This window comes from Homalodisca vitripennis, chromosome 5 (genome assembly GCF_021130785.1).
Source record: "Homalodisca vitripennis isolate AUS2020 chromosome 5, UT_GWSS_2.1, whole genome shotgun sequence".
Taxonomy (NCBI): domain Eukaryota; kingdom Metazoa; phylum Arthropoda; class Insecta; order Hemiptera; family Cicadellidae; genus Homalodisca; species Homalodisca vitripennis.
In genome coordinates, this window is record NC_060211.1 from 37,308,980 (window position 1) to 37,381,068 (window position 72,089).

General features: G+C 33.7%; 3 protein-coding genes across 7 annotated transcripts in view; all 3 read right to left on the reverse strand.

The window, feature by feature from the left end:
* Window positions 1–8,378, reverse strand: part of LOC124362006 — a 25,809-nt gene extending 17,431 nt beyond the window's left edge. Inside the window, exons 1-3 of one of the 4 annotated variants that reach the window (XM_046816140.1) lie at window positions 8,187–8,378; window positions 5,965–6,063; window positions 3,609–3,746 (exon numbers count right to left, since the gene is read on the reverse strand). In XM_046816140.1, the coding sequence (XP_046672096.1) occupies window positions 3,609–3,746; window positions 5,965–6,063; window positions 8,187–8,189 (240 nt within the window). In that variant the 5' untranslated portion in view covers window positions 8,190–8,378. The remainder of the gene's footprint in view (window positions 1–3,608; window positions 3,747–5,964; window positions 6,064–8,186) is intronic. The other 3 variants (XM_046816141.1, XM_046816142.1, XM_046816143.1) reach the window with 3 other exon arrangements.
* An 11,652-nt stretch (window positions 8,379–20,030) lies between these two features.
* Window positions 20,031–42,038, reverse strand: LOC124362007 (2-hydroxyacyl-CoA lyase 1). Of its 2 annotated transcripts, XM_046816144.1 has the most exons (12): window positions 41,783–42,038; window positions 39,352–39,578; window positions 38,344–38,525; window positions 36,641–36,817; window positions 35,472–35,713; window positions 34,439–34,624; window positions 27,565–27,640; window positions 27,321–27,410; window positions 25,812–25,959; window positions 22,354–22,461; window positions 21,580–21,703; window positions 20,031–20,251 (listed from the first exon to the last, which is right to left on the reverse strand). In XM_046816144.1, the coding sequence occupies exons 1-12, from the start codon at window positions 41,843–41,845 to the stop codon at window positions 20,156–20,158; spliced, it is 1,719 nt and encodes a 572-aa protein (XP_046672100.1). In that variant the 5' UTR covers window positions 41,846–42,038; the 3' UTR covers window positions 20,031–20,155. The 2 variants fall into 2 exon arrangements, with proteins under 2 accessions (XP_046672100.1, XP_046672101.1); XM_046816145.1 differs by lacking the exon at window positions 41,783–42,038 and having other exon boundaries at window positions 38,344–38,508; window positions 39,352–39,525.
* Window positions 42,039–57,636: 15,598 nt separating this feature from the next.
* Window positions 57,637–61,304, reverse strand: LOC124362008. The gene is made up of 3 exons (XM_046816146.1): window positions 61,131–61,304; window positions 59,808–60,128; window positions 57,637–58,240 (listed from the first exon to the last, which is right to left on the reverse strand). Exons 1-3 carry the CDS (start codon window positions 61,191–61,193, stop codon window positions 57,896–57,898), a joined length of 729 nt encoding a protein of 242 aa, XP_046672102.1. The 5' UTR covers window positions 61,194–61,304; the 3' UTR covers window positions 57,637–57,895.
* Between the last annotated feature and the right edge of the window lie 10,785 nt (window positions 61,305–72,089).

Below are 72,089 nucleotides of genomic sequence, written 5' to 3' on the forward strand. Positions count from 1 at the left end.
ATCGAAATGCAGTTTTTTGTTTTATTAATTTCTAAGTTGGTAACGCACGAATAACAGCTGATCAACAATGGTATTCTGTACTGTTACGTTAGAACTGTGTATTATTGGTGTTTTGCAAGCTACAGCAGGAGATCGGGTTCTGTGAATCGTGTTATTAAATGCAATTTTTCTGTGAGTTATAATTCGATTGTTTATTCAGTGAAAAAATGCCTTACTTATTTACATCAGAGGAATACGCTGATATGGTTTTTATTTTGGGTTACTGTAATGGTAATGCTAGAGCTGCTGTAGAAGAATATGAACTACGTTACCCTAATAGGAGGATTCCAGATACCAAAACAATTTCAGGAACTTTTCGTACTCTTCGGGAAACAGGATCACTACCAAGTACTAGAACCAATTATGAACGAGCTGTCCAACTTGATGATGATATTGTTATTAATGCTGTTCATCGCAGTCCAGGTGTAAGTACACGACGTGTTTCTAGGCGGATAGGAGTTTCGCAGTCAACGGTGTGGAGGTCACTTAATCGAAACAAATTTTATCCGTTTCATAAACAAAAGATTCAACATCTACAGCTAGGGGATGGTCCGCTTCGCTTGGAGTTTTGCAACTTTTTGAATATTAATAATCAACTCTACAAGCGTATTTTGTTTACGGATGAGGCACAATTCACTCGGGATGGTGTCAATAACTTGCACAATGAACACTCATGGGCAGAAGAAAATCCACATGAGGTAGTGGAACAGAACTTTCAACACCGATTTAGCGTCAATGTCTGGTGTGGCCTTTTGCACAATCGGCTGATTGGACCTTTCATATTACCTGGACGCCTAAATGCTGAGTTCTATTTGCATTTCCTTCAAGAAGAGTTGCCGCAGCTGTTAGAGAATGTTCCTTTACATCTCAGACAAAATTTGTACTTCCAGCATGACGGAGCACCTCCCCACTTTTCACGTGCCGTTTCTGCTTACTTAAATCATCAATTTCCTGGACACTGGATTGGTCGTGGAGGGCCTCACCCTTGGCCACCAAGATCACCAGATCTATCTCCATTGGATTATTGCATCTGGGGATGGATGAAAGACATTGTATACAAGACAAAAGTGAATTCTCGTGATGAATTAATTGCCCGTATTATGGATTCGGCTGTGCAGATACGGGGAAGTCCTGAAAAATTAAGAAACGCAACAAAAGCAATACACAAACGTGCTGCAAAATGTGTTGATAATGATGGCCTCATTTTCGAACATCTATTATAAAAAGGTGCGTACGGTTGGCCCAACCTGATTAATTTTGCTTAAAACTAGTAATGTATTATACTGAATAAAATCGATTTTTTGGTACTTATTAAATAAAAACCATATCAGCGTATTCCTCTGATGTAAATAAGTAAGGCATTTTTTCGCTGAATAAACAATCGAATTATAACTCACAGAAAAATTGCATTTAATAACACGATTCACAGAACCCGATCTCCTGCTGTAGCTTGCAAAACACCACTAATACACAGTTCTAACGTAACAGTACAGAATACCATTGTTGATCAGCTGTTATTCGTGCGTTACCAACTTAGAAATTAATAAAACAAAAAACTGCATTTCGATGATTAGTAAACAATAATGGGAAAATGTTTGCTTCATTTATTTTCGAACATTTGATGTAAATTTTTATTAAAAAAAAAATACAACGTAATAAAACATGATATTTTTATTTACAAACAAATTTATTTAACAGTTAATCTTGTTTTCTCAATTTATCTCATCATTAAGGAACAAACATTTTGTTTTTGTTTTATTTTAACTAAATACCGTACGGTATTTCTTTACAGCTAGTAATGTATTATACTGAATAAAATCGATTTTTTGGTACTTATTTCTGTTTTATTTTAGACTTTGATTATATCAACTTTCTCAGAATTAAATTCTCTACAATTAATGTTTGTTGATTTTATGTATTTATTACCAATTTAACAAAGTTATTGTACATCAAACTTAAAAAAACATTGTTTCGTGCCCCAATTTTTTGCATTTAACCCTGAATCCCTCAAAAACTACTACAGGTACACTTCTGAAACCTATTTTATTAGCTTTATCAGGTAAAAATACATAAGAATCCACGATATTTCTTACTTAATTAACCTTTCCAAAAGTTCAGTATGGCTTTATTTTACTCTTTACCCAGGAATTCAGGCGAAATCTTTCGCTAGCTGTAACTCGCTAACGAAGCGTTTTCGGACCTATGTATATATAACATTTTTTCATTATTTTTACTAGTACAATGTGCTGTAGAAGTGGGGGGAGAACTTCATGAATCACCCTGTATATTTCTAGCAAATGGTTATTATTATTTTTTAAATAATTCAGTACTACAACATGTATTGCTGAAATATCGTTCTCAACAAAGAAACAGGTTAAGATCTTTTTAAGGAAAAAATGGTGCCTTGGTTTCGGTCCAATTTGGAAAAATATCAGTTGTCTTGAACCACCCAACTTTTTTTTCTGTCTACATTCTTGCTACTAGGGATATCCGCTTGGATCAATTAAGCTACCACCATGATTATGTGGGGAAGACTAGGCTGATCACAGAGCTTGAGAGCCCATTTGAGAACATGCATTTTGATATGTTAACCATTTTGCTGCTCAATTTGCTCACAGCCTGATCCAAAACCACCAAGCTTTTGACCAGAGACATATCAAAACTGCTAGGCCGGCTATAGACATTTTGAAGTGTTTTATTATCATTATTAGATATCGTATAAAGCTAGAATTTGTTTTCTTGTTTTTCTAATGAGTTCTAGTATTAAAAATAATATTAAATTGTTCTATATTGTAACTCAGAAATAAAAAATACTTAATTTTTGTTTTGAGTTTTTTATATTTTTGTGAGATTTATCTCTAAAAGAATATTGAAGATTTAACTCCATGTTTATCCTACATATAGCAGTAACCCGTGGTTTCACACATAATTTCATTTGAAAATAACAGGGACGCCTTTGGCATTTTCTTTCTGAATGCCATTCCAAACACTACTTAGATAAGTGATAGGCACTGGAAAACATTCCAGTCTCCTGATCCATTTTAGATTTAAGTGTAAAGATGGAGCCCTGATGACACAGCACTTTGCATGACATTTGTAAAGTGTAATTGACTTTGACAGATGAATAACAAACAACAGACATTTAATATCACCTGTTAAAATGTCTATAAATTATTATACTTGTTATTCTTGACTTTTGACAGACTATTAACCCTGCAAATGGCGATAATTTCATCCTGTAGTGTCGGGCTGTTTTAGAGCTTCATGCAAGGTTTTTAAATAAAATGTAAAGTAAATCACTTCATCTCTACTTATAAAAAAGTTAATAGGAAGAGTGGGGCTTTTAAGACACACTGTATATGTTATAATTATTTTTTCAAACGTCATAAAACCGGACTCTGGCAGTTTACACGTAAATTGCGGACATCCAGAAAACTGGATGTTGGCATTAAAAGGGTTAAGAAATGCCAGACTGGACTGGGTTAGCTTACAAAGCAACAGATCCATGAGGATACATTCACTCACTTACTCATACAATAATATATATATATTGGGCAGGCATAGCTTACCTGTGTTGTAGATCCAATTAATGCAATAAAAAATAGTAAATAAAACAACAAAAAGAATAAATTTGGTTTTCTTGCAGTTCCATAGTGTCCCCTGAATTCCTTGTTTACTGGATTGATGAAATCATTTACTTTTGTAATCTGGAAAAAATGTATCATGTATGTATAAAATTGATTGTTTCAATATGCAGAATTAGAATTACATAACCTTAAAAATCTGGCTGTAAAATCTAAAACAATTATCCTTTTTCTCTCATAACCTCCCCCACCCTCATTCCCCCAAATGTCATTCATTCTGAATTGATTCCTTATTTCAAAAGAATGGTTATTAGTTTATGATAGAAAAGTTACATCATCGAAGCACACTCTATAGGTAGAACATTTAAAGATTTTTTAACAAGACACTTTATTGTGCTGTTGAGAAACGTAAAATATCACATCATTACAAATATTTCACTAAAAGGGTTCAGAATTTCTTTTCGAGAGTATAAGTTTTTCAGTGGCATAAGGAATTAGAGGGCCGAGAGTTAGTTGAAGATGAAGCTTGTTCTGGAATGACTTCAACATGGAAAACTGATGAGAACATCAAACGAGTGAGGACTCGGGTGAGGTCAGACCGTCAACTTACATTAAGACTAATGAGTATAGAGTTGAGTTTGAATCGTTCCACTCTTCATCAGATTCTGACACAACAAGTGGGTATGAGAAAAGTGTGTGCCAAGATGGTACCAAAAAACTTGACAATTGAACGAAAGGAAATCACAAGTATGTATGCCCTGATCTTCTTGACAGTATTAAAAATTACCCACATTTTTTCAGTCATGTGATCACTGATGATGAATCATGGGTTTTTGAGTATGATCCCAAGACAAAACGACAAAGAGAAGAGTTGCACACTTCCCAATTTGACAGATGAGCAAAAATACCAAGCATGTGAGAAGCTGCCAGTAGAAGACTGCTAAATAGTGGTGGTTATCAGATTATTTTCAAAAATTTTCACTGGTGATGAGATATAAATACCATTTTATAATTTTCCAGCTCAAGGAGTGAGTTGCAAGTCAGTGTTTGAAAACGAGCCATCCTCCACAGTGTTCAAGAAACAACGGTCATTGAGGAAAGTAATGTAGACTGTTCCTTCACGAATACAAAACTGGTGAAGGCTATTAAGTTAGAGGGATAAAGAACTGTAACAGCTACTTGATGCACTGAACAATGGTTGCCAGACGTTCTTCAGGACTTGATCAACAAGGGTGTAATTTTGCACCATGACAATACCTCTTTCCACGCTGCTGAAAACTTTGGAGATTCTGGACAAAAATGGTATCAAAACATGAAGAACCCCCTTATTCACCCAATCACACTACTGTGTGGTCGTTGCTTATTTTCGGAAGCTGAAATTGATGATGAAATTTGTAAATATTTTGCCTACATTCCAAAAATTGAGTGGCTAGGTGCTTTCAATGAGTGGAAAATCCAACTTCAAAATTGTGATGACGCTAGAGATTACTTCAATAAAATTTAAACAAATTAGTATATAAAGGGATTACTAAGAAAATACTTTTCTATGGGCATCTAAGAACCCAGCAGGGATCACTTCTGGCTGGTTTATACCTACCAGTTGAACCCACTACTGGGCACAGCATAAACCAATGTGCCACTTCAATCTGGACAACCTTATGGATGTCCAGTAGCAGCACATCACTAACCGCAAATGTTGAGATTCTGGGGTTCATGGGCAATTCGATAGGTCTAGTCTACTGTGGAAGATGACTGTTGGAGTTGGTGGGGTTTGTTCCCTTACCTCAGAGGTTCTTGTTAACCTCAACAAGGGTGTGCCACCCCCTGCCTACTTTGACTGGAGAGGCTGGTTCAGAGCTGGCCTCCCCTTCTTCCGGGATGACTTTGAAATGTAGTGCCCTAATTCTTCCTCATGGATCTCGATAGGAGGTGGCCCCTACTCCCTAACCTTACCTATCCTGAATATCCTGTCACTCCGGAAGCAGCACAAAGGTTCTTACAGGACTAAGTGCAATTTATAAGCTTCTTGTCCTAAGAGAACAAAAAAAAAAAAAAAAAATGGGCATCTAATAAAAAAAATTTTATTAAAACAATATTATGCTATTTACAGGTTTAAAATGGTGATAATTTTCAGCTTTAACAAATTCTATGGAGACAAGAATTTTACTAAATGCAATAAATTAATAAATGTATATGTAATTAGAAAAATCACTTATATCAAATACGTCTAAATCTCGTATGAAACACTATCCTTAACTAATGACAAATTTTCACCTTGTAAAGAATAAAATATGAATAGGACTTTACATAAAACTATAGTTTTTGTTTAATAGTTACTTACCTTATGACCGGCAAGTATATTTCCAATAGCTGCATAGGTTAAAATTGTTACAGTATAAGCAATGAACAGTGAAAAGCCGAACACAACATCTTTATAATCCTGAAAACAAACATTTTACTAAAATTCTTATTTATAAAATAATTGAACATTTTAAACTGATTAACTTTAATTTCTTAAAGTAAATAATTCTTAAATATTAAATTTTTTGTCTCATTAGCAAGAATAACACCAAAATATGACATAAACTTATTACACTTTTTGCATAGTTAACTTTGCAATTCACGTTTCCACATTACCAGAGAGAGTTCAGGAAAATCTCAGATTGGAATGTTAATTAACACAACAATCATGCATTCTCTGAATTCAGTCCCCATGCATTTACAGTTGCATTTTAGACGAAATTAAAATTAAATCTTTCTTGAAATAGAATAATTTTGTAGATATGGTTTATACCACTTTTAACCATTTAATAGTCAAATAAATGCTATAAGTGAATTGCTAAAGTTAAATAAAAATTACTGGAATCTGGTAAAAATTTGCTAAAACATGATTTTTAGAAAATATTAATTAGGATTAAAGTATAAGTTTAAAACTTTTAAATTGAAAAATCCTATGATTTACTAACAAAATAGATAAAAAGGTAGAGTCAAAAAGCTCCTATAAAATCTAGAAACAATGAATAAATACTACTAAATATAAATAACTAGCTATTTCCCGCGGCTTTGCACGCTTTCCGTAAGCTTTGCCCGTGTATGTGAACTTCTGGTTTAATTGAATTATATTTTCAACACCGATGTAGAGTTTGCCTTGTTGCCACGATCAAGAAAATATGTTTATGTTTATAGCCATTGTGCACGTACATGTACTTTATTATAAAGTGGTCTAACACTCAAACTTTAAGTTCAATCAGAAATGTATCTTAAAGACAAATATACATAATAACCTAGCGCCTTCAAATAGTGTTTGGCTATGTAATATATGTAACTGTCTCGTAATTGCAGTTTATATAGTGTGCAGGCGCTTTTAAACCTTTTATCTTTTGCAGCGCCGCTTGGTAGTGAGTTACATCAATGGGCATAGCTTATAAACCTTCTCCGTGGAAAAATACGTATACATACAAATTTTCATAATGGTCTGTCTAATATTTTGTGATTCCATAAAGGACAAACACACAAACATTCATTTATTTATTTATTTTTTTTTTTTTTTGGGCAAGGCCTTTCGAAACCAAACATTTCATCATCAGGCGACCTTTGGTTTCGAAAGGCCTCGTCCAAAAAATAAATAATTTGGAAAAGTATTGTATTATTTACATTTAGTAGTATTTATAAGTTTTTTCCAATTCCTCTAAGGGTCTACTAGAAACAATGGTTTACTAAAGGAAGAATATATCTAACTGTAGTTGAAAGCACTATGCCCCTTTATGCCACTTCTTTTCATTACTTCCATAAAAAGCTGCAAGTTATTTAGGAAAACTGAGTTTCTTCATTACATTTTGAAATTTCATCTTTAAAGCATAATTAATGTTTGTTTTTTTTAAGTTGTATAGGAAGCACAATGTCCCATCTCGATTTATTTCAAGAAGTAGGCAATTTGATCAAACATGTTAAATATATCCTTACATATGTTTATTCTTATTTATTTTTCTTAATCGAATAATACTGAAAACTAAAGGCACAAAATACATCACAACAAATCTTTATGATGAATGATGTGAACAATCCCATTTGATACATATTTTAAGTTTGTAATCGATGAAATTAAAGTTCAGAGGCATAAATATTGATTGTTGTCAATGTCTGTACAAAATTCAAAGGGTTTGGCTTTTCATTGGTAATGTTTATCAAAATTTCTGTTGTGTTTTACCCACAAATTAAATGCAACCTTTAATAGACTATTGTTGAAAAAGCATTTTTTAAAGATACACTTTGAGCAATTTTAAAAATTGTACTATTACTAATGCAGTAGTTGTTGCGTTACTTTTGTTTCTACATCTTTAGGTAAAGTTACAATCAACAGCTCTAATGGAAAATTTATAACCTCTACCTTCCAAAGCCAAAGAAACATGATTGGCCCAGACATCTGCAATTATAACAATCAAACTGGAGATAACAAGTATTATTATAAAGTAATAAATAACTGAACTATTAAAAACATTACTTATTAATTCAAGACTAAGGAAAAATTAACTAAATACAAAGTAAAAATTATTGAGTACCAACCATTTTAAACTATTAAAACATGACAAAATTTGATAGGAAGTATGATATGTAAATGTGTGAATGTTTAGTCCATGGTTACTGGAAATTTAGATTTACCCTTGCACCAAACACATCAAAAACACCCCATGTCTTGTCTGATAACCATGTAGTGTAGGTCTTGTTTCCCTACAACAATCAATAGATGGTCAAGTAAATAGAGGTTTGTTTATTATAAAAAATCATCCATATGTTTTATAAAATTAATCACATCTAAAACAGTAGTTGGTCAAACTCATGTAGCCTGTTGTGTGACATATTTAAGTAATATTTAAGTAAAGATAATAAATCAAATTATTGTTTCCACTTTTGAAATTCTCTGCAGCCATTGGATTTTCTCTATGATAGATTTGAAGTGCTTTTTTACTAAATTTGTTGTGTATCCACAGGATTTGAATCCAGGAAAATTTGGTTAGAAAGCCAAAGGGCTGACCAAAAACTTTCATTGGTGCTTATAAATGTTTAAAATGAAAAAATGAAATGAAAGGAAAAATGTCTTTATTAGAGGCGAAGTTAGGACTGACTATAAAGTCCTCTCTACCACTTAACCTCGTAAAAAATTAAACTAATACATGTGTGTGTGTGTGTGTGTGTGTGTGTGTGTGTGTGTGTGTGTGTGTGTGTGTGTGTGTGTGTGTGTGTGTGTGTGTAACTAAAAATAAATTATTGGCTTATATCTTTATAAAAGTTTTACTTCATAATACTCAATTGTCTGAAGAGAGCAGCAAGCTGATAGCTTTTTGAAGTCTATTTGGTAAGTTTAGGTATTTAAGACTTCCTTTTGGCATAACATCAGCTATGGACATTTTTCAAAAAAAGAGCTTGAAATTATCAATGGTTTCCGAGGAATTCATGTTCTGGCGGAAGACATCCTCCTAGTGGGTTATGGTGAATCTGTTGAAGGAGCGCAAGTAGACCATGACAGAAATCTGGAAAATCTAAAGAAAAGATTCATCAAGAAAATGTGAGGCTCATAAAAAAAAACCAACCTGTGCAAATTTGAAATCAAGTTCTACAGACACATGCTAACTGCAGAGGGAGTGAAACAGATCATTCAAAGGTATCTGCAATTCAAAACATGCCTCGACGAGAAACTAAAGAAGATGTATTGCTTTTCTTGGGTATGATTACCTATCTTTCCAGGCACATTTGCCTACTTTGAGTGAACCGTTGAGGAAGCTGACTCATAAAATCGAACATTTTGTTTGGAGAAACAAGCATTTCGTATGTTTTCAAAATATCAAGAATCAGATATCAACAGCAGCTCTCCTCTAATTCTATGACTCGACCAATCCATCAACAATCCAAAAAGATGTTTCGTCTTTTGCCCTCAGCTGTACACTTCTTTAAGATGAGGGATGAGATGCATACGCATCAAAAACTTTAAAAAGCACACAGAGAAATTATGCCCGGATCGAGAAAGAGTTGCTTGCAATTGTGTTTGTGTTTGATAAATATCTTTGTGGTAGATCCGGCATAATTGTGGAAAACGATCACAGTCCATTGGTCAGTATTTTTAATAAACCTCTGATGAAATGTCCAAAAAGACTTCAGAACATGATCATGACTCTCTCTAAAAATACACATCATGGTAAAGTACAAGCAAGGAAAGGACATGTATCTGGCTGATACTTTATCTCGAGCACCAGAGAGTTTAGAAATTCAAGAAAAAGTTTGATGACTAAAAAATTAACCGTCACTTGAATCAGTTTCATCAGACCAGTACAATTCAAGAACTTGACAGGAATTTATTATAACCATGTCACAACAGTAAAACTGTGACGCATCTATCAAGAAGAGGATTTCCTTTATTTCTTTCTTTATTTTGCTATGGTTCTTTTTAGTTAAAATACAGTGTCTGCCTCCTTTGGTGAACAGTGTGGTTTTAAGGGACAATGATACTTATCTGACAGGAGTAGTTGGGGAAATAGCTGTGATGCCATAATCCTTCAACACTGGGGCAGTCACAGCTGTATTCTAAAAGAATTTCAAAGCAGGGACCAGTGGCGGATTTCCCATTAGGCACGATAGGCAACTGCCTAGGGGCCGCAGGTCTAAAGGGGCCGCAAACCCCAAAAATAAAAAAGATTTTCCTCCTTTGATGGAAGACAAAACATGATTGTAAATACATTTTATATTGTTATTGACAATATAACCCAGGAATTAGACAACAGGTCAAAAATTTATTTTGAGGTTTTTGGTGTTTTGTATAACATGGACAAACTAAATGATGAAGAAATTCGTCAAAAAGCGTGTGGTTTGGTGTATAAATATTCCTCGGATCTCACATCTGAACTTGGGGAAGAACTGATCCATTTTAAAGCGTTTGTGGAAGAAGCTGAAGGTATAGAAGAAAACGCAAAAAACATCATTTACCTGCCTACTATTTAAACTTTATCAGGGAGAAACAACTGACAACACTCTTCCCAAACATTCATACTGCACTAAAAATCTTATTATGCATGATGTCTTCAAATGCATCGGGAGAACGGTCATTCAGCATTCTCAAACGTGTGAAGAATTACCTACGCAACTCAACCACTGACACCAGGCTGTCCAGCCTAGTTGGGTTTTCTGCAAATGCTGAACTGTTGAATGAACTGAATTTTGATGATATTGTAGACGAGTTTGCTGCATTAAAAGCTAGAAAAGTTGATTTGTAAGGAAATATAAAACATAAAACTATTCACGTAATCAATGTATAATGTCACTAATAAGATTTGAATATTATAAAGTGTACAAAGCCACTAACTTAGTTTTGATTGTAAGTCCCAAACTTTTTTTATTTTGTGTAGTTCTGTTTTTTAGGTAGGGGGGCCGCAAGTTAACATGTGCCTAGGGGCCGCTAAGGTCATAATCCGCGACTGGCAGGGACAGTTGACTTTGCACTGATCTATAAGAACCTTGGGTCAGACGTTATGAGATTACAATAATGGGTCTTGGAGGCCATATAGTTTAGTTTCTCTGAGCTGTCGCATAGAATAGAATAGAATAGAATAGAATAGAATCTTTATTCACCACAAGATATTCCATAGAATACATAGGCAAGTCATGTAACTATGAGATTAATATTTCTACACACAAGCCATTGTTTACATAAATATAACCTAAGCCAATGGACTATTTTAAGACTACAGTAGGCCCTATAATATAAATAACAGCAATATAGTAATTACAATACTAGTAAATATTTTAATCAAAATAGCATTTTATAAATTACAACAGGCCTAACTTAAACATTATAATAAACAACACATTGGACATTACAATAAATAGATATTATTTTACTTAAACATATATTTGTTTAGCACAAAGTGACAAAAGATTCTTTGAAAGCGTCAGGTCAGGCTAAAATCCAATTCGGACCAACTCTCAGAAAGAAATTCTTCCACTTTATAAAACGGATTTTTTTAATAAAAAATTTATGATACAGATTTTAAATTTATCATTTTCTAAATTCTTGACTGGGTCGGGTAACTTATTCATTAATCGGCTTGATATAACTATGGGATTTCTTTCACTTTTTAATAGCCTATTTTGTGGTAAATTAATTAAATTTGCAGATCTAGTATTGTGGGAATGAATGGAGCTTCTTGTATGTACCTTGTCTAAATTAGCTCTCAAGTACATGAGACACTGAAATATGTATAGGGAATGTAAAGTCAATATTCTTAAGCATAGTAAGTATTTGGTAGCAAAATCATAAAATACATGATCTGGTAATAGTAAAAACCAGAGGTTTAATTAAGAAAGGGGAAGAGTGAATACAATACCCTTTACAAACAGCCCTAAAAGATTTTTAAAATGTATGTGTAACAAACATTCAACTTGTTTCAAATACAGCAGTTAAATGTTTTACTTTGAATTAGTCTTATTTAATTTATTAACATATAGATTTATAAAATTCCCCACAGTGTAGTGTGCTTTTCAATCAGAGTCATCTTCATCCCCCAAAGCCAGCTCCTAGTCACATTACTGGTCAAAACTGTGAGTGTGAGCACTGTAAGACAACCCTGTAGTGGCAGTGTACATGCTACTGGACAAAACCTGGAAATCTCCTCCTCTGTAAATCCAGGAATTGGTGGGCTTTGCAAATGAACAAATGTTATTTATTAAATCTTATTGCAATCCACACAAAACTGTTTTAAAACGCAGACCGTGCTCCTTGTTTTTGTTTGATACCATCAACCCCATTGTCGGGGCCTAATTAGAAACTTTCATCGTGTAAATAAATAGGGTGAACAATTTCATCTGGCATAGACTTCTCTCAGCACTCATTCATCTTTTATCAAGACTCATTTCCTCATATTTGTATCTTCTTTCCTTAAGGTAAGAATTTTTCCAAATAATATTCGTAATGACTCAATTGACATTATAAAAGAGCAGAATTTATTGAGGTGATGCTAAAGAAATGTACGGTCCTGTCTTTTTAGTAGATTGACTGACCAAAGGGTGCACTCAGAACCATCTTACTGTTTTATACCAACTTGAGATGTAGGTACATTATAGCAAATATGTTTCCAAGATAAATCAGAGGCTGCATTTCAACACCACAATCATAGTTCATTTACCAAACTAGAATAGCGACAGGTCCTATATATACAACCCTTCTAACTAATTCCATACTGCTTCGGACAGATGATTTTCTGTCTGCAGCATACATCTCAAACTGTATACACTTAATGATTATAAAAGATAATTCTTCCGGCTCAGTTTGAAGAAATAGGTAAATTTTGTGACAACTGAAATATTAATAATTGCTTATTTCTAATGGCATCTACGTGCAGAGACATATCCAGGGGGGGATGGAGTTTGGGAATTGTAACACCCCTATTGATAAAAAATATCCAAGGTAAGGTTTAACTTGAGTTAAAGTATAATTTTACTTGTAACCAAACCATGTCTCATGGTTCAGTTTCAGTTTTGCTATTTTATTTGTAACAGCTGACATACAGTTTAACACAAAAGTTGCACTTTGAATTTTCTTTAAGAGAACTGTAGGAGTTGAGAAATATAATAAAAGCCAGCTGTCATACACTTTCCGCACTTCAAGTGAGAAATACGTAGTGAAGCTGCAGTTTCAACCAGCTTGACTTTTGCTGTGAAAGTTTCCTTACCTAGTAGAGCCATTATGTGTACAACGCTGAAGATGAGCCAGACAAGCCAGTGTCCTGACCAGTCAAACATCAGAGAGAGCCCATATGATGGTGTTTATAGCGCAGTGACTTCAGGACCCAAGAAGGAGTGCATAACCATACCTTCCCTTTCAAGAAGGGGTGAGTGATGACAGAGCCCATCTCCTGGTGTCTGAAGTAGAGGCAAGGAGTCAGTGTGAGACACATCAGGGACAGGTCATTAAGTTGTTGTCGAATTACCGAGGTGTGTAGCAGCCATGGTTGGGGAAGACAGCAAGCGTCACAGAGAACGCGTACCAGAGGTGAGAAGCTGGTAAGGTGCGATGTCATAGCAGGCCGTGACAGTGCTACGGTCAATCTTAGATCTTACAGGACTAATATTTGTTGTGGAATAAAGTAATTTAATAGGTAAAGTGAGTGTTATTCGTGGGACTTTTCCTTCACGGCCAAGCTGCCCCTTCCCCAGCTCAACCCAGGAAGACTACTAAAGGTGAGTACATCACAATATAACGAAATACTTTATAACACATTTGTATGACAATCGTAACATCAATTACCTGTTATTTTTTTATATTACTATATATTATAATAATGATAACGTCAACAAAAAATGTAATCAAAAATATTTTTAAAGATTATTATATGAATGACGTAAGTTAATACAGGGTCGAAATTTGTAATAAAAATATAAATGACGATAGTTTTTAACTTTGTCTAGTGAATAAAACATTTATTTTCATTATGTCCATTATTATTGTTCTCTCAATAATTTTGTGTTGAGATTTGACATGTTTTAATTATGCTGTAGATGGAGCTTATATTGGTCACTGTTAAATTACATGAAAAACAAAAAACCAATATTTAATACTTTTTTATTGTTTTGTGAGGCCTTTCGATATCAAGGATATTTTCTATGATGTGTCTGAAGATGATATCGAAAGGCCTCACAAAACAATAAAAAAGTATTAAATATTGGTTTTATGTTTTTCATGTAATTTATGTTTTAATTAGTGTACCGATTATTGACTATTCTGTTATTAAAACAAGTTTTATGATAATGTATTTTGTAATTAAAGTGTATGATTTTAAGTAATAGTATAAAATATAGACACTTCTTTACTACATAGAATATATTCCTATGAAGGGAGAATTGTAAGCCATGTTCAACTAATAAATAATACCCAGAATAAGTTGCATCAATTTTAATGAAGTTATGATAGCTGAGTATTTACTAATGAAGTGTAATTTTCAAACAAATTGTAAATATTTCTATTGAATGCGACATAACAGAAAAATGAAATGCACTACTCAATATTTAGCAACAATAACACAGACGTTTTTTTCACACTAAAGAAATCTCATAATATGAATCCCGGTCAACCGGCAACTTGTTGCTAGATCCCTAAAAGCGGAAAAACTTTGAGTCTACAGTAATATAAAGGTCAGTACATGTTAGGATGCTGAACTCAAAATTCTAGGTATGCAAAAATTGCATCAAGTAAACTTAAATCCTTGGTTGACCTTGTGGTTGAAATAAAGCAAATTAAATGGAGACAACCCAGATTTTATTTTGGCTAATATCTTGATTTGGTACATCATCATCCGAATAAATAATTCTGCAGGTATTTTATGGTATAACAATTTCAGGTCTTTTTTATATCTTGATAAAATATGAATTAGTTTTTTCAAGTAACTGCCAATAAAGAAAGGTAGCAGCATTGTTAAAATAGTTTGTGCATATGTTGCTAAGATAGTGTGCATTACATTATCTTTGTAAACATAAAAAAATGAGGTTGTTTAGAATAATACTTTAAAACCTTTTAGAGAAAGATTTTTGTTAGAAACAATCTCAGTATACAATAAGATGTAAAATTACAATAGTTTTGTAACAGTTACATGTGACAATTCAGAAAATATATCCAATGTTCATTTTGGGATTCGTAAATAAATAAATATACTGTAGCTGCATGCTGTGATATTAAAATTAAGTATTTTATCAAAAAAAGTATTGAGTTGTGTAATGACTTTTCAACAAAAGACGACTGTAAAAATTTTTTGGGAAAATAATATAAGTAATAGCATCTTTTAAAGATATTTATACTAAAAGAATTGAATACTTTTTCAATGTTAAATTGTATTTGCATGGTAATAACAAGGATATATTACCTTAGTAATGCTAGAAAAACTGAATAGAGACTCGTTCTTGTGATAAAGAATGTTTCTCTGTAATAAAAATTAAGCTTTGGTTAATACTTCGTCTTTCCTTGAGCTTTGGGTTTTACTTTGTTAATATCTGTCTCTTTTTGAAGAAAATTCAAACTTTTCCTTACTATGAAATAATCCTGTGAAACAGGGATTAGCTGCAAGTTATAATGCTGTGTACATGTACTTTGATGTTAAAACATTTATACTTTTTTAAATTAATTGAGTTTCATTAATGTAATCAAAATAACAATGCATGTGCTAGGTACAGGCACTGCTTTTCGAATAATAGCTTATTCAATATCTTTAGGGATAGGAAGTATTTCAGTTCACATCATATAGAATAGCTACCATATGTAGAGAGTGGAGATATTTTAATACTCTAGGTCTCACCCAAACTACCTAAAAAGTATGGAAAAATTCAAACCCTACAATGGTTTTCCTAAATATTAATGGGTTGGTTTGCAATTGGTTAGCTCTGACAAATTTATACGTTGTTATTCACATAGACAAACCCAAAATATTTAGGGTAATTTTTCATTATAATTTTAATTGGAATAGATTGTGTAACAATAGCATGTCAAAATATGTACTAATAATTAGTTTTAACACTCCCAGCATCACTTTGGCAACTGCAGCGTCGGACATTCTTCTGTTGATCTTAACCCTTTCAGTGCCAACGTCCGACTACACGGACGTACATAAAATGTACAAGAAGAGCTAGCGTCCGACTACAAGGACGCATGTAAATTGTGCAAGAAGAGCCAGCGTCCGACTACACGGACGTGTTTGAAAATATTCATAAAAAATACAAAAAATATCTAAACAATCCTAATTTTGTTATAATTGTATTTATAAAGATATAAACTAATAAAAAACATTCAGTTGAATGTATTTCCATTACATTAGTGTTATAAATAAAACAAAATACAAGTGGCTGTGGACGTCGCTAGTCTGAGTCAGCTGTCGTCTGTTGTTTACTAACCAACTACGCAGTTTCGCCGATTGCGCCGAGCTAACTTGTTGTTTCGTTTATTGTTGTAAAATGTTAACAAAGAAGCGTAGTGCATCACCTCTTAGTGAAAACACTGTACGGAGAGTGTTAGAAGACGATAGTGATGTTGTTGTGAGTAATTTTATAAAGTGAAAAACAGTGTTTAGCAAGATGTGCGAAAAATCCAAATACGCGTTATTTTTGAAAAACAATGATAAAACCTTTATTTTTGAAGATAGATGTAAAATCTTTTGTGTATGTGTTCAAAAGTATGTGGAGGTTCAAATACATACTCAATTTATGGAACAAGGATTTTTTACTGGCCTTATATTTACACCAAACTGAAAAATTCATCATAAAATTTTATGTAAGTAAAAGTTTTTCTGGTTTTATATTTTTAATGCATGTTGTAGTAAATTTATTTTTCAGTATTAATTTAAAGCACATTGTTTAGAGCAAAACAAAACAAAAAGTAACAATTTTCATCAATAAATAACAAAACTGTGACAGTTTTTGCAAACTGCTGAAAAATTGGCAATTATAGCCTGGCTCTTCTTGCATGAGCATATGGCACTATGCTTGGCATTTCTTGCACGCGCACTAGGGAGAATGTTTGGCACTGAAAGGGTTAAGGTGAGAAGCTGATAGATTTGTGTATAAGCAGTAGTCTTCTACTGACGATGTTTCCGCTGAATTCGGGCTTGAGTGGTTAGTGGTCAATAGAATGGTACACCTTTTCAGAAAAACGGACTAGAAAATCCTTATTTATATCTTCCTTTACTCACTAATTTGCTCTGCTTGTTTGTGAAGACTGGGAGATTTCCTGACTGAGAGAATTCCTTGATATGAGAAGAATATGCCCCTTACACTTCTGATAACTTAAAATCAGAGAATTCCACTAAGAACGTCAGTGCTCAGAAAAATTTTTGAAAGAAGCCACTTGTATCCTTGGATACAAATTAACATATTACAAATATTTAAAATTTCTCTCCATTAATTTCCATAGATATTTTTATTATAGAGATAATATAGTTAATTGTAGGAATCAAATTAGAGGTGAATTGTGTGATAGTCTTATAATTATTATACTATCTGTATTACTATTAAAAATTATAATACTATTAATCGACGTGTTCTGTATGTACTTGAAGTATAATTGTATTGGTACATTTTTTATATATTTTTAACTTGAACATTTACTGGTCCTATATTAACAGAGCTGATAGACAACAGATGTGGAGTAGGAAAATCATTGCAACAACTTGGGTAAAGCTTTCAAAGCCAGCCAGAAAGAATGGTATTTAAGTAACATTTAATGGTCCTGTGATGATTTAATATTTTACAACAGCTTAGTCAGTTTGATTTTTATAATTTGGTTAACAACAAATAATAGCATGATAAATGGAAAATAGTGTTTTCATTTGACAAAAATGAACTCAAATTTTAATATAGTAAAAGATTAGTTTGAGTGCAGAACTAATTATTAATCAAATGTGGAGATGATTATTTACATGTTTGAATTCTTTGTTTACAAGTTACGCTAAATATTATGTAGTATAATTAGTTAGTAAAAGTTATGGCAAAGAAAAACAGAATAGTTGAACGCGTGTAAATAACACAGAAGTACACTAGACCAAGTTTTGCATAACAGGCTTTGCTAACGATGTAATGAGGGACATTTCCAGATCTTGTTTTTGATTGTGTGGAAATGATTTTTCCTGTGTTGTCCTTCCTCTAAGATGGTGACTTGTGACGATGTTCTCGCTGCTGATCCTTTACTTGACAGAGTTACTCTTAGACAGTGGAATGCAGTTTTAACACTTTCTATAGCCCATCGTATTTAACAATCTTATTGGTTTTCTACTGACTTTTTTATAATCCTTTGGTTATAGTAGGTTTTAAAATTTAAAACTTGAGTCAACAACAAATTGTTTTCAATCCAGTCTTGTTTGCAGAATTGAACTGGACTTTTGACAACCCTGAATTAGGTAGAAAAAAAAAATTAAATCCTCATGTCTAATCTCAAAATAATATTTTTATTCATTGCAATATTTCAAACCAATATTTTGTGCATTTATAACTGAGTAATAAAACTGACGAAATCATTCATGAAGAATTAAGATCAATCATGACCTCGTCCAAATACTTTTAATAGAACACCACAAAAGGCTGGAGGCACTTGTTTCATTTGTCACAGAAGTGCTGGAATTCAAATTCTGATATAGCTTTCATCAGATCTGCTCTGTTACAGCCATTTAAATGTTTTCAAGTGTTCCAAAATTATGTTCCATACGGAAAATCTTCTATTTCTGGAGGAGGATAGGATTCAAGGCCTCAAATCAAATGAATAGGGGAAATGAGCAACCTCAGGAATCCTTTCACTGGTTAAAGTTGTTCACTGAAATATGTGGAATAAGGGGGGTGTCTTTATGTAACATTCAACTATTCTTAATAAATGATCTCACACACGAGGTCCTTTCTTGAAGTTTTTTAAGCACCTACCGCTAAGAGTGTGCCTTGGCTTTAAGGAACAATTCACTGACTTTTGGAAAAGAAGATGAAACTGATATGCATTTGATACTCAACCTGCTCATTCTTACTTTAGAGCCTATGAGAGGATGGAATATGCCACTCCCAGCTCTAACTCTTGATTTAGGTTATACTCAAACTCCAAACACTTCTCTACTGAGAAACAGTAGGGTTAGTTTTCTCCAGATTCCTGGAATTCTACAGAACTAAAACAAAAAAAAACAACATCCAAAAAGTAAAAAGTTTGGAATAGTTTTTAGTTGAAGCTTGCTTGTAATAATTAAGGACTTTAAATTTGTATATTCTACTTAAGAATTGCTACAGAAAATCAAATAACTAATTAATACTAAGTATTATTGAATAAATAATTTTGAGGGTTCAAACTCAGTAATGAATATTATATGTCTACTTGCCACCAATCTTCCATCCCTGGCCAAAAGTCTCATATCCTGTGTTGCTAGATCAAACGTTACATTGCCATTCTAATCTCTTAACATGTATATGTATAAATCCAGAAATGTTCACTAGAAATATTTAATGTAGTTCATACTGCACTTTTTAAGAAAGAATCAAATATGTGCCTTGCTTTAAGTTTACATAATTCTACATAAACAACCATCACTTGTGTTAAGGCTTGTGTAATCCAAATATTTTTCACTTTACTGGCTTAACTCCTCTGTTAATTTTAATTTAATAAATAAATTAAAAGTTATTAAATTTTCCAAAGTGAAGAAGTGAGAAGATGAATATTAACTTGATCAATACTATGACTATATCAACAAAGGGCAAAATTCAAATTGTATTGGTGTGTTAAAGAATATTAAATAAACAGTAATACAAAGTTTTCTGATTTAGATATGGCAATAAATGCAACCAAGAACTTAAAACTTTAACTTAAAACAAAGAGATTTACATCAATAACATTGGTTTAATAAGACAACATGAAAATACAATAGACATACTAGCACCTTTTAATATGAAAATAACAATAAAATTATATAAAACCACAACAAACATAATGATATACATAACAATAATTAACATGGAAGTGATGGGTATGCACCTGGAATGATCTAAAGCTTTGATGTAGTGAGCCAGTTGAAGTTTTGAGGTTTACGATCAGCACTGGGATTTATCATGACATTGATTATTGTCGGTTGATCTCTTACCTGAAAAAACAAAAGGTTTCCCTAATTATATTCAAACACACATTCTAACAGAATTTAAATTAGTATAATTAAGTTACTAAAAGACATTTTTAAATTCAAAGACAAATGATACATTAATCTTGCATATAAATGGATACAGTTAAAAATAGTGATGGGCAACTCCAGCATTTCAAAATCTGAAATCCAATTCCTCCAAATCTTAAAAATTGATTCCTAATTTTTGAATTTCAAGTCTTAATAGCTTTTTAGCCTAAGTAGGCTATAATTTAGACAAAATTATCACCTTTCCAATTTATAATATAAAACTTCCCAATAATATAAAATAAATTCTAAGAAAACCACTATACTTTAAAGGAATTTGCAGAGATTCAGAGAAAAAGCTAAATCTTAAGATTTAAGTCATATGCACTATCTTCTACTATAGTCTGGGTTTCCAGAATGTATGTATTTAGTCTGCAAAATATATATAAGCATATATTTGTATTACTTATAAAAAATATTTTTAAACTTAGATGTGTGAACAATTTTAAACTACTCCTAACCATGATAAAAATATAAACATAATATACAGGAAATATTCATACCACTCTAATAACTGTGCAGTAGAATAAAATTAGCAATTGTCTCTTTTTATCCTCACTGACTGACACCTACACAAGACAGTGTAGCTTACATATTATAACATACATTGCACAAAAATAAACATTAGAAGTAAGAAGTAAAAGCAACATATTATTCACAAGAGCATTATAATTTATTAACTTGGTTATCTATCTACAGATCTGCATGCACAAAGTAAGACGAACACACATTTTAGCCATCAGTAATTTGTGTATTCAGATCGGATGTCGGCCGCGAATGCGAAAACTAGTGGTGATACATATACATAAAAATAGAATTGCAAGCTCAAGTTTATTTACAAAACTAGGATAATATGTAAATTAGTTTATCTATCTATGGGTTTACGCACACAAGTACAACAAAATCGCGTTTTAGCGATAGGTAATTTGCTTATCAGCTGTAATCCGTGAGTATACGCAGTAAATGTACGAACGTATCGAAAGTACTAACTGCAAGCAATACATCATTTACAAAAGTAGGATAATTGGTTATTTATTTACAATTTTTTTAACACAAAGTGCGACAAAAACCGTTTTACAGATCGGTAATTTGTGTACTGATGATAATTAATGACACAGTGAATCTTCACAGATGTGATACTCGGATTCTGTCGATCAATTCTGAAATCCGAATCATTGTTGAAGATTCAAGATATGGCATTCAGCTTTGACACATCACTAGGTCAAGTACTAGTTTGCTGTACTTACAGTTAGGGCACTCCTGAGCGCAGACTGTAGCTCCGGAATAGTTTGACAGAAGTAACCTTGGCCTCCGAACATCTCCACCATCTTGTCATAACGGACACTGGCACTGAGGGATGTGGGAGGTAACCTGAATCGTCATTTAGTAAAATGTACAGATTTACCAAACAACATATCCACATTCAAAAAATAAAAATAAGGTATTAATAATTCAAAAGTGATTCCTACCATCAGCTACGGTCATTAGCATGATGCACATACAATTCAAGGTTTCTAAAAATACCTATAATCAAACCTCATCCTTAGCAAGCCGCAATAAAATCAGTTACAATTCAATTCAGATCCTTAATTTTTTAATTTTATAAATCAGCCATTAAAGCTAATTTTTGAAAGTGTTTAATTAGCCAGACAATAATTAAATTGCAGGCCACAATGTTTAAACTCTCACAAAATACAGTATAATCTCCATATCCATATTAATTGGGACCAGAGGTAACTGCTCTAGAACTACTCTTAGATACATATAAAAATTGTTAGTTTTCAAAGAATTCTACTCTCTCCACTCTGTAGTAAAACCGATCCGTATAACTTAGAGATCCGAATAAATTAATTCCTGATAAATGAGGTTGTAGTGTAAACATAAAATATTACATGTTTATTGATGTCTTTGGCTCTTAGAAACCAAATGCATACATGTTTATAATAGTCGTAGCTCACTAAACATTAATAACTTTTCCTTTATACTAAACTTCACTTGATATATGTGCTTATGCTACTTACACTTTTGCAGTCTCTGGCATTTGTTGCAATTCTTTCCAAGTCTCGCTGTCTAGTCCACTGTATATTCCATTGTTATTCACTACTACTATTGTTATCGGTAGCTTATACCTGTGAAAAAATTTGAATCTTGAAAGCAATTACTTGATTTCTAATAGCATTTAAATGAAACAGAGTTGGTCAATAATGTTCTTGATTCTGTAATCAATAACTTCTTAGTGATTTTAAGGTATGTTGTTTACTTTCTTATGACATTTTGTATCCATTTTTGATACATTATTACATTATACTGAAGTTAACTCTCCAAAGGGCATAATATTTTCCCTTGCAGTTATATATTGCAAGGTATTTAGCTTAACAATAAATATGACTTTGATTTCATGTAATAATTTACATAATCATTTTTGCAAAATATTCCTTTTTTGCGCAGCAAAAATATGAATGTTTATAATTCCATAGTATAGCAAGAAAAAAGGAAATCAAACCAAATACAATTTTAATTTTTAATGCAGAAGACAAGTGGAAAACAGTTGTTACTGATCTTCACGGACTGTAAAATGTAGCTCAATGCCCAGGTTGGATGTCGCTGGTCACAGATGTCACACAGAGCGCAAATGACACTTACACGCACAGTGCTATTCATTGTCCAACCACTGTGCACTTCAATTGCAAAATATGTATTTTCTATACATTTATTTTCTATAACTTACAATATGTTTGTAATAAAACTGATTAAATTAAACACTTGTTTTGCTTCTTTCCACTTTTCATACAGTAAAGACAAAGAAAACAAATATAGCACAAGCAAAAGCTTTAACAATAAACCAATATATAGCCGTTCTGACCCAGAAGTCTTACAAAAAATTTGTTTACGCTTTTATAACTTTTAATGAAGGTTACAAATATAAAAAATAAGGTGTTCGCAAAACTAACTTTGCCCTTTTTTAATAAATGAGCGCTAAAGGAAAATTAGCTAATTTTAGCATGCTCTAAGGGTTAATATTTATAATGACTTTTTCTTCAAATGGCTTGGAATCACGAACCAAGAGAAATTTTCTTACTCTAACAGCATTAGTTGTGCAGCCATGTAAAAATGATCAACTATTGTTCATTAAACAAATATTTAGAGCACTATGATTGTCTTTATGAAATTATATAATCTTTCATATTAAAAAAAAAAAGAAATAGACAAGGATTTTTTATTATAATATTATTTTAACATTTTAATTAGAATATGCCAAAGCATAGTTAATATTATTATTTCATTTTTGAAAGAAAAATATTTCCAGGTAGGCATTTGAATACTATTTATTCTTAAATTAACTTTTACAAGGACTGCTATTTATGTTTCTGGCCTTGTTAACTCTGATTGTTGCTAAGCATCAGCTGACGTTTCAAAGTTCACATTGCTAAACATAACCTCAACCAAAACATTTTGTTATTTTTTTTTTAGTGTTATTGATACCAGGTTGTAAAAATGGGTGAAATTTGGGTGAAAATGGAATTAAATCATGAACATTTTTGTGCAATAATAATAACTTTTGACACGGCCTGACACGAAAAGAGTGCACAGATGAACTTAATTCCTTATATGATAATGAAGCACTTTCTGATAGCACCGTAAAAAACTGGTATGACAAATTCAATCATAGCCGACGACCATTCCAGGACAAACCCTGTGAAGGTTATCCAACATCAGTTGTTGTGAAAGAAAAAAATCGATGCTGTGCATTAGCTGATAAGGCATGATCATCTTGTGAAATATTGTGAGATTGAGGCATCTTTAGGCATTAGTATGACAAGCATCAATAAGATTTTGCATGAACATTCGCATGTGGAATAGGTTTGTTTGCGTTGGATACCCCATAATCTGATGAACGCTCAAAGTGAGGCTCGTATTGATTGGTGAAAGAAAATGTTGAAGAAATTCGCTCAACATGCATCAAAAGCAGTTTAGGTTCCAATATCTGCACAGGTGACGATACATGGATATATTCATATGATCCTGAAACAAAACAGCAACCCACCATATGGGTCTTTCAAAACAAGCCAAATCCAACCAAAATTGTTTGTGTAAGAAGCACATCAAAGTAGTTTGTTGTCTGTTACTTCAGCATTACCAGTCATGTGGCGACTGTCCCATTAGAGCAATGTAGGATTGTCAATTCGAAATAGTACACCACTATTAGTTCGCCATAAGTATTTGAGAAACTTCGGGAAAAGCAAAAGTAAGGACACATCTTTCGTCAACACGAAATGCGAGCTACCACAGATCGATTGAAACAATGGAGGTTTTGACAGTGGAAAACATTGAATCGATGGATCATCCACTGTACAACCCTGACTTGGCACTTGATTACTTTTTTGTTCCCGAATATCAAGAAAAACTACGTAGGCAATGGTTTTCTACACCTGAAGAAGCAGCTGTTGCATTCAAAACCCATGTTTTAGAAGAAACTGAATCAGAGTGGAAAAGGTGCTTTGAACATTGGTTCCAACGCATACACAAGAGTATCAATCTTCATGGAGAATATTTTGAAAAACAATAAAACAAATTTTGTCCTTAAATTCTTGTATTTTCATCCTTAGGTCAGAAACATAAATAGCAGCCCTCATACTAATTCTTTATATCATGCATTTTAGTTATTGCTTCTATTCACTTCATACAACATAAGACACTGATAAATTGAATGCAATAATATCAATACCACACAAATTCTGTCTGGAACTTTATATTCAATGTTAATGCCTTTTAGATATTTTGAAGAATGTAATCAGAGTACTGTACTTGAACATTTGAAAAGTTCATTTAAACCTTTACAATTCATGATCACCTGAGTATTATCATCACCCTCAGTAAAAATTCCCTACTAACATGACAGAAGGCACAATTATAAGAATATCCAAACCAAATGTGAATGTTGTTTACAGGACTAAAACCTGAGCCAAGATCAGTACCAATAAACAAAATTAGCCCAATGGGAAGGGTTAGTGTCAAAAATTCATACCTTGGCTAGTATTGGCTATTGTGAGAAACTAGTTGGATAAATTATGGATTTTTGAGTTAAGTATTTTAATAACAATAACATCACAAATGGTGAAATCAATATTCTGAGAATCATGTAATGTAGGAGTGTTTTTTTAATCATGAGCAAAGAAAGTCTTCGTTGATTTCTGTTTTTATAACATAAACTATTCAAGGCTTTGTACAATAGAAAGGGTTGAAAAAATGCTAATTCAGGCATATAATGCTAACTACGCATATATGCACAACAACACACTGAAATTCACTTGTCATGTCATGAGGGACTATTTAGAACTCAAAAATGACTCTACTATAACTCATTTTCATTTTATTTACAAGACTTTGTTATTGCATGACTAATTTATTTCAAACAAAACTATCCATATATTTTTATTCATAAACAAAATTAAAGGCCACCAAATTAGTGAACACTAACCTGAACATGGTCTCGACCTCCATGCCAGAGAAGCCGAAGGCAGAATCACCCTCGACGCACAGAACTCGCTTATCAGGCTGGTAATACTGGCACCAGAGAGCTGCTGCGATGGCAAACCCTGGCCCAACACCCATTGTACCAAACGTCCCTACACAAGGTAAATCAGTAAGAGAACCTTATCTTCTGTACAAGGTCTCAACCACCATCCCAGAGAAACTGAAAGCAGAATCACCCTCAATACATAGCACACCCGTTTATCAGACTGTTAGTGCTGGAACAAGAGTGTTTCTGCATTAGCAATCACTAGTCCAACACCTACTGTACCAATCATCCATGGTCAAGGTGAGTCAGGAAGAGAACCATAAGAGATCACGTGCTCAACCTTCATGGCAGAAAAGCCAAAGGCAAAATCACCCTCGACACACAGTACAACACTTGCTTGTCAGGCTGGTAATGCTGAAACCGGAGAGCTGCTGCGATAGCAAACCCAGGTTCAACACCCATTTTAAGAGAACAATATCTTATGAGCACGTAGGGGGAACAAACTAAAATCTACAGGTTATTTGTATCACATCATATTTATATTCATTTGATGGAACATTTTCATGAGGTTTCACTACCTAAAATGGTGAAAAAAATTGTTTTTAGGAATTATTTTCCCCCATATTTATTATTCTTTATTTAGTTCTGAACAATAATAATGCAAGAAAAGCTGTTTGCATGTTATTTGACATTTTATAAACTGCTGAACACTTTAGTTTTGTGTTTTAGGCCCACTTTTAGTATGTATCAATCAATACGGTACTAAACATTTTTAAAACACACTATGGAACTTTGCAGGCCTACTAATAATACATCAGTTCTAGATAGGAAAATATAACTATGGTAGGCTACATCTATTTATAAAGTTTATAATGGTTAGTTACCTACAACCATTACAAACTATTGCTATCATTGAACTCTGTGATCTGTGATCATATGCTAAAAAAACGTTCCATGTATTCAGAAAGAAACTTGGATATTACTAGAGAATCAGAAAAAATAAGAAAATAATATTTTTGGTGGTTTACCAAGACACTAATGGCTAACATATTCTTGTATTTTGTACCCATTTAGCTAATTAGATTGTTACAAAAACATTTTTACAATATAGAAGTTTTAATTTGAAATTTGAAATAAAGAAAAACATTAACATAGACATTATAAGCTACGCTTCTCGAAACAAATTAATTTTTAAAAGGTATTTCGTATATCTTATTTGTATCTTTATTTGTCAACAAAACCATTAAAATTAGTAATTTTTTTATTTAAAACTCAAAAACAGATAAACAATTTTATTAATGCCCTTTTTATGTAACAAAAGACTGAAAAGATTCCGACCACAACATCATATTTTTTAACTAACTTAAAAATACAAGAAATTTATAAAAAGTATTTTTGAGTCATAACCTAAAACATTACCATCTCTTGTAAATGAAATCCCTTAACCCACGAGAACAATGAACAAACCTGCATCAAGTCGATGCCTAGGCAGCTCATTCAGCAGAACAGAGCGGCCTATGTCCATCGTGTTGGCTCCTTCGCTCACAATCATACAGTCTGTAAATAAGACATATCACATTAGGTAGTTCAATAAATACAATCTTAATCTTTTGATAATTGTATTTTTAAGTCACAAAATAGATATGAAACAAAGTATCATTAATCAACCTTAGTTTACATGTAAGCTGATAAAAAAACCAGTTAGACTTGCCTTTAGGAATGATTTGCTGAATGTGGTGAAAAACTGTATAATAGTTCAAGGGCACACTGATATCTTTGGCCATTTTCTGTAACAGTTGTGGGGTATAGTGAAATATATGGTACAAAGCAAAAAATGTAAAACAAATAGTTTTAAAAATTACCAGCTGTTTATTTACTACCGGTTATAGCTCTGTTACGTTTTATTACACCATAAACTAATATAAAATGGATAAAATTAATTGAGATTTCACTACAGGTATCATGCTATAAACACACTTATTAGCTTCAGTAATTTATAGAAATATGGTAGTACTACAATATTTAAGTTGAGTTGAGTAAATTTACATTTTAGTTTTTAACTGTTGCTCTCTTTCATCCATAAATATTACATAGTTTCTGACTGCTTTTATAAGAAACTAAGGAAACTATTTAAAGTAATATTTATTGTTAAATATAATTTCATTCACACATATATTTTCTACATTTTCGAACTAAAGTCAAACTGAATGAAAATACAAACATAGCTAAATTTTAAATCATTACAAATATATGAAAATATATCTAAATATTTTGAACTATTTCATGTTATTAAAGTTTTTGAACTCACATTATTTTCAAAATCTGTACTTATTCAATATAATTATTTTGCAATATAACCCAAATTTTGTAAAAAATCAATGTTTGTATATTGTATGTTACTATACAATATACAATACAGAAAGTTTTAGTAAAATGGTAAAGAGTCCGGTGATTGATGATTTTGTGTGATGACATTTATCAGCTGTAAACCGACAACAAACAGCATCATGTTTTTACATTTATTTATATATCTTTTGATATCTATAAACAAACTCAGTCCAAAATCACTGTTTTGATACAATGTCAGACTCAGTTTGAAAGCTGCTTAACAATAACTTATTTAACAAAAAAGTCATTCAAACTCAAAGTTTTACTTTGTGTAGTTGGTCAGTATGTCTTGTAATAGGTGTTAACCATATATACCACGTTATCTTACTCTGTGGTTTCAATTTCAGTGTTATTACAAAGTATAGTTTTATTACCCAACTAGCATTCATTCAGCTGGTTCAGAAATTGCAGTTTTGACTAAACAACTGTTTTGAAGTTCTCTCTTTATTATTGGACATATTGTATGTTTATTGCATAAATGTATTTATTATTATTATTTAGATGTCAATAAAGAACATACAAAGTACATTTTATAAATACAACGGTTTATTTTAACCCTAGAACACTTATGTATCGTAAAAATGACGACTCGCCATTTGCAAAAATGCCACACCCACCATCAGAGTCAAGGTCACGCCCCCCTCTCCACAGTACCTTCCCCACTCCAATAGACTAGCTCAGTCGCGGAGTAGCCGTCCAACAGGTCACTTGCTTCTTTGTTGTTCCGAGTTCGCGTCGTAAATCTGACGATACATAAGTGATGGTGTAACTTTTATCCTTAGTTGATCATAGTTTGTTTTTCATTAGATTTTAGTGCGTGTGTTTAGATTTTTAGTTTTTGTGATTTTCTCACAATGGATGAAGACTATGAGCGTATGACTAATCAAATAAGACAATACCTGGAAGAGTCTAGTGACGAGGAAACTCATCGTTCTTCCAATGACAGTGGAAGTGACAATGAGGATCAATGTGAAGTTGATGAAGTAGAGGACACAGATGTGGACGATATAGACGCAGATGAAACCTACTTTCCACCAGAAAAAGGCCTCAGAGTTTACGAGAGTGAATCAGAGTCAGACAGTGACAATGAGGTGAAACGTAAGAAGAAGAAAAGGCGTAAGTCTAATATTGAGCTTCCATCAACATCTACCGCACAGCAAGTATGTAGGCCTAGATCTAACCTTTCAGCACAGCCCAATGCTGATCTTTCAACTTATGATGATAGTGCCAACGATTTGACTGAATATAACATCTTGCCTGATGCTGTACCTGAAAATGCGTCAGATCCCGATGCAGATTCCAACCAAACACAATTTACAGTAGATTCAAATATTTTTATTCCTAAAGCTACTATTATTAGAGCTAAGAACAAGCATGTGTGGCACACTAAACCGCAGCCTACGAATGCTCGTACTCCAATGAGAAACATTGTGCTCTCGAAACGTGATGTTGTAGGAACCGCCCGTGGATCTGTACTGCCTCTATCAAGTTTTCTTGAAATATTTGATGAAGCCATGATAAGTAAAGTTCTGCTCCACACAAATGAAGAAATGGATCGACTTAGAACTAATTACAGAAATCAGGCAGTAAATACAATACAACCTATAGGTATGCAAGAGATGAACGCGTTTCTTGGTATTTTGGTGAACTCTGCATGGTCTCATGATAATCATTTAGCTGCCAGAGAAATGTTTGACAGTGTATGGAGTGGTTCCCGGTACAAATGTACCATGACCTGTGATCGTTTTGAATTTATTGTGCTGTCACTCCGTTTTGACAATAGAGCCACACGTGAGGAACGCAAAATGACGGATCCTTTCGCTCTAATTAGAGAGCTATGGGAAGCATTTGTCGGAAACTGCAGAACAAAATACAAACCTGGTAGTTACGTAACAGTGGACGAGCAGCTCTTAGCCTTCAGAGGAAAATGCCCATTTAGGATGTATATTCCTAATAAACCGGCTAAATATGAGATCAAAATTGTTCTATGTTGTGACACCACCACCTATTATGTGGTCGATGGAACACCCTACTTAGGAAAAAAAACTCCAACACAAGGGCAGTCTGCAGCTGATTATTTCGTGAAAACTGTGACTAGAAGCATTCATGGATCTAATAGAAGTGTTACCACCGACAACTGGTTCACAAATGTACCACTTGCTGAGGAACTCCTGCAACAGCCTTACAATCTAACCACAATAGGGACAATCCGTATAAAAAGAAAAGGTGTTCCAAAGGAACTTGCCAACAGAAAAGAACGGCCAGTTGGTTCTTCCATGTTTCTTTTTGACAAGGAGAAAACTTTGGTTTCCTACAAACCAAAAACCAATAAGGTCGTTGTTTTGCTATCTACTATGCACTCTGGCATGAATCTGAATCAGGAAACCAAAAAACCTGAAATCATTCATGGGTACAATGCCACAAAAGGAGCAGTGGACACGCTTGACAAGATGTGCGGGGACATGTCCTGCAGCAGAAAAACACGTCGTTGGCCACTCTGCGTGTTTTACGGAATGTTGAACATTGCTTTTGTGAACTCCTACGTCATTTATTGCATGAACAACATACGTTTGGGTCACAAACCAATGAAAAGAAAGCTCTTCATGAAGGAATTGTGCAAGCAATTGACAGAACCACATATGAGAACCCGACTTCAAACGCCCAATCTGAGGAAGGAAACAAAAATCCAAATGTGTGAAATTCTTGGAATACCGAACACCCCCGAAATTCCGAGAGGACCAGGACCACGGAAAACATGCTTTTACTGCCCAGCAGCACTAAGACGCATGACGACAACTTACTGCGGTCATTGCAATCACCCAATATGTGCTCAACACCGAGCAACCTGCTGCATGGAGTGTGACACATAACTTTTCAATGATGCACCTACCAGAGACAACAACCTAAAAACGGTACAACATTTAAAAAATCTTATTTCATTCCTTTTTTACTTTGTATTCTGCTGCTTATTATTCAATAAAAAAATTTTTTTACATGACTTTTTGCCTCACTTTATAAACATGTTTTCCCATTTTTTTATAAAAACATAGTATCTTTTAATGTTTTTTCCTCTTTTTTGGTAATGAGTTTTTATGTTCTTAAAAATATTTCTCAAACGCCAGAGAGTTGGTTAACAAGATTTAAATATTATAAATACAGAAAAGTAACTATTAGGAAGATTAAAAAAAAAAATGCTTCCGAGTCGTAAAATTTACTACACATAAGTGATCGTGTGACAAAAAACCACATAAGTAATCTAGGGTTAAATTTATATGTTCTCAAAGCCATAATCTTATTTAGGTGTGGTAAATGCTAAGAACTGATATACTTATGGTTATTTACTGACTCATGAAAAACTTTATAATAGATTAAAAAACCAAATAAAAAAATTATTTTTACTTTATTGTAAAAGTACATACAAAAACAAAGAATAAACAAAACATTATGGTTTTTCACCTGGTTTTTAACAATGTAACAAAGTATTCTACTATAAAATAAACAAGATCATATTATAATACATTGGTTAACAGGGGGTATACTTAAGGAATATTGAAATATAATCACTTTTAATTTAAATAAACTGGTCACCATATACACCCCCCCAAAATTTTAAGTTCAAAAACTAAAATTAAGCCCTATTAGCCAACTACTACAAAATGAATTACAATACAGAAAATAACATTGAGGCACATTACATTGATAACATTAATGAGTCACAAACCAATAAATAACAATGACAGAATAAAACATCATTATTCCAAATTTTGTAATACTCTCCAATTACTTTTGAGATGATAATATCTTATAAATATCCAAAACATGAAGATTCAATGCAAATGTTGAGTTTAGCTCCATTTTACCTTCTGTTCAATGCAGCATCTGAGATCTGACACTATCACAGACTTGATTCCTGGAATCAGGAGTCGTCTCAGACAAAAAGGATCCAGCAAGATAAAAAAGTGGAGTACCTAGGCAATTGTACTTAGTACTAGTCATAATTTCAGTATTCAAAACATACTCTCGGTTACACAATGAGTAATAATTATTTGTTTCTGTGTTCAAAGAGCTCTATCTGGGTTACCCAGCAGAAATCCACTACTATGGAATCTTTTTTGCCCTAGATTTCTCTGATGTGAAAAAAATGGAACACAAAAACAACTAAGAACTCACAATGTTGCCAAGAGTACATTCTAAAAGCTGAAATCATGGTAAATACTGTCAATGCCAAGGTACTTTACTGTTTCAAGCTTGCGGATCCCTTCAGACGGACGTGGACTCCAGATTCCAGAAGGCAAAAATATGACAGTGCCCGGTCTTAGATTCTGTTCTGAGCAGTAGGTGAAATGGAGATAAACTCAACATTTGCAATGAATCTTCCCTTCTCACTATATTTAAAGGCTGTTGGGGCTACAAGCCTTATATTATCTTAAGAGTTCAAACAAAGCAGGGTGTCCACAAAGCTGAAGTATAAGGGAAATCAGTGAATCTGGTGACTTTCAGTGAGTGACCTTTGAAGCAAAAAATCTGTGACCTTAATAAAATTTTTGACATCCATTACAATAGTAATATATAAAAAGCAATATCATTACAAAGCAATATTTTATAGGGCATGTCTCACTAACTATATGCATAGGATTTTTTACAATAATAATCTTACCTTACTGTGTGTGTTCAGTAGCCCAAGTAATTTTAATACTTAGCAACACTTTTAAAATATTGATAAAATCAAGACAAATATTAACTGAAAGCAAAATATCATTGACAAAAGCACGATAATTTGTTGTCTGTCTACACTTTTTCGTACACAAAAAGTAAACATCACATTTTAGCAATCAGTGTTTTTCGTACTGCCAAACAAATGACATCAACGAATATACACAGACAATATACACAATACAAGACTCGTGGTGATGCTCTTCAGATATATAGAAATGCAAGCAAAACTATGATAATTTTTTAATTAGGACATCTAATTTAGGGTTTCGTTTTAAAAAATCACATTTTTGCTAAGGTAATTTTTGTATTGCCTAGCTGTCATCCGCAATAGAGGAGGCAGACTCGCAATGATACACAAACATTAACATAACACATACTAACTGCAAGCAAAATATTATTTACAATACTCAGATAATTCGTAAATAAAGTTATCTATTTACCTTTCTTCAAATACAAAGTATGACAAAAACACGTTTTAGAGATTGGTAATTTGTCTACTGGTGATCATCCGTGAATTAATAACACAGCTAGTCCCTGCAGATTCGATAGTCGAATTCCGTCAATCGGTAAATTCAAAATTCTGCTTTGACACATCACTAGATATTGTCTTTGTTCCATAAAAACTGATATTTTAAACATAAAATTTTGATGATTTAAAGTCATAACCAGTGACTTTACAGTAATTTCTGTCATCCTTCAATAAAATCCATGACTTTTTAGGGTTTCCGTTACAGGAAGGTACTCTGCAAAACTGTACAATTACCATACGTTGTCTAATTATTTACCAATGCATTATATACCAATGCACGTACAGCATTCTTTTGCCTAAATGTTGATTTAATATGTAACAAACATATTTTTTTACGTGTTCATAATCTCTGCTATCTCACTTTAATTCGGCAGTTATACAGCACCATTTGGTGAACTTTGGTAATATTTTTTTCAGTAGTTGCAGTTTTTGGACATACCGAATGTTCATCGTCTCCCAAGCTCTTACGGCCAAGTTTAAATTCAGCAGCCCAAAATTTCACTGTAGTAATTTATGGGAGTCCCCATACACTGAATCCAACACATCTTTCATTTGCAAAGGTGTATTGCTTTTCAAAAACAAAATATTTCATGAAAGCTCAATACTCAATTTTGTTCATTTTCACAAAAAAAGCTCACATCAACTCAATCAAACTACTGTTACATAAAAACTGCATGTCCAAATGGCTGAAACTTTAATGAATAACTGTCAACAGATAAACAACAAAATTCAGTAGTTTTTATCTTCACGTTGTGGTTGTAAACTTTTCAGACCGCCCTCGTACTTACCTCAATTGTTTCCTGGTTAGATCAACACTTGTCGATCAATTCCCCACACCTGACGACAAACTTGTCGCAGCTCTAAGCAGGCTCTACCAACTGATCACAGAGCTATGTTGCTACCACCCCCAAGTCTGCCTGTATCGCCAACCCAGCACTCACATTGTACTTACCTCAACTGTTTCCTGATTAGATCTACACTTGTTGATCAATTCACTCCACCAGATGCCACCCTTGTCGCAGCTCCATGCAGCTTCTACCAACTGATCACAGAGCTGTGTTGCTACCACCCCCACGTCTGCCTGTATCGCCACCCCGGCAGTTACACTGTTGTTAAGTTCCTCGGCACACAGGTCCACCTGCAACACACAGTTACTGCATGTTAAAGTCTCAATAGTATGAGATGTGCAGATACTTACTTTAAGATGAAAATTCTCAAAGTTTATCACGTGGTTTATTAACCTTTTGGAGTCCAAGGCCGGACTTAATCTGACATCTGTTGCAACATGAATATTTAACCAAACAGTCATTGAGACTCATTTTTTGTTCGTTGTAATAACTCTGTATATATTGTGTCAGGGTTTTAAATGATCAGACAAAAGTTACCTTCAACTATGATTTCACTTTCGGCATTATTACAATGCATAGTTGAATACCTCATGAAGTTTATTTACATCTGACCAACATCTTGTAGCGTCTGCTGCTGTTTGGTTAAACATTTGTTTTGAATATGTTTGTTTAGGAATAGATACAAATGTATTATGATTATTTTGTTATCAACAAACATATAAAGTGAGTTTTCATTTTCAACTGAAATGGCGTCAACGAGCAGAGGCGCGGCGATGCAATTGTTTTGCACGATGAAGACATTGAGGATGAACTGTTTGAATTTGATAGTAACGATGATGATATTGATCCTGGTTTTGCTATTTTTGATGATAAAAGTGTAGCAAAAGTTAGGCCTGAGCCTAAGCATAACTGTGGGATGATGTGTATATTTTGTAAATAGGTTCGAACATTAAATTTTTTTTTGTTCTTGTGTTTTGTGAAAATAACCCAAGTAATTTATGTAGGCCGAACTATATATCAAGTAGCCTACTTTTATACAGTTTTTTAAATAAACAATTTTTGTTAAGTATTATACCTCTGTACATTATATCAGCTAAAGACACTTTGAAATACCCCTTCTACCTGATGTAACTTTACCTGTATCACAAACACATCTTTGTTGAACCTAGGTGGGCGTCCGAAGTGTAACATCCAATTGAGCCTAGCTCCCAGCAATACGATGGTGTCAGCATGCTGCAGCGCCAGTGTGCGGGCCGAGGCTACGCTGTGTGGACTGCTGTCAGACACGACCCCCTTCCCCATAGGTGTGGCCAGTACAGGTATCCTTGTACTCCCCACCAGTCTCCTGACCGCAGCTTCGCTCCGGGAATAGGCAGCTCCTGCACAATACTGTCATGTTATTTTCCATAGGTGTGGCTAGTACAGGTAACCTTGTACTCCCCACCAGTCTCCTGACCACAGCTTCGCTCCGGGCATAGTACCTCTTGCACAATAATTTGATGGGACACATTGATTGTAGAGCTTACAGAACAATTTCCCAAGTCTCAAAAAAGAAATATAATCAAACATGTAAAGATTTTATATACAGCATAACTCCATTTTCTGGATGAATTGGGAATATAAGTGATCAATATAAACGAAAGCCGTATGAACTGGGAAAAAGAAAAACACAACAGTTCACAGATAATAAGGGATTCAAATATAACAGTATGAGACACTCAGTTTATTCCCATCAGTTGAAACCCATTGCTCGCGGAATAGTCATGCCGGGTTTTTGAACACGATAAGCTCGCGTGATCTCGCTTTCTCCTGAATTCTAAATTCCGTTTATCTTAAATTGTAAAGAAATTTAAAATTGTTCATCAAATAAAGTATATTGTTTTATTTGGTCAACCAAGAGAGAGTTTTACTCATTATCAATACCTAAATCACTTGGGTTAGGATTTCTCATCATGTTTGTCGAAAAAACTCGAGAATATTTTAAAATAAATTAAGTACAAAAGAGACCACAGACTGTCGCTCCAAATAAACTATTACTCAGCCTAACTGCGTTGTGTCATCAGAATGAGTCATACCATCTTATGGTTTCTTCACTATCACAATTATTTTCACTGTTTGAAGCTGTCGATACAATACAATTTCTACAGCAGCCATCGCACTTTGCTGTGATGCCAATCGTTTACATCTTCCAAATATAGAATCATCAAGTGCTTGTAACTACATGTATTAGTTTTTTACTATACTTAAATTATTTTGGGAAACCAAAACTGGCAACATTTTTAGAAAGTATATTATTGTATTCAAACCTTTTCCAACAATGACAAGTGGTCTAGCTGACTTTCTGATGGCAGCAACCGCTTGTTTGATGAGATGAGGGGCAGGCCACAGTACTGGGGGTGGAGGGCAAGGGTGAGGGTTGGAGACACTTCCCCGCTCGATTCTGGCCGTCAGTAGGTTAGCAGGGAAATCCAAGTAGCAAGCACCTAGAAAATTATTGAATTTCAATTGAAATTTTTTACTTGTTTTACCTATTTTTACTCTCGTTTTTACTAACAACCATTTAAAAATAAAACAAAAATTTTAATTCATACCTTATATTAAATTTATTTTTGTTGAACACAATGTTTTTTTTCTAATTTTTGTTTCAAATTTCTTAAATCATCAACAATTCAAAGACTGAACATGTTCTTTTTAACAACGTATGAAACAGAAAAGGAGCATTAGTAGGTAAATTAGTCGTACTTTCTGTTACTTGTCTGCTAATGTAGGTGTAATTGATAATTAATATTTATGATACAAAATTTTGTAATCATTAAATTTTAACGGTAAAAGGCCCTTATTAAAGGTAGAAATTTATCTCATCTCAGAGTGTAGCTAATTTTGTATTGTAATTACCTTGAACCAAAAGCATAAGTTACTTCTGAACCACCACTAATTGCTGCCTGTACAATTATTATATATGGGATGTTTCAAGTTTCTTTGGATTACAAATTTTAATTTTTTTATACTGGTAAACAAGTGGCACGATTTTAAATTAAGTACATTATGTCATAAAGCCAGGCAGATGGAAAACAAATGCAGTTTTTAAATAGACCATGTAAAAGTGGGCTTAAGTCTCTTACTTGTTACACTACTGTATGTGCTAACTATGCACACGCAATGTTGGACTAGCAACAGCTTGGTCCAAGCATCTAGCAGCACTCATCCTTTTCTTAGCAAATTTTAGTAAAAGGTAACATTTTGCAATTGTTCATTACAGTTTGAACTAACTATTACAGATTCATAATGTTAAATAAAATAGAATAATTTTTTATAGTTAAGACAAAAATGTAAAACAGGATTTTGGGTCTGATAGATACTTATATAAGAAAATCTTCCTTCTTCTACCCAAGCCAACCACCGCTAATTTAAGATGAGCCCTCCCACAGGCTTTACCACAAATCAAGGATAAATAGACAGTTTCTCCTAAATTATGGGTTATAGTTTTTACAAATAACACTCCTCAATTTACATTTAGCAGGCGAATTGATAGAGGCGTTCATGTTTATGTGACTACAGCTCAGCGCAAACTGGTTACTAAAACTCGGCAGTGGCAAATGTTGTAGTGGGGAAGATGCGTGATCGACTATTGCGCATACTGCTAAGCTGCTAGTAGTCTGGCCGTCATGGCGTGAGATCAGAGGTAACCATCATGAGCAATTCAGGCATCATTTCTATTTACCATGTTTGTACGACTAATTGGCAACTGGCTTGTGTAACATCTGCCTGATTTGGTGACTGTACATAGTTGGTTGGTATGTTAATCCATGAATCCTCTGTTAATTCATATTAATAACAACTCTTTCACCATTTATCTTAACTCAGACTTCATATGATAATTTTCATACCCACAGTTGCAAACTTGTGCAATTTCTAGTAGATCCTTCCTCGAATTTTCAAGAATATATGAGAAAATTTAATAGACTATTTCTTCTGGCATATTTCTAACGAGAGGTAATTCTACACAAACCTGGCCTGCCATACGTGGAAGCACGGACTGCCTGCTCCACATGTTGGGGTATCAGCTGGACCGTGGGCGGTCGAGCACTGTACTTGCAATATGGTTGACTGAGTTGCACCTGTCGACACTCCTGGAACCCTCCCAGACCCTCATGATCCTCTGGGCAGGACCCTCCTATCACCAACAATGGCCTGCAATATTTCAGTAGCCTATTGTTCTTATTAGTCTAACTTTTCCATGGTTCTGAAAAAGTGTCTCCTCTTTCAAAAATATTTAAAGCAGGAAAAATTGTGTAAACTACATGTGAATAGATTGTGTTTACAGTATGGTTTATATCAATACAAACTGAGTTTATCTCTGAATGAAATTACAGTAGTTTTGTTATTAAATTTACAGTTAAAGTTGTTCTTAAGTACTGTATTTACATCTGTTATAAAAACATGTTATTTGCAGCAATGCCTGATTCCAAGGAATTGAAAACTAACCTGAACTCAACCATACCAGCTAGACTTTAGCTACACATACCACATTTGTGTGTACATATATTACTTTAACAGAATCCAAAATATTTAAACTTATATACAAATTAAAATAATCTTAATTATCTTCCCATAACCATTATTTTTGTGATATGGGTTCCATCGCAAGTTTTATACAACCTTTAACTGTGTAATACTTTAATCATTAAGTTATATTTCTAATTTATTCAAATTGTTAGTTTAAAATACTGCTATTATGATTTTTATATATTTTAGTAATATTTTCATTACATTTCAAACATTACATAACTTCACAATAAATCTATCTGATTTATTAGAATAGCCACATCTTACTGGAAAACATTAAAATCATAAATTTGTAATAAGTTTGGAAGTATACGTAAAACAACTGGTATTTTAATACATAACAAAGTCACGACAAATTTGGAGTAGGCTATCATACAAAACATAACATTTTGAATAAGTTATAACTCCTTAAATATTCACTGACAAACATAGTTTGAGAAACTTAACATACCAACAGTTAACCTTGGCATTAGCCATTCCACCATAGACGTGAAGCAGACCTGGTCCAGACACCACCAGACAAACAGCTGGCTTAGATGTCAAATAACCAATGGCTTGCGCCGCGTAGCAAGCTGCCTGTTCATTGCGCATTCCGACATAATGCAGTCCTGCCTGCTGCATTGCCATACTCAGCTCAATTACTGGAATACCCACAATTCCAAACACATATTCTACACCCTGAAACACATTTTATATAAATAGTCTTTCAATCTTTTAATAAACACAGGGTTTACGATTATAAGTCTCCGTGTTTGTTTGTCACTTTACAAATCTATCTTTGTAAAAACAGTAGTTGTTATTGTATTATAAACATATTTGTGGCTGCAGTATAATAAGCATCTAACACTCGAGTGATCGATAATATCGAATCATCAATATTCATGAGTAAAGAATTATTCAAATACCACACACATGGTTTAGCTTTGTTTCAATTACTTTGAAACAATAGCTTTGAACTAAATTACTCTATAGACTTTTAAGATTGTATTATAATGAAGCTATAGTTTTTTATGTCAAAGAAATATATGCATTGTAGATTATATAAAATACTACAACTTTCCTTATACTAAGTTTGGGCAGATACAATTAACTAACAGGGTAAACAATTATGTCTGACAGAATTTAAATTATTCTAATTAATGATTCCATACTATCGATCACTCGAGTGTTGGACGCTTATTATACTACAGTCAGAATATAAAGAAATATAGCCCACTTCACATTGGAATTTCTGTACTGAAAATGTCACAAATGTATAGCAATGCATGAATACATTGATTTATGATCATCAGGAAGCAAATTAGATTGCGACTCATAAGGAAAAAAATAAATTACCAGTGCTATTCTTTTATACATGTTTTATCTTATTACAGGAGACATGGCATGCAGATAAAGGCTAACCATACAGACCACCCATGTATACAGTGTGCTTACGCGTAACACACAGCCACTAGTACCAGTAGAGCTTTTTTGTATGTTATTTCTTCTTCCAAGAACCAGAAAATAAATGGAACTTTGGTAAAAACAGAATAAATTTATATTTCATACAAGCTAATTAAATCGAGGCCAAATTTTCTGTGATTTAAGGATTAAAATAGAATTTGAGATTGATTCATCTTCTTTTGATAAAACCACTAACAAGTAACTAAAGTATATATATATATGGAAATTATAAGATTAAAGGTCGACCTGGCAAATCACGAATTTGACGTTATCAACGTATTCTGCTCATCCTCCTGAACAAAAAATATATGGTTTTAGGGAGTGCAAATGACAAATAACATGATTTTAGAGGGTATATACATAAATAGTTAAGTTCTTAATGTTTTAAGGTTCTGTTTGTGTGCTGTGTCTGGATATCTGTAAATATTATCTGCGGGTGAGACTGATAGCGTATCTGTTATCTGAACGCTCCAGGGCAGAAGTCAGTGCTTCACTAGATATCGTGTACTGTAGTTTGGATCGAGTGAGTGCGTAACGATCACGGATCAACCATCCACTAGTTCGACCAATCGTAGTGAATTGGTGTGTTGGGAGTGTTTTGTCAGGCATGTTAAGAGTTTACGTTTCGACCAAAACAAGATTATTTAGTTTCTGTACATTCTGTGGAACACACTAATGGTAAGTGTTCTCTATTAATGTCCATTTATATACGTATTCATATTAGGGGTATTCATGATTTATTAAGTTAATTACATGGTTCATAATTGCCTTTCCATTACAATTCAATTTATATTTCTGATCAGCCCCTCTAGAATTTGATATTTTACTGATAGGTATACTATCTTGAGGGATGTTTTTCTTTCGTTGACATCGTTTGAAGCTTGCGCTGGTGGCCGGAGGCACTCGTCTCAACTCGGTAACAACTACATAATTAATTTGTAGCTCGAAATTTAAGAAAAACATTGTTCATTTGGATCAAAATTCTGCTCATTTCAGTATTTTTCATTTACGTTTGCAAAGATTGCGCCGCATCCAATGACGTGATCACGAGGTTGAATCATGGTCACAAAAGGTCACGTGATGCCCGATGTGGATGTAGAACATGGAAATATTGCTCCGCGCTTGAACAGGTGTTCCATATTTTATGTTCTAGAACTTCGTTATTTCTAATTTCCACCCCGTCAAACCTTATATTGTTTTATTTTGTAGGACGATTCCAATAAGTTAATAACGCGAAACTTGTATTTTGCGGCTCAGGCCGTTAATGTGACAATTACCATATATATAATTGTTTAGGTTCTCAATCACAGAGGGTGAGGTACCGGTAAAATATGGTGTGGGAGCTTATTGTTTTAAAAAATTGGCTATGAAATAATAATGCCACTAAACACCTAGTTTTACAGTAACTAAATAATGTACATTTCACAAAATAATATTACCTGTGATTTTAATGACTCGGCCAAAATCTGATTACCATCAATCTCATCGTTTGAATCACTCATTTTGTCTAAACTTGGTCTAACTAAATTGCACAGACTTTACGTTTACCGTACTTCAAAATCAACAGGCAAATTATTGTTTGTAAATGATTTAAGATCTAATTCTAGTTATCCTATTAATTTTCAGTTTTGTACAACTGTTTACTACAGGCATATCATCTCTCTGTTTTTGTTGTTGTAATCAGATTCCCCCACCGACCACAATCCCTAATCCCTTACATGTCATTGTCATCGTACATGTCTTTGGCTTAACGTGTAGTCATGATACCTTTTGTTACTCAATACCATAACCACAATTATTTATCTAGAGTTTAACAAAATGTTATTCATTTAAAATGCTTCATTAATTAATTTCGTAAAATGTATTGTATTTACTATCTCTTTGATTTCAAACATTCTTTTTTTAATTGATTTTACAAACATTCCTAAGAGGCATATGTTTTGGATGGAAATAGTTTTTCACTGTTTTTGTCACCAAATACTGTAAGTATTATCGTCGGAATACAGGGAAAATAGCTATCCAATTGACCGATCAACTTTACCCTTTCCATTATAATATTTGGATAAATCGTCTTTCTCTATAAATGTACCAAACCTATCCAGCATTCCTAGTAAAGACTGACAAGGAAATCGTTTCTCGACTCTCGAGATGTCAGTTAACATAATCATTCCAGAGGGTCTGTTGACGAATAGTTATCTCGTTGAGATTATTAATTTTAAAATGTAACCATTCATATAATCATTCTCTCCTATACACAATGACCCTTAGTCCCTTACATAAACGACGAAAACGCACAGACAATTGTGAGTAATTAGTACAAGTACTTTTACACTTATTTGTTTTATGATCATAGTGATCACAGTTAACACAGAATACGAAACTGTGTATGTGTTTGTGTTAAATACAAAATTTAAAGAACAGTGAAACATTCAAAGAAGTATGTTGTAAAAGTTAAACTATGATTATCCGTAATTGCTTCATCTGGATATTTCCACTACTAACAACACGTTTATTGACTTGACTGGGTTTTTAAATTGGGAACTTGCTACTCAGATTCTCTGAAGGTCCACCACCTCTTCAAACCTTCAAATTAGGCTATGCGGGGTTGGTTTGCTACACTATAAGGACCATGTTGTAGAAAATTCATCCTTTCTGCCCAAAATCCAGAACCGCTATGGAACATTGCTATTATTGCAGCTGTATTTTTTATACTGCAACTCTTCATAATAATTGTCTTCTGCATTATAATCACTGAGATTACTTCATATTATTGCGGATGATGGATATAGCTTTTTCTGTTCACTGATTTTGACTCTGCAATGCAAATCACCAAAGTCAACTGATTCGTGATCTTCCAGCAACCAGGTCTCTCGTCTTCAGACCTTGCACAAGTTAAGGATGTGGTTCAACTGAGTCTCCTTTTGCTATAAGGAGTACTAGCATGTAAGTATCTTTAGTGTCTTGCACATGTACCAATGAAAATACTATGCCCAGTAAGCACCTGTACAGGCATAAGTAGACCAATCCGAGATATCTTTTCAGTTGCACCATTGTGTCCGCAATACGCCTTATAGCTTAGCCACCTCTGATCGTTGCCTCTTCCCAGTTTAAGAAGTCTGTTACGAAGTTCTATCTTTACTCCTTCTTCGCAGAAGATGCTGTTTACTATTTCATGTGTCAGCAGGTAAATTAGAGCTTATTGCACAGCTATCTTGCGTCAGAACCAACACTTTAGGTGCCGTCTTGTAAGTAGAAACTATTTCAATTCCGCTGCTTACTGTACCCTAAGCAGAGCACCTCAAACCTTGGCAAAAGTCAGCGCACCAAACCATACCGGGGCCGTATACAATAGCACGGATTTTATAGCTAAGAACATCATTCACGTCTTTAATTTTTTGGAGACGCATGTTTTCATGATCCTGTTGATTGCTGCAATAATTGTGGATCTTTCTCGCTGTGTCTTAAAATGAGTGATGAAGGTTCTTGTCCAGCCAAATACTTCGTCTTGTCTTTTAGTATAATCATCGGTGATAGACAAGTCCTCGTCGCCCTCGATCATGAACGTGATAGGGAAGATCCTACTCCGTCCATATATTATAATCATCGTCCTTTTTGGAGCCATAAAGCGTACCAGTCTTTGTAATTCTGGCACAGGGGCAATTGACTCGTTGGCCCCACTAACTCTACTATGGTCTTAGCCGTGACTACAAGACTTATACCATCGGCAAAATTGATGATGTTATAAAGACTTCTGGGAGGCATAAGACAACAAGAAATCGGCCGAAGAGTATATTCCAGATTATATGGTCCAAAACTTATTCCTGTGGCATTCCTCTTATAGTCATAATTAGTTGCTGGCCATAGCTGGGAGTTTGAAATGTCTATCTCTGAAATACCCGTATCATTCAATGTAAGTATGATAACACTTCTATATCTTCCAGGCCCTGAATGATGATATGTCATAGAGCATTGTTAAGGCATTCCTCATATCAAAGATTTACCAATGGGATTTTGGATTTTTACCGGTCTCCCTTAACAGAATTTGTATCGATCCTGCAACCCGCTTGACCGTATCTACTGTAGAATATCCAAGTAAGAAGCCTAACTGTTTCGCAGACAAAGCCTTGAATTCCTCGCCACATTTACCGGAAGAATAACCGTTGTGTTTTGCTATTTCCCTTAAGCCGTTCTCGGTTAAATCTCATTTTTGCCTCGAGAGTAACAAGTCGGCCTGTAGCGTCTATGCTATGTCGCCGATTTCTCTTCCTTGGTAACACCCACTTCCAAATTCTTTATGTTAAGTATTTCTTTTCTCTAGGGAGTTTCCAGCGAACTCCATCAAAGTTTTTGTTTATTACATATTCCTTTAGTGTTTATAATTTGGTCTATTCACGTTTTAGACTGATAACCAGTTTTCTATAATTTATTTCGCCATATTTATCTCACTATTTACCAGCTTTATAAGTTCAATAGAGTCCTGAGTCTGCTTTTCTGATCAATACCACTTTTTCGTTTTTAGCGGCATTGATGTGTTCTCGTCACTAGCATGAAACCTTGTTTGGAAGGTGCTGGTATTTCTAAATTCTCAGTTCATTGACTCCACTTTCTAATCAGAGACTTTGGTAGACCATCGTCATTGGAAAAGTTAATGTCTTCACGTAACTTTATGTTCTTGATTTTTGGCTCACGCCCAGACAGCGTTTCTCTTTACGTACTAATTACAACAGTGCCATCCTTTTCCTTTTATTCCTTACATTTCTTTTCCCTTACAGTTCCACCATCAGTTTTATTGAAGGCGTTCTGAATCATCGATCTTGTCTCTATATTTACTCCAGGACTTTAATTCGCGATGCCTTGTAATCCACCTGTGTGCAAATTAATGTGCACAGTTGCAGCACTATGTCTTTGTCTAGAAAGCCTTCAACCTCTCCCAGAGCTTGTACTATGCTCTTCAACTATGTTTTTGTGGCTACATACGTCTTGGTAAGGCGGTGCAGATATTCTATCACTGACACAACCTTCTTCCAAATCACTGCAATCCTCCACCTTTGTTGCATCGGTAATCGGACCACCTCATTGCTTCTTCCAAAGATTAATTCCTCCCCCCCTTCTTGCATGTTACTTCCAGTAGTTCTGACGTAAGCGGTGGGCTGATCTATCACTTCCCCAGTGCATAAGTAATGTTGATGTCGTGGCTGCAATAGTTTTTCGTCTACCAACTTTAAACAAAATGTATTTATGTATTTTATTTTTATTCCCTTTAATGATAAAGCAAACTTCTTTTGGGTTTACACTGGGTAATTCTAATGGTAGCTCTGGCTTTTACAAATTCCATGCTCTAATCCATATACATGTGTTGAGGAGCGTGTTTTTGTAGTAAAATATAGTTTGTGAAAACGGGCTTCAAAAAACGTAATATAAACAATTAATTCAAAAGAAACATGCTTCATAATATGAATCTTCTTTTTTACCTCTCTACCGTTTATAAAACTTTTCAAAGTTACTTTGAAAATGTCTTAGAATGTGAAAGACTATGTATGTGTGTATATATAAACACACACACACACACACACACACACACACACACACACACACACACACACACACAAACACACACACACACACACACACATATATATATATAGCGGCATATATATATATATATATATATATATATGTAACCGTCTGTTAATATATATATTTAACAGATTATCGAAGGGCCTGCCATAGCGGTAAGAACATCCTCTTTTTCTGATTTTTCCAGTAAAGGGTTTAGTCAGTTACGGAAGGGATTATGCACTTGTTTCAGTTCTTGAGGTGTCATTAAATCTTTATGAAGAAAACTTCTCAGATTGTATAACTTTTGTCAAAATAGTAGAAGTTAAGGCATGATCTTATCAAGACATTGAATTTCAAAGTGTTAAACATTTATTTTCTTCTGGATAAAACTATGATGTCAGTAAGAGCCTTGTCCCCTAACGGATTTTTAAAGTTCATAGACTTATTTACGTTCTTATCAGACATAGTTCTTATAATGGAGAAAATAGTATAGTATCTCATATAGTTTGACATTCAAATTTTGTTTTCAATATGTTTTCAACCCAAGACTGCGTTTCCCATTTATTATGTTTTAATAATGACATGGTTCAAACACATTTCTCATAAACGGCAAGTGACAATACGAATGGAATGGCCACTCTGGTCCATACGATTCGTCTTACACAATCAAATCACCCTTAAAGTGTATAATCTACAAATCCAACATTTAATTCAATATTCACACTTGAGACAAACAATACAGTCCCCATCATAACTGACAAATTATTGTTTTGTGTATTTAATAAAGGTGTAGTTTAAAAGGCTTAGAATTAGATCAAAGAGAAAGTTACTTGTTGGGGAATTACTGATAAGGAAACAAGAACCGCCGGTGTCCAGTTCGAACTGGATTTCATTGTCTGTTATAACTTCAAATATTACCTTAAATCAAGGCCTTCGAACAATTAATTTAACTAAATTTGTTAATTTGAGTAAATTATTAGTTTTAATTATTTGAGTTTGTAGCATTCAGTATCAAACGTTGATACTGGACTTTTTGATCTACAACTGAGAATGATGTCCAAATCTGTATGTTACATAAGTTGGTGTATGTATACGGGAAAGTTTCTCCAAACTAAATTTTCACCGTAACCAGTGATTATAATTAATTGGGTTTAATAAAGGGAATGGCTTACTTTTAAAGTGTAATTTTGCAGTAATTGTTTGAATTAGTGATATTTCTTTGCCAAGGACACTTACCAAACAAACTTCGTACAAGCGGCAGATTTATTTCTAATGTAAATATGTTAGACTTATGGAAAGCCATTTCTACCCTAAGCTTATGCCTGATAACATTATGGATGAACGATTTAGTCAATATACGAGTACATGCACAAATAAAGTAACTACCTTCTTTAATCCCTTGACAGAGAATTTCCTATATCGTATCGTATCGTTGTATATCGAATGCTACGCAATATTCCATTTATATGGATTTTATAACATGTTCTAATCAAATATGTTCGAAAAAATAAGGAAGTATCGTCATCTTTTACATATATATTTTATTTAAAGTTTGTATATTGTATGTGTAAGTTTTGTTCATTGTAGCGTGTCTATTCGCAAACGAGAAGCGATCGGTAAATTGTTTTCCCATAACTTTTACTATTATTATTTACAAGTATTGGCTCAGCTTCTACTATCAATTTCTGATGAACTAATCCGATCACTCTATGTTTTTATACACGTTAACTGTTGAACGAGATAAATTAGAGGGTGGAAAATCGGTGTAAATCTTTATTTCTACTACCTACCTTTACGTCGGTAATTATTGGGAGTTTTTTTATCTCTGTAAAAAGTTATCCTGGATACATGGGTCATATGGGTCAGGCGACGAAGCATAAAAACAATATACTTTCTGGAGGGTGTCGTATTTGCGATTTTGAATTGTAGCTTTTTTAAAACATTTTCCAGGAAATCCCGCCCTGACTTGGGCCACGGTTTGTCTGGGGTATACGGAATATCCCTAGATCTTCTCTTAATGTTAACCCCTCTTTTGATATCATTCTAGATACGCCTATGTTTATGATTAAATGTTCACGACGACGTGTACCTCATCGGGTCATCGGCAGTGCTTAATTTCTAAAATTTTAGGTGTGGGAACTCTTAAAGCGGGAAGCTCAGACCGGTGGGTATGGAATACACCCCAGGAAGGAGGGGGGCCCTCACCCAGGAAAACTTTTGAAAATTATAACTGTAAACCTTTGTTTTTAGGCCACCCAGACATAATAATACATTCATTTTTATAAAATACCAAGTGATATTTTAATGCTGTTTATTTTCTTTAAGGTGCTTGATTAGGATGTAAGAAAATAAAAACATGAATTTAAATTATTGAGTTTACTCTCTACTCTACTCTACTCCATTAACACCTTGTTGCCTACTTTAAATTTCCCAGAAATATTTGGTTTGATTTCATTGACCATTTTGTTTGAATGAATGAAGCTCGCCAATATTAATTTTTTAATGAATGGTAAAATAAAAACAAATTGAGCCTTATTCACAGTTTTATTTATACACATTACAGTAGTAATAATAATACATATTAATATGTAAATGGATGTTTGTTAATATTTTACAAGTTTGCATATTTTACAAAAAAATTGCATACCTTATGGGTACAAAACAATATTAATACATTCAAAATAAACCAACTTCTTGGAAAGGAAAAGGAAGCGTTTAATTACACACAAAATAAATGACACACAGAGTGGAGTAACACGGTTTCATTTTTTAAAATTTAGTGTAGTTTTAAAAAGTTAAGGTTGATTATTTTATTTGCTTATTAGTTATTATAACAAATATGTACGGATTTGTAGTATAATATTGTAAGGCAATGCCAAGACTGTTGGTAAACTTAGTTTTAGTTGTTTGTTAATATTTTAAAGTTAAAACTACAAAAGAAACAAAACAACAATACACAAAACTAACTGTAAGTACAAAAAAGAACTCAGAAACTTGAGTTCAGAACACAACTATAAGTTAGGCATAGGCTAGTTATTTTAATGAAAACTTAATGTTCTGAAATTCTAAAAGATATTTAAAAAACAGATTTAGGAAAAAAGTTCCCACAATGCAATGCTGTCCTCATGGTAAGTTTTCTGCCCTCGTTGTTTTGACTTGGTGTCAAGTGCAGAATGGTGTCCCTTCGCCAGCCAGGTTTAGACGTGTCACTCGGGATTGTATCTAGCCACAGGAGGTCCTAGGAGCCTGATCCGCAATAAATCGCAAACAGTGCTAATGTAGAGTGAAGATCTAAGAGGAGACATAATTAGATTCATTGCAGAAAACCCACGTTCACATTCAGCACTAGACACTGCAATACTATTTATGATGGAAATCAGTTTCTTAAACGACGGCGGTTGCTCTAGAATAGTAGATTTCTCTCCACTTAACATAGGCTTCAGTCCCTGCTTGAAGTGTCTGAAGTCTCTAATTATATCCTGAGAGCTGCTAATCTTAAATCTATCGCAGATTCGCTGGATCTCACATTCTCCGTAGGTGATGGATAAGTCTTTTGGCCAATACATGGGGTGGATCACTTTGATGTCATTCATGATTTTGGTGTAGTGTTCAGCCGCATTTGAAGATGATGATAGCAACCTTAAAGTCAAGTTGTTAGCGAGGCTCCGATAGAACTGTTTTTCTGGAATACTGGGTATCTTGGATCTTACACAAAGTTTAACATCTTGAAACATCAAATCGTCAATAGCAATTTTAGCTTCCACTGAAAGTCTATCCATGTTTTCAACTCGGTTTTCAAACACTTTGATTAACAGTGTTACATCACTGTGGGCTTGGATAAGGTTGAGGCTTGATTTTTGAAGCTGTAAGGACAAATCCGATAACTCTTCTAGAGCATCGAACATCAATGCCAGGTTGTGTACAAAAGTTGTAGAAGATAATGTACTACAAAGCCCTTTGTAAGTTGAACGTTGCTTCGAGTCCCTTTGTTTGTCTTCAGATGCTTCAATGAAATGATTGTACAAAGCTTTAAAATCTGTCCAAACTGCTTTCACCGCCATTAAGCTGGAGGCTACCCAACGAGTATCTAAAACACGGCCGATTTTCAACATTTGCTCCTCTAGTCCTTTAGCAACTTCTGCCAACTCCCTGCTGTTTTTCGGTGAACAACTAAACATGTTTCTAATTTTATCCATGAATATCTTAAAATGATTGATTCCAGCTACTTCTTCTATGGAATCGTGCACGGCAAGCTCTAAACGATGGTTCAAACAATGCCAAATGAACAAGTTGGGGAACGTTTCAGTAAGTTGTATAGCAAGGCCAGATTTCTTGCCTAGTAGCACTGAAGCACCATCACAAGTTAGAGCAATCATATGGTCTTTCATGAATTCAAAGCTTAGACCTAATGCTTGTAACTGATTTAAAAGTTCTTGTAATATACCAGCTGATGTTGTGCTATTTAGCTCAAAAAGTGTTAAGAACACTGTCATAGGGTTTTGCATTCCCTTTAGAACAGTTCTGATATAAACTACCAAAGCATTTTTGTTTGAAACTGAAGTGGCTTCATCCAAAAGCAGGGAAAATTTAGAGTCTGACTTGATTAGGCCATTTATCAAGTCTGATTTCATTTCATCAGAAATATGATGAATTATATTGGAGCAAGCAACATTTGAATGTAGGATTCGCCCCATATCTAGGCCATTCATTATTTGAAGCTCAATTTTAGTTTCAAACTCAAAAAATGGCCTATTTAGTTTAGCTTGCTTATAAGCCGTGCGGAAAATGCGCTCAGTTACAATCTGCTGCTCTTTATGCATAGAAGCAACAGCTTTTTTCATTGTATCTTTCTTAGCTTCAATGAGTATTTTTTCAGCTAAAGAATGAGCTCGAGACCCACGGTGTAAAAATATCTTTTTCCTAAGAGAGGATTGCTGGTCTTTTTTATTGTTTCCATAAGCGGTAACAGTTCCTAAAACCCACTCTTCGCTAATCTTTAGGCCCTTGGTTTTCTCTGCACCTAGAGTACTCACACTACGGCAAACGTTGCAACCTAGTTCTCTGTTCACAATTAACCATGGATTTTTAGCTTTAAATTCAACAATTTGTTCTTCAGACCAACAAACTGGCTGTTCACCCCTATTAACAAAATCATTATTTTCATTACTAACCTTAGCTTCGTCTGCATCAGATCCCAAACCCACCAACCTGGATACTATTTTGGCCGACGAGGAAGTCGAAGGGGAATGGTAATCGCAATTATCCTCATTGATCCCGATTGCGTCTTCTTTTTTATCTTGATCAACAATTGAAGTTGTAGTCAATGCTTCCGAACTGCAGTTCTCATTATTCGCATAACCTTTTTGTTTCTTAGGGTTAGGTTTAAAGAAATCAACAATTTTTCTGGTAGTCATAGTCAATTAGGAAACTATTTAGCTGCACCAGCACTAATAAGCATAAACACGAACACAATCAACGACCTGCACCTCAAAAACGAACTTAAGCGTGATGGGATGCGATGCAACTTGTAACTTAAACGCGAAACACACCAAGGTCAAGTCAACACACTTGTGATCACTGGGGCGGTGGCGCGGTGAAGGAATGGAGGGGGAAAGGAAGGGGGTGGGGTGGGTATTGCTTTGTTATTGAGAGCCGCAGCCGCGCATGCGCGAACTAGGATGACTCGCCCGTCACCTTCCTCCTGCCTGATTCCGTGCAAGACTCATCACAGCACAGCTCACAACTGCTTGTACGGGCGCTTACTATCTGCTTACGAGTCACTCGCAAACAAAGCATAGCATAATATTGATCCTACATACAATTTTTTTTAACTAAAACTTGTACTCGTAGTTTTAAAAGCGTTCCCTTGCGTTCCGGCACTCTTGGGAGGTAAGGGAACGCCGTTCCCTTGCGTTCCCACTGAAATTAACCACTGGTCATCGGGTACACGCAATCATTCACAACTGCCGTCGTGTACCCGAATGGGTACAAACGGGCTTTCATAACGACGAACGCCCGATGGGGTACACGTTGTTACACGAGTATATTTCCTTATTGCGTTTTTATTATTCACCTGTCTTTGTGGTTTGTTAGATTTGATCGCTTAAACAATAGCTCAGACTATCGGGTACTCCATCGGGCACACGATTCCTTAATTTTTAAGGCAAAGTAATGTTTTAGATACCCCTTGGGATACACGGAGAAAAATTTAAAAAAACATTAAAATAATTTGTTTTGTGCGAAATTGCGAAGCCTACATAATAATCTCGTTATATTTAGATGTTTAACGTAAAAAACTAATATAGTTTTTGGGCATTATTATTGAAAATCGACGGCAAATAAAGTCCAGAAATATAAGCCGACGTCGTGAACGTGTTGTAATTTATGAAAGTTATCCTTAAAAACAGAAGATATCCTACAGAATTATTATTCGAGCGGTTTCCTGTTCTAAATATAACACAGCTTTTTATTAAGTCCCTATTAATATATATTCGCAATAATAAAAATACAATGTTCCAAGAAAGTTCCCATACATACTTAACAAGAAATAGAGTAAATTTTGGATTTGATATTCCCAGACCGGCACACACTTTGGAAATTAATAATTCGTTTTATTTAGCTCACCAACTTTATAGGAATCTCCCAACTGATGTGCCGCAGGCCGAGGGTGGTGGTGCTGCTGCATACAAGCGAAGGGTGGGCGAGTGGTTGCTCAGCCTGGGCTGGGCGGCGGCGGAGGCGCTCATTCAGTCGCCATACACATAATGGTAAATTGCACACACGTTCGATCACTCCAACACAAGCACACACACACACACACACACACACACACACACACACACACACACACACACACACACACACACACACACACACACACACACACACACACACACACACACACACACACACACACACACAAAACCAACAAGTAACGCTCTTCCTTGCACCTATTCTGCAATATAATATACGATTGGCGTGACTAGCTCCGATTATTCTGACAGTAACGTATGTAACTTTCTCTAGTTTTTGGATTACCTCTCTTAAGCTTTATTAATTAATAGAATATCGTAGAATACCACAAAAGTGTGTTTACACTTTTTACATATTATATATGCAGGATGTATACAATGTTTTAGTTTATAATTATATCACATTTAGCAGTTCATTTATTTAATGTTAATGTAAGCTAACAAAGTTCAAATAAATAAGTTTATTAGTGCTGCTGGACTGACTTAAGAACTCTAATCCTGCACACAGACGTGGAGTCTCTGCAGGTATCTTTCCAATTTTCGTTTTACCATTTTTGTAAGTCAATTGTATTCATGAATTGTTTGGAAATAAATAAATGAAATGAAATGAAATTTACCTTTCTGTTGACCATTGTAATAATAGAATATATGTTATTTCCATTGTAATATGGAATATATTTTATGATAAAATTAAAATATTATTTTAAACATAATGCACAAGAACGTCAACAGCTGTTTTAGATCAGTACTTGTTGGAAAATGAAGTGATTGTTTATAGTAATTTATAACAGGGTTCAGAAAAACTGCTGGAGCACAACTAGGCTTCGCCTCGCTCGCAAAACACGTTTGTTCACCAAAAACATTCACTTTCACTCATTGGGATTGAAACTGTTGTCTACTATTGTTTAAAAACATGTCTTTGTGTTTTCAATTTTTGTTTTAAGTTTATGGTCCCTCTGACTTGTTCCGTAGTATATGACAACTATTTGATAAAGTCTAAGAGTATAAATATCATAGTTATTTAATCAATACTGTTGGCAAACACAATTAACTATTAAATTGATACCAATTTTACTACTTTAAATTTTATAATACAACAGATTTTCTTTAATAATTTCTTTTAAGTGTTGCTTAGATTTAACATTTTTTAACATTTATTACATAAATTTCAAAAGTTCGGAAAAAATTGAAGTTTTTTAAAATCTTTAATTGTATAATTTATTCAAGGAGGCAATTTTTACGAAAGCAAAATTAGCATAAAGTAGGTAGTAGCTATTTAATAAAGTAGCACTAGAGAACAATTGCCCTGCAACGGCACTTTCGATCACAAGATGTTCTAAATTTGTCTGGATGAGGACTCTTTCATCTTCCGGATATTTGGTCCCCAAGTTTTGTCTGGCTACGCCCTTGAGCCAAACAACGTAGAACATATTTCATTAACTTATCTTGAATTAACATTCGATTAGAATATTAATTATCCCTTAAATGTACAATCTATGACTTACGGCTACAACAGCGGGAAGGGTGGTCAGCCCTTGGTAACCTTTGCCTAAGTAAATTGACAATGGACGTCGCAACCACAACCTGTAATCTGCTGTCTGAAAAAACGTTGCGACGTCGTAGGTCAACAAAATGAAATATCCCCATCACTATGTGCCACACAGGTCTAGTTCAAACTATAAGAATTTGAGAAATTCATCAACTGATTCTGCTTTAATCAGGGAACATAGTCCCTTTAAATGTTATCTACTGAAATGTATTAACAATAGAATGCCGTAGACCTGTAACGTTTCTGACTTACAAAAACAACGACTTTGTTTCAAATATACCATAATATATTAATATTTTATTTCTTGTTGTAGTACTTATATACTGAGTTTTCCTATAGTACAAATATAATAAACTTGTAATAGTTTTTAAATTTATATTTTTAATACTTGTATGTACATTGTTGTAGTGTAATGATTGGTGAACAATAATATATTGTTTAGTAACCTAAAATAAGTAAAAGAAGTACTGTATCGGAACCACCCACATAAAAACCCTATTAATGCCCTTAAAAACAGTAATTTGTGCATTGCCTTTTTCAGATATTTAACATTAGTATACTCTATCAGGGAGAATCCCAACACAAGAGTTCAATTACAGTATCGCGTGATAACTTGCAAATTATCTTCATTGTATCTTTGCTACTTCAGACAAGTATGTGATAATGGATTAAATGACAGTCAAAATATTGTTGACAGCCAAGTGATGAATGTACGTCGATGACAGCAAAGGTAAAATTTCCAATAAAATGTTAATATTTCACTTATATGCTTGAAATCTTGGCCATGTATGTTAATAATCAAAATAAGTCGGAGAGAAACTGGGCCATTGTTGTTTATTTTCGAAAATTAAAATCTTGGCTTGCAAGGATTATTAAGGAAACCTTTTCTTAAATGAATTTCAGCTTTTAAAATTAAGTATTTAATAGCACGCACCATATGTGAATGGCGAGGGTGAAATGGAGGAGTACGAGGATCGGAACGTTTGAAATATAGTCATGTGTGTTATCGTTAGAAATTCCTTTATAAGCAATACAATCTTCATTGATTCGGGTTTCAATTGTACAAATCGTTAAGGATGTACGAGAGGTGAAACATACATGTATCGGTTTGTGTGGAATATCGTAAAAAATCTTTAACTTGGATGAACCAACAGATTTTCATATATATATTCCATAGCACCCACCTTTCACAGATTGCGGGAAGTATTTGTGAGCAAAGTAATTTGAAAGTTCCAGGATCGTAGAGTGTGATTCATAAGCACTTTATTTTTCACTTATTACTATTGTTTTATATCATAATCTGGTTATGACTGCACATCAATTTGGACATATGAAAACAGCCTCCAATTTATGTTAGAATATGTATATTCCAACATTTATAATTTTACGTTTTTTATATGGACTGTGTAAATTTTTGCCTCAAAGTTAATTCCTGACGATAGTCTTTTTGGCACCGTATATATTAATAATATACATAAAAGTTTAAAAATAATTTAATGTGTTTTACTATTCATATTAACGCATAATTATTGTTGTTGAAATTGTGACCCCCGAGGTGATGCAGAAGGATATTCACATTGGCATTTTCACATTGACAGATACGTAAAAGGAAAGGAACTGTGTAATGGGAGAGAATCTGACGGTATATGACAAGAGCGCTGTTGCCCAGCATATTATTTATCGCCTTTTAATTAATTTAAGTCTCACACTTGTTGATGAATGGTTACCCATCTTTATATAAACTCCTGAACGTAGATCATTTGGCTTCGAAGTTCCCTACTGCGCTATTCTGGGATGTGAGATGTGCCTGGATGGTAATTTAATTAGTACATGAACGTTGTTTTGAAATAAAAATTGTTGGGATTTATAATTAATTTCATGAGGATTGTGATAAATCTTTTGCATTACAACTATATCCATGCAAAATTTGTTAATTAAAACATATACGCTAACTAGTATTCAATATATATATATATATATATATATATATATATATATATATATATATATATATATCTTCTGTAATGCTAATCGGCTTCAATACTCTTCTAAGTACTTTAAAGTGTACACAAAAACAGAAACAAAAAGTCAGTGCTCATGTTTAATTTTCGAGTTCACAGAACCATTTATCAGAACTGTACTGAATTAAAACATATAAACAGAACTCAAACCAAGAACAAAAGACATAACCAAAAATTTTAACAAATAAATACCATAAACAACAAGATTCCAATCAGCTGTGTGTAGAATATTTGTAAGTGTTTACATAGAACTAAACATTTTTTTGTTATAAAAAGGAAAAGAGAATCATCTTAGGTTCAACCCATCTGGTTGCCTTGATTTTAAAATTAATTGATGTGCGATTTCAACATTTCTTAAATTTATCATATTGGTATTTTGATTGGGGTTTGGCTCTAAATGGTAAATTCTTTTTAGGCTGAAGCAATTTTGCAATTTATTTTGATTGTGTTGAATCGCATGAGCAGATAATGGTCTCTCATAATTTTGATGAACAACATCAAATCGATGATTGGTCATTCTCACTCTTAATGGAGTGATGGGTTTTCCAATATAGTCTTTGGGACAGAATTTACAGGTTAGTTGATAAATTATGTTTTTTGTAGTGCAATCAATGTTACCTTTAATAGGATATTTTATTTCAGTTGTGCTACTTTTAAACGATTTAGAATTTATTAACATCTTACAAATGCCGCATCTTGGTTTGTTGCAAGGATTGCACACGTTACATTTGTTGTTATTACTTTTTGGATTTCCATCATACTTTAATTTCGGTCTAGAGAGAATGTTTTGTAAATTTGGAGGTTTTTTAAAAATTACTTTGGGGGGCTTAGAAAATAAATTTCTAGTTTCAGGGGAAGATTACAAAATAGGAAAAGAAACCTTTAGAATTTTGTTGATTTTATGAAGGCCAGGAAAATATTGGGTGATAAATTTAGGATCATTAGGATTAATAGCACTGGAAATATTTTTAGGTGCTCTGATTTGTCTATCAACAAGATTTTTTGGAAACCCCCTTTATAAAAGTACATGGGACAGTCTGTTTATGTAGTTATGGAAGTCAGATTGATTGCTACAAAGATTTTTTGCTCTTATTGATAAACACTTGGGGATAGATTTTTTAATGTGAACTGGATGGCAGCTGGTGAAATGCAAATATTGCATTTTGTTACTGTCTTTGACATGAATTTTTGTTTTCAAATTATGATTTTCAATAAATACATCAGTATCCAAGAATGTTACTGAATCTGGTGAGATAGACCATGTAAATTTTAAAATGCTAAATTTATTTAGATTAAATAATATATATATATATATATATAAAATTGTAAAACACTATAACTGAAATGTTTTTATGAAATGAAAACCATAACTCAAATGTACGGGGAATGTTTTAGAAATAATACTAACACTATTATTTGTGAAATAATGTATTTTCAATTGCTGTGTACAGTGGTTCCACTTCAAAACAATTACAGTTTTTGTTTTAGTTTTACATTATCGTACTGTTTAGTCTATTAATAACACTTTAAACATATTAATTTATTTATAAATATAAATAAATTGCTTGTCATATAATTTTTGTAAATTAATAATCTAATCACAGCCTTATCGATTTATTTTCCTTTATTTCACCTTGATTTTTTGTTTTTTCTTCCCCAAACTGGGGCAAATTAAAAGTGATGCCTTGTTGCATTCTGTGTGCATTCAAAGACGTAATTAGCAATTTCATCACACTTGATCTTCAATGTAGCCTCTTCTAGACTGATGCAGTCGTGGATATTAAGACCCACCAAGAGGGAGATCCCTGACATTTGGTCATAAGCTGAGCCTATGGTGTTAGTAGCATTCTGCCATTGATCACTGTACTGTTGCTGCACCTGTATCATGCAGTTGTACTCCTTGCTGGGGTTTTTCCCAAAACGCTTGGCACACTTCTGTGCGCCTTTCATAATCGATTGTACTACAACCACAAGAGTTTGATTCGCTGCATACGCCACCGGTAACTGTCCTTTGGCCTGAAAAATATTTAAAAAGTCATGAAAACAATGCAAGTAACGAATACATGACTCCGTAAGTTTGCCTTCCTCGTTGCAATTCACAAACAATACATTTTACAATAATTATCAAAAGCCCTTTAGTATTCATTTACTACGAACATAAAAAAATACGTAGAGAAAGCAAATGGCCTCATTTTTACAATGGGTACATGAGATGAAAACGTCCATTCTAATGACGATGCCTATTTTAAACTCAACAAAATTTAACGTCTACCTCGAGGTAATTATTTAAGAGACTAAAAGTGTTGCTCGATTTCGTAAACTCTTTGCACCCACTCGAGTATTAAAAGTAGCTGTTATAGTTTGTTGTGAGTTTTGGGAGGGCATAGTATTAGCGTAGCTATGGTGAGAAGGGTTGATTCAATACCCTTGATTGTTGAGTTCTGCACCATTTAACCTTCTGCTTAGTGCAGAATCTGGAATCTGAAGGTAAAATGGAGCATCTACTCAGTCAGTATTCGTATTGAATTAATCCTTCCCAACATAGCTAAGTTATGCGTAGAAAACTGTGTTGCTACACCTTGATTAGGGATCGTGTTTGGAACATCGTAGTGCACTCAGTTGTGCACCTGATGAGACAATGAGAACACATCTTCATCTAGGTTACGTTTTTTTATTTTAGTCTCAGATGTCAAAACAATGCAAAGAGTCGTTTTGAGTTTCTTCGTTGGTTTTTTTGGGATTTCTTTAGACGAACCACTCAGGAGTCAAGTCGGGCAGCGTCAAATTTCAGACGCTGCATTAAATGGAAGGTGAGATGAAGCTGAACTCAACATAGATATTCGCTCATACTGCTTTGAGAAATCGTACTAAGGCACCGTGAATGGCGAATGTTATTGGAACATGATATCGAGAATTTATTTGTGTCCGAGAGACGAATTTACTGTGACCCTGAAGTCAATGGTCTGCGCCTATTAGAGTCTAGAAACCAATGCACACTTCAAGGAAGAAATTTGTAATGTAATGAAATTATGTCGCAAGAGTTTGAAAATGCGATGGAGACCTTTATAAAAAAATTCAGAGTGTTAAAAAAAGCTACATGTGTAACCTTTTCGCACATACTACATCATGAATAAATAAGTAGGAATAATCTACTTCAAGAACCATATCTTAATCTTTATTGTAATAGAAATACTGTACACAGTTTGATATAACTTCAAAGAAGGTGTCGTTGCTCAGACTCTTCTTATATATGAGTTTGAAATAAAATTAATAATTTTCTCAATATTGCAATAGTAAAGCCTTTAAGTAATTTAAACCACTAAATATGTTTATCTCTCACATAGCTACTAACTTATAATATTTAATTATCAATGCAATTAATTCACACTCTTGATGTACCATTTTCAATTTAAAGGAAAGATTATAGTAATTAATTGTCTCAAAGTCATATTCAAAAAATAATTCGAGATAATTTAAGTATTCGCTGTGTACTTCAGACGTTTAAAAGTAGTTAATTCATTCAAACTTAAACAAAACTAATAGTGAACAGTGAAACAATATTATATGAGTGTTTGGCACTTACCACCAACCAACCGTGAGTGAGGTTGGCACAGAAGCCCAGCTGCTGCTGACTGTCGTATATGGTCTCGTTGACACCCATGCTGACACCGGCCATACAGTCAGGGTCGGCGGATGGGTAATGTGCTGCGGCAGACTCGTAGCAGAGGCTGAGGTTGGTCTTGATGATAGGGTCAGTGGGTGCAGTTGCCAGCACAGCCTCCAACAAGTTCACGATAAAGTTGAGTTTGGATTGAGCCGCCTGCTCTTGAAAATAGATCATAGAAGCGAACTGGTCGTAGATGGCGTCTTTCACCCCTACTCCATTCAAGCGGAGGGTCTCGCCCTACAATTCATAATTTTATTTTACTGAAAGTATACATTAAATGCAATAAATCCTTTATTGTTCACGTAATGTTGAATCTGGTGTAATGTGTAAGTCATGAGAATTGACGAAAACTGAGTTTCAAAGGGATCTCTTCTGGTTGAAGTGTTAAAAAACTTTGTATAGTTTGGAAAATGATACTGCAAAAAATATTGTACGAATTACTGTATAGCCTAAGAGGGCGTATTTATTTATTCCTTAAGGAAAATAATACATTTAAAAATTTTAAAACGTTTTTAAGTAACTTATTCATATTAAGAATTTATTAGAAAATTATTTGTTATATCAATAAAAATATGTTACTCCCTTAAGTCATCTTTCATGTACGTACTCTAAAAGGGTCACAACCTTATCTTTAACGGTTTTTAGGGCCTGAGTAGTTTAAAATTGGTACCCATAAATTGTGTTCTAAATGCCTACCATCCCTCTTGAAATGATAAAAAAACCTTTTTGTGTTTGAATTTTTCTTGTTGTCACAAAAAATATATTCCCATGCCTTTAAAAAAATCATAATATGTTATTTCAACCGAAAATTGACTGGATAACATTAAACCTCTGAAAACGAGATTGGCATTACTTAAGAGTCAATTTTCAGGTACCAATACCATTGTATGGTTGTTCTAAGATGTTTTGTACCTGATCAGTACTATTTCAATACCAAATGTCCCTATCGTTTATCGTTTAGTCCAAATATATCTTAAGATCTACCTTTCATTACAACAATAAATTCTTGTGAGACAGTCTTGCAGAAATAAAATTTCCCAACATTCAGTAGGCTACAATGAAAAGAAAATATTCTATACAAATAGTTATTAAACAATTATATCATCATCTTATAAATAACAACTATTCCAATCTAAAAATACTACAAATTCATTATTTTCGTTGGAAATTAATAATAACAAAGGATAATAATTTGTATCTCACTATTACCCAACGATATTGTAACAACTTAATAATCACCTGGAGTACGCCAGCGGCAATCACCGCCACTGTGATGATGAAGCATTTGGTGAATGGCGACATTGTAACCTAACTGATTCTGTCGCTGGTATGCTATCAGATTTATACAAATTCATCACTATCAGGTTTCACGATTAGTTAAACTGTTTTATCACTGAAGTAATGGAATGTCCTGACATTGATTGATATGTTTCAATAGCACACTCTTAATGTTTTAGATCAGATAATATTTTACGTCGAAGAAGGGGCGGAGAATTGACTCATCTTAACGTGTGGACAGGAAGTATAACCTCGCCATCATCAGACAGAATACACACTGGATTACTAGTATCTAATCTGGCGGTAAGGTACTTTATCCTAACTATACTGTTTGTTTTAAATTCGTCACTTACTCAAATCAATCGTTTTTGTCATGGTTTTTAACTTTAAGAGTGAACTCATTTTATGTTATCACTAAAGATTGAAATCACTTTCCAAGTGCAAAAGGAAAAGTTAGATTGAATATGACTTGTTTTGACACATGTGGGGAAACCCTTTAAGGAAATTTAGTACATTACGAGTACATTTCTATTTATAGATTCTTTTTATTATGCTTTATAGACTTATATTTCAATTATCTTTCAGAGCAATACGTTTTGGATTTTAGGATGATACGAACCATTATATGAATAGAGCTGAATCGAACAGCAAATAAAGAATTACATTATATTACAACATTTAGAGCTTCCAAGAATTCAAGACTAGGCCTGTTATGATAAAAAACTGGATTTTAAATTATTAGTAAACACTTGATTTTAAGAAGCCATAATGTCAAGATATCTCATTTATTGACACGATGCCACCTTGGCAGTTACTGATTATTTTGCCATCTTTGATTTAGGTAAATAAATACAGTGGATGTTTAAAATGTCTCTGGACTGCGACCAGTTCAGGTTCTCTGAGACTTCTTTTTTTATGGTTCGTCTCAGGTATTTAAATAAAAAAATATTTTAAAATAATACATTTTTTAATTTTCATAATGCACTTTAACAAAAAATCTTAAATGCACTCTTTTATTTAAATTTTCTTATCGAATAACAGCAATAAACCATACAAATTATAGCAATTTCAAAAAACATAACACGTATAGGCTGGTAGGTATGTCTAAAATACCTGTATAAACCTAACATTAACTGTTAAAACTAAATGAAATAATTTTGTTGTTATATACGTAATAAAACTATTGCCACAATAATAACATGATACTTTTGATTAATAATAGGAGGTGCAAAATAAACAACTAATATGAATATATAATATTACACCATTGATGTCAGTTTATAATTAAAATAATGAAATAATAGTACTTTACCTTGAATTATAGTCCTAATGTTTACTATAAGAAGGCACAGTATCTTAATTAAAATGCTTATTATGTTTAGTTGTCCTCTGTCTTATCCACTGTCTCTGAGGTATTACTGCAGGTCATACGATAATAGATTCAAAAATCCGGCGGCGAAGAAGCTCACAATGAATTCTTTACATCGTTTTGACATCAGAGACACCTATAGAAGAGATATTCTTATTGTCTCATCAGATACACTAAAAGGAAGGCGAACTAAGAGCTAAACTCGACATTCACATTGGTCTAACCCTCCCCACTACAGCTACATTAAGTGCAATAATCTTAATTAAAATGCTTATTATGTTTAGTTGTCCTCTGTCTTATCCACACTGTCTCTGAGGTATTACTGCAGGTCATACGATAATAGATCCAAAACTCCGGCGGCACAGAAGCTCAAAATGAATTCTTTACATCGTTTTGACATCAGAGACACATATAGAAGAGATATTCTTATTGTCTCATCAGATACACTAAAAGGAAGGCGAACTAAGAGCTAAACTCGACATTCACATTGGTCTAGCCCTCCCCACTACAGCTACATTAAGTGCAATAATCTTAATTAAAATGCTTATTATGTTTAGTTGTCCTCTGTCTTATCCGCTGTCTCTGAGGTATTACTGCAGGTCATACGATAATAGATCCAAAACTCCGGCGGCAAAGAAGCTCAAAATGAATTCTTTACATCGTTTTGACATTAGAGACACATATAGAAGAGATATTCTTATTGTCTCATCAGATACACTAAAAGGAAGGCGAACTAAGAGTTAAACTCGACATTCACATTGGTCTAACCCTTCCCACTACAGCTCCATTAAGTGCAATAGAGTAATTTGGAATTAACGATATAGAAGAATAAGTTAACAAATTTTAAAACGTGTATGATGAAATTTGCTGCGAATGTTATGTAGCTCATGACAGTTTACGAAGATAAAGGTGGAAGTGAATGAATGAATGCAAGTTTTATTTCACACACATAACAAATTACATATACAATATATTTAATAAAGTAAAATATGCTCTTGTTTTTCCAAGAATAGCCTCTGTATATGATTAAAAGAATGTTCATAAGACCCACTGATTTTAATGCTTGTTTTCAGTTTTTTTATGTATATATAAATATAAACAGCGAAGGGCCAATTATGGGGCCCTAAGGAGTTCTGTTTTAACTATTATTTCTCTGAAATGACACTGAAGTCTATTTGACCATCTGATTTTGTCCTAATTTATAGGAAATGACTAACTCATTACAGTAACTGCTCTAATTAGAAGTTTATTCTTATTTAAGATTATGGAAGAACAAGTACTCTTAAAGTGATTTTGAAGAAAGAAATTATTTAAACACAACATAAGTAAGAAGGTTATAACTTCCAGTACACAACCTTGCAGTGCATAATTTATATTTTCCTTCAAAGCAGAATGCACAGCATGTGAATGCTCTCGTTAAGAAAAAGGCTTTGTTATATAATAAATTGTCAAGGAAAACTCTAGTTCACTGCTGAAATTGAAAACAGACTGTCAGTGACAAATCTATGATAAAAGTTCAGTAAATTACAACACAACAAACATTGCGATCCTAATTGACATATTTACAACCAACCCTTGGGTTAATATGTTTTGAAGTTTCAAAATAATAAAAGGTAAGGTACACATAACTAGGGAAAGTGGCGGAAAATGTGATTGGCATTTGTAAGCAAATTAAATACAACTTAACCGCTGTACTACTGTATGCAATTACGTAATCCCTCGAGAGTTATGCAAGCACTCGTAGCACTGCCTACTTAGTAACCCATTATTAAGGACCTGAATGTGTATAGACATCAGTACAAAAGGCTTAACTGAAGTTACAATTATTCTTAAGTGTTTTAAATACCATTATGAATGATAAATGTTGTATTGGTCCCTTACCACTCAAACTAAGAACATGTTGTCGTTCCCTGGAAACAACTTTACTATCTTTATGTCTGTTGCAAAACTAAATTAATCATCTTCTAAAACATTAGGAACATTAGATAGATGTCGTTTTTTATCTAATGCCAGTCAATGAAAATAGTTTTTAATTTATCTTTTTAAAAAATTAGATATCATGAGACACTCTATTAGCGAATGCGATGATTTGGGCATTCTTGAAGGACATCTTTCTTTTAGAGAACAAGTAAGATCCGTCCAATTGGCATATGGGAAACAGTCAAACTGTGGGATCTTGGGAATAGACATAGTGAACTTCATAAGTCACAAAATGTTTATTCAAAAACATAAAACAGGATAAGTTACAGACCCAATTAATTAGTTTCCCCAAAAGAGTGCGTGTAAGAAAAATTAATACATAAAAAAAACCATTCAATAATTTACAGCAGTCTTGTGATAGTGTTCTCAGCTGTACACATTTCATCAATACTACATCGAAACTCCTTTATACTTATTGACAATGTTACATTTTAAATTAATTATGAATTACCTTTAAAATTGTATTAAATAATTCATAAGTCAAGTGTTTTTTAAATTACGTATAGTAAACTATACAAACAAAACAAGCAATACAATATGAATAAAGTAACGTGCAATAAGCCATATAAACAAACAAGCGGTAAAATGTAAATAGAATATAAAGCCATACACAGTTAAATATAACAGGAATCAACAATAAATAATGTATAATTTACTAGGCACCACAAAACTACAATAAATAATACTGTATGATTATTAAATTAAACACTCAGGTGATATGCACTTCTGCCATACATGGTTGGAATCTTGAATTCATAATTTTTTCTGAACTACAATGAAACTTCTTGTAGGTTAACAACTGTAAAGCTGTTTGTTTCAAGATTCTCTACAAAATGGTGATTGGTTGAATTCCACCTTTGCGACATCCACAGAATTTAGCAGGAAATGAAAGTCTATTCTGTTTGTATATATAGTCGTACGTCTTGAGATAGACAGCCTTTAAAATGTTAAATATTATTTCAGTGTGTAATTTTCTGATATTAAATATACATTTCTGATTATACAATATTCCATTATATTGTTTCACTATAGATGAGTATCTGATCATAAAACTGCACTAGTAATCTTACGAAGTGATCATCGTTTGGGATTGATTGTCTGATTCAAAATAATAAAATAATTTTGGAAACCTAGAATATGCGAGAACAAGATGATTTTCTTTCCTACGAAAGTATCCATGCCAACAAAATAATGTTTTCATCACACTACCTCAAATAACAGCTGTTTTTTTTTTATATTTAGGTTGGTCCATAATGTGATTTGTTTTTCGTTACCTTGTATCAGAATTTAAAGTATCAGCCGGCACACAATTTAATTTTGTTCAGTGTGCTAACCTCAAAATGTCTTTAGGCGCTTAATTGTATTTCCGACCTTAACTTGCCCTCGTTCGTAAAACAAGATTGTACACAGATAACAACCAGTGTACGAGTATTCTTAGTAATGAAAACTATTCTTAAATTACTAGGAGGGGTAATAATCCTCTAGCGCTGTAATCAGCTGAGTAGTATTTACCTAGCATTCATCCTCATATGATGTATCGTAACCAATACCATTGTTTGTGTAGAGTGATAAGATGAGGGCTCTTTTAGTTTCTTAGAATTAATTTTATTTATCACCTATCAATTGAGCATAGTGTCCTTTGAACAGTAAACAGTCCACAATAAACTGAATATTAGTCGTTGCAGATCTCTTTACCAAGATGTTTAAGGATAGAACATCAACATATGCGTTAGTAGTTGTTGTTTGCCATTTCCTACAGATAAAAGTTAGGATCCTTTCAGCTGATAGATGTATGTAATGAGCAAAACGTAGTACACTTTAAAATGGTTCATGATATTTTTTGTCCGCTTGCCTTTTATTTATTGAAGAAATGATTAGTTCAGGGATTAACGGTTCATTCACATGAGATTGCTGAACTTATGCTACTATCATGGATAAGGGAAATGTCTTTTCTACTATTACGAATATTGTAGAGGTCCAATTTGATACAATATTATCCTAGGAGAAAAGCACCTTTTAGACTGTTTATTCTTACAAATATTAGAGTTGGGGTTAGTCATTAGACTTGTAAAATAGATAACTGTCTTTACACAATGAACATATGACAGTTTTATAAGTTTTGATTTAGAACAAATTTTAAGTTTAGATTGAGTGTCAACAAAGCCTTACTAGAAGAACTAAATAACAGGGAACAGTCAACCGATGGTTTTAAGTCGTTAGCTCATAAATTTCAGATTGGAATACTCTATAAGGTTTTGGAAATTTGAAGAAGTGATTTATTTGGACTGTACGACAGTTATTTTACTGTCGGTCACTGATAGCTGAATCACCAGCATCTTAGAATGAGTGGTCAGTGAACCGGGGTTCAAATTCCATCTCTGTCGCAGCATTTTTGCACTTTAACAAATAATCATGTATTTATTTCAACGGCATAACCATTTAAAAGTACAATAAAACTTATAATAATTAGAATAATAGTTAGAACATTTAACAACTGAAAATGTAACACAACAAACTGTGAAAAAAAATAATCTATTCAGATGGCACACATCTTAGACGTAACAATTATTCACTAAATGTGTTGCTAAGCGCTAATACCAAAACGGTTGGGCCAATTTGGCTAGTTCCTTTCTTTAAATATTCGTTAAGTCCGAGGAAGGGTTTGATTAAGGAAAAATGAGAAAAGTTTCCCGGAATGTTTCAGAATTTGGGTAAAAAATTACAACATTTACGAAAAGTAATTTTAAGTTAACTGTCACTAAACATCTGTTTACACTTTTGGATAAAGTTCACCAAGGAGGCAAAAGCGTTTGTTTACATTACAATTTTAGAAAATATTAAATATTTTCAATATGTAAATGATCTATCATATTTTAAATATTAATTATTTTGCTTGATCAGTAGTAAAGACGAAGTCAATATCTAATTTTAATTACATACTGAACTACTAACGCATTTAAACCAATCTAATGAGTTTTAAATACTATTTAAACTTTGTTATGAAAAACCATACTAAGCTATGAATGTTTGCACGAAAGGTTCTCGAAACTAGCTCCCTAGACATTGTGTTTGACATTTTATTATAGCTCAACGAAGATTAAACGAATGGCACACCCTTCACCTTATACCGAGAGGAGATCACAAGCAACTGAAGTCTTTTTCACCGAATTAGTCTCTTTAAGGTAACATATGCGTGTGTTTTCTTGACCGATGTAAAACAATCAAAACCTATATAGTACTAGAAATATCATTGACCCGAAGTAAACGCTTTTTAATCTAAGTTGGTTTCCGAAACCCAAATATGTATTTATTTTCTTAGACAGTGAAATAACATAAACTTAACTGTGGAACCGTAATTAAATTAGACAGCAAGTGAATTTAAACAGCCAGACCTGACTCATTCTGATCGCAGTACTTTTAAGTCTCACCTAAGAATATAAACTCATATTTTCTTCATCGGAACAAAAATGCAAACTATAACTAACTATGGTACTTGAAATATCTTTTCCGGAAGTAAATTAAAAGAGACAAAAGTAGTCGCTTTTTGATCGAAATTGATTTTTTGTGTGTATATTTTCTTGAGAGGCGCAAGGCACTGAGTGTACCTTATACAGGCAGTGAATTTAAACAGACAGAAGTTGACGTTTTTAGACAGAATTAAGTTTTTGAGACCGTAACCAATATACACTCGGGGACTGACTGTAAAGAGATAAGTCAAGATAATAAAGGTGAAAGCTACAGTAATGGGAGGCTACCCTTGAAAGCAATTGCAGATAAATTGAAAATATCATAAGTGGCTCGAAGAGGAAGCTGCAACCTTAGTAAAATGTATTTTCTCAGGAGGGCAGAGCAGTCAAGTCCTACATTGATTGGACGATGAAAAACACTAGATATTGAACTCGACGTCTTTCACTGAGTGGAGGTATATTCGGAAGTGTAGCAACATCTTGTGTAGGAACCTCAGTGTATCTTTCTGTTCTCAAGATGAAACCAACCACTCAAAAAAATAGTCTGTATATTCTCCATGTCTTCTATCAGGTAATGTTATTGAGGTGACCGGAAAACCCTTCAGTACTCAAGGTGAGATCTACGAGTGCATAATTCAGGGCCTTAAAAGAGCGAAGGCCATTAAAGCTCTTAATATTAATACTAGTATTAAACCAAAGTTAGACTAGCCTTGAAAGCAGCTGCACATAAATTGAAAATGTCAAGAGTAACGAGAAAAGAAAGCTGCAACCTTAGTAAAGGTTTTATTTATTTTCTCAAGGCGGGCAGAGCAGTCGAGTTCTGCATTCATTGGACGGTGAAAAACACTAAACCTTGAATTCGACGTCTTGCAGTGAGTGGAGGTATATTCAGAAGAGTAGCAACATCTTGAGTAGGAACTTCAGTGTATCCTCTCTGTACCCAAGATGGAAACCAACCAGTCTCATACAAGTGTCCGTATATTCTCCATTTCTTTACCAGGTATTGTTGTGGAGGTGACCAGACAACCCTTCTGTACTCAAGGTGAGGTCTATGAGTGCATAATTCAGGGCCTTTAAAGAGCGAAGGCCATTAAAGCTCTTAATTATTAATACTAGTATTAAACCAAAGTTGCGAGTAGCCTTAATGTACAATGATTTTGACATGCAGTTCCCAGGTCAGATTAGATGTAAAGGTTACACAAGAGTTCCTTGAGAAATGTGGTTCTAGGAAGTGGATTTTTTCTGACAGAATATGTATTGGCGACTGGAGACTTGTTGTGGTGAAAAGTGATACAACAAGATTTATCAAGGTTGAGGATCATTGCATTTGCTTGAGACTATTCATCTGCTTGGGTGAGATCATGCAGAACTCAACAGAGCAAATCTTTATGATAATGTTCAAATTGTCCGCATATACGAGATGCTAGCAATGGAGATGGAATGTTATATAATTTATAAAAATACAGTTTTGGGCTGGGGATAGCCTTGGGATACACTGAAACTAGCAACAAATTCTGCTAAGATGCATAATCCGTATAGTACGTAATCCGAATTCTCAGTTGTAAGTAGCTCTTGATCCAATTAAGAAAACTTAGGTCAAATTCCTTTGAACTCATAGGCTTCAAGCTTCTTTACTAGGATGATTTGCCCACTCGATAAAAAAAATTAGTGAAATCAGGCTTTATAGCGTTAACTTGTTAGATTAGTATGAAAGCCTCTACTATGTAATTCTGAAAGAGGGCAAAGTTTGTCACAAGCGATATTCTAGATGTGAAGCCGTGCTGGTGAAGGTTGAGGTGGGTTTTATTTTTAACTGAATGTGAATATTGCAATACTGTAGGGTATTAATGTTTTACTGAGTCTTTCGACTCTTTTAGTATATAGGTATTACGTGGCTTTTTAAGATTTCAGGAAAAGGGCCAGTGCTAATGTATCTATTGAATAGCTTCGTAAGGGGGGGGGGTACAAGAGATCAGCACCATATTTAGCAACAGCTGGGGCAATGAAACCAGGATCTGGCCATTTGCTACTATCAAGAGTGCACTTTCAACCTGCTCAGCAGTAACTTAGAATAAGGAAAGAACATCGATGGAATAAATCATATAATCATCTGAGTATAATGTAAAGTAACGTAATAAATGGTTCCGGGCTAGAGTTTCTGATCGTTATAAAAGCGCATTACTGTTGAAAATAAGGAAATAAAGCAGTTCATTTTCAGTTCGAGACAGGAAAAAGTGAATGTAAATGATTTTACTGATAGTCCATGGATTTAGACTGATAGTGAAACAACAACTATCATAACAAGGAAAACATTAATGATAAAGGGCTGTCAGTCTGCGAGGGTCAACGATAAACTTTATCTCTAGAGCCCTCTAGACTAGGTAATCTCACACTACTACAACTAGATAAACAACAAGATAGGTCCTCTCAGGATTTCTTGAAATAAGTCAATAACTCAATCTTTTTAATGTATAGTTGTACAGTTAATTTCAATTCCTAGTATGAATTAATAATTAAAGACAATTAAATAAACTGGGCATTATTTAAGTCTTATAAAAACAGTGTACAAAACATATCCAGTACTATTGGACCGATTAAGATTTCAAGCTATGTAGACTTTACTAGCTAAGGCCATTGAGCTTAAGTTGCCGCGGGTACAACAATATTTGTACACAACAGCCGTTCCTAGATTCCTTGTAACAAGAATAGGTATCCAGAAACGATATAGCGGAACGTCATAAAAGGTTTTGTTTAATATAGAACTGCACTTTTCAATGGGCTTCATGAACGTTGCAAGCGTCTGAACTACGTTTACACAACACAAAATTACAAATATTGTATTAAGACATTCTAGTATGTAATAGTAGTACAAAAAATGATGTAAGTTCAGGTGTTCGTCGCAAAGTGGTCTGGACTCGGCAGTGTTCTGAAGAATATTTTCACATTTTTTAACATGTAGAGTTGCAGGATACAGAAGAGAACACTTACATGTTTTAATGTACTTGAAAAACTAACACATTTGTAAATAATTTTTCGTTGTATTGTGATACACAAATTAAAAACTTCGTAAAACCACCGATAAGTCAGTATTAGAACAAAACATTTATGTTGTCAAAAAAACTCAATTAGATTTACATACTTACTATTCTTGTTTTTCTAGCTTCTTAATGATTTTAACGGCTTTTTTATCCCCTATATACAAAGGAACTATAAATTAAACTTCTTGTGCTTATGGCTCTCAGGAAGTACAATCAGTTTTGGATCTGGAAAACATTTTTTATATTTATTAAATATATTAAATTCATAGCTCTCTAAGATAACTTTCCTGAATACAGAAAAAGTATAGCTGCTTTATCAGTACACGTGAGTTATAAGCATTAAAACCAGTACATTTAGCTAGTTTTGTAATCAGACCCTAATAAAAATGGCTGAAGCTAGAAATGTAAATATTTTACGGTACGTACATGAGTTATAGCTCTTGAGAGTGACACATTTTTTTATTCATTCGTGTCTTGAGGAAATTGTAGTTTAAAAGTAAATAAAACTTAAGAAAATTATTTTGTTCTTAACGAAATTAAGTTTTTATTAATAAAAACATGACACTCCTTAAAGCTATAACTCATGCACTTGCTGTAAAATTGTCTAATTTTAATATTTAACCGTTTTTAATTGGGCCTGATTACAAAATGCCTTACTTTCATACTTTAAATACATTATTTTCCTACTTTAAACTCTGTAATTTTCAATGGAGTTTTACATTATTTTTAAATTTTCTGTATCAAGGTAAGTTATTTTAGATGTTAAGAGAATTTAGAATAAAAATACTTTCAAGCCCAAATAGATTGTGCTACCTTAACTAAGCTGAATCACACAATAGATAACTCTGTGAGGTTCTATAAAGCATTCCTGCGAGTCCCATTATGAACAATGAACTGACCAGAGCTTGTAAAATTCGTACCATCGCCCACTACACTAGTACTCTACGGCAGACCAAAGTTGTGTGAAGAACTTCATAGACAGCGGGACGACAGTTAACAGATCGTTCAGAAATGCGTTGATTATACCGAAATCCAACATCATTATTCTTAGAGTCCGATAAGTCAC

Excerpts from the sequence above, each read along its gene's own strand:
- LOC124362007 (XM_046816144.1), bottom strand. The coding sequence starts at position 41,845 with ATGAGTGATTCAAACGATGAGATTGATGGTAATCAGATTTTGGCCGAG. Across the intron at positions 39,579-41,782 it reads CCGAGTCATTAAAATCACAG|GGTGTAGAATATGTGTTTGG; the intron begins GTAATATTATTT and ends AATGTGTTTCAG. Across the intron at positions 34,625-35,471 it reads AAGATGTGTTTGTGATACAG|GTGGACCTGTGTGCCGAGGA; the intron begins GTAAAGTTACAT and ends TGTGTGTTGCAG.
- LOC124362008 (XM_046816146.1), bottom strand. The coding sequence starts at position 61,193 with ATGTCGCCATTCACCAAATGCTTCATCATCACAGTGGCGGTGATTGCC. Across the intron at positions 60,129-61,130 it reads TTGCCGCTGGCGTACTCCAG|GGCGAGACCCTCCGCTTGAA; the intron begins GTGATTATTAAG and ends TATGAATTGTAG. Across the intron at positions 58,241-59,807 it reads TCACTCACGGTTGGTTGGTG|GCCAAAGGACAGTTACCGGT; the intron begins GTAAGTGCCAAA and ends AATATTTTTCAG.